The following is a 72,089-nucleotide window of genomic DNA, read 5'->3' on the forward strand; positions in this document are numbered from 1 at the left end:
AGAAGGAAGGTTTATAGTAGCTTCAAATAGATCCTCCTCTCTTAAAGCAGAATGTGATGACTTCAGGTGAAGCCCCTCACCTCTGGAAGACTGGCAGTCAGGCATGTTTACATAGTGGTTTTTCAAGTCCTCTGTGCAACACTCACATCCTTGGTCAAGAACTTTGGACTTTAACAACGTGGTGTGGTTTGTATTCCACATTTATACACATTTTTCAGGAGATGTGAATGCACTGTTTCATTATTTAAAACCACTTTGGGTTGGTTCCCTTTCAAATGTCCTTCTCAGGCTGCTATCCAGACACAAGACTTGTGCAAAGTGATACTTATCCGAGTAGGTAGCATGAGAGCTGGCGCCAAGCAGGAGTACCTACAATAGAGACACAATGAAGTGTGAGATTGCTGCTCTTGGCTGTTATCAACCTTCCAGAAGAAGGAATCAGAGGTGTTCTTAAAGTGTACACTATCGCTAAGGATTCTTTTTCAATGGCTGGCCAGTTTTGTTTCCTGGAAAGCCGTCTGCAACTGATAAAAATCACCATGCCCTCTCTACCCTTATCATCAAGTTCATCCAGTACCACTCCAAATCCTTTTTCGAAGGCGTCAGTCTCCACAATGAAGGGCTGCCTTCAGGTCCTAAAAGCCTTCAGTCGATATGCAGTCCAAATCACTTTCTTAGGTTTGTTTTGGGATTTCAGGGCTGTGGAGGGCACAATGGTTTTCCAATAGCTGGCCACAAAGCTTCTGTAACAGCTAGTGAGTCCTAGAACGACTCTCATGTGTGTCTTGGTGATGGAAGCCTCCCACTCCAGCAAAGACTGGATCTTGGCATCTAAGAAGCAGATCCTCTGTTTCCCGTATGATGCCCAAGGTAGACTACAGAGTGCTGTCTGACCTGGCACTTGGTTGCCTTGATGTAGGGGTGGGCAGAAAATCCGGCAGAGTTTTGACCACTCCGCGAGTATCACTGAGTTCTGGCAAAATATGGGCAAGTGCCATATGGTGGAGTTTTTCTCACTGCATCGGTGAGCGAGAATTTGCATCCCCTAGCATGATTTTCAGGCGCTAGTACACCTTCCGGTGAGATTTTCTCAACACGGGAGGTCACGGCAGGTTCGTGTTGAGAAAGCTGCTGCTCGAATCAAGTAGAAAAAATACTTAAGCAGCAGAAAAAAGTAGCACCCTCTGGTGGGCCGAGTGGTGCAATTTGCACTGATTTTACAGTGTGGAACAAGCTCCAGGTGCTAAAAATCAGGGTGAAATGCCGAAATCCACCCGCTCATGGAACTCTGCGGAATCACGTGGAGTTTTTATGTGACTCAGTGGATTTTTGCAGAGTAAAACTCCAAGAGCTCTGCCCACCCCTACCTTGAGGGTCAGCTTTACTCCCTGTACCCTGATCAACACCTGATATCAGTGCCTCAGTTGGTCCTCCTATGAATTGCTGAAGATGGCAGTGTTGTCAAGATATCCATGCAGAACTCTTCCATCCCTGAGAGAATATAGTTCAGCAGGTGCTGAAAAGTGGCAGGACTAGTTTTTACCTCAGAAGGCACAATCCTAAAGTAGAACAACCCTTCTAGCACAGAAAATTCAATCTTCTCCCTGGAACTAGGTGCTTGTGTGAGTTACCAATAGCCACGGATCAGAGCAAGTATAAACATGTAGCGAGCAGCACCCAATCAGATCACTATCTCATTGATCCAGTGGGTTACCAGCAACAGGTACTCTAATACCATATACTCACCTGGGCCCATAAACACACATTCAAACCTCCTGGTAATAATCCGCTGGGGTCAATTGTTTTTATGAATGTCTTGCCATATCAAGATTAGTTACTTTCTGGCGCCTAACTAATCTTTCACTGATCAAAAAGTTCTTTCCTCTGGTCGATGGACCAAATTAGTTGAACTAGTTGATGGTGAAATGACAACAGTCTCCGTTTTCTCATAGGAAGGAAGAGTCAACAAATCAATTATCAAATGCATTCATTTATACTACGAAATGTCTATGCATGGAAAGGAGAGGATAGAGAGAAAAAGGACATAGGCACATAAATAGACAAATGATTATAATTACCAAGTATGGTGTGAAAACCAACCCCCTGGCCAAGGGGCTGGGAAGGGTCTCCAAGGGAAGATCTGGAGACCAAAGGCTTCAGGACAGGAAATAGGACAGGACAGATGACCTCTCTATCACCGGCTCTTGCATAGCACCGTTCTCTGACACTCTCTTCCTTCTCGGGATTCTTCCGCAATGTTCTTCTAAATTAATTAGCTTAAGATATATGGCTCTGCAATTCGATTCTTCTTCAGCATCGCTCGTCACTCCGACAGCGTTCCTTCTCTGCAACATTCAGCACAGGCGATGACTCATTCGGGCAGCATCCTGATCTCATGCTAACTAACTAGCTAAGAGCTACCTAAATTATACCCCACAATATTCATGTACCACCCAAAAATTGTTTCAATATCATGAAACTCCTAATTCTGATTGGACAGGCAAGGGGAGGTGATCATCACACCATGCTTACATATCACTCTTTTCAGTTAGCCCTTTGTTTATAAACCCATCCCCTTAATTCTTTATACAAACTTTATTTCACACCCGTATTCACATTATTTTGCAACAGCTATAATAGCTTTCACAGTTTCTTCCATCCTGGTGAACTCTTCACCACTTGGTTTCCAGGCCAGAACACTCACTGGCCTTGGCTTGTATTCAAGTTTGTAGTCATCGTTCCTGATTCACTGTCAATAGGCATGCACGGATGAACATTTCAGTCATGTGATTCTGCTTACTTCTGTTAAACTTGAGAGGCCCAAAAGCGCACTAATAATAAAGTCAGAATGACAGATGTTATTTTCAAGAATAAATGGTTTCACTGTATACCACCTGTCTCTATTCTAACCCCATTTACTTATTAATACTTTCCCCGCGTTAGCATTAGTAAAATAACTTATTTTAATTTCCAACAAGGCAGATGCCAAGCATGTGAGCTACTGCGCAAGCGCAAGAAAGTCCACCCAACCGAAAGTACGTCATACTTCATAGATGCAGTAGACGCATGCTTACTAAAGATTTTCCGTTAGCGGCCATTTTTAAATTTCACTTGAGTTACTTGTTAGTAAGACACATAGGCAAGCTTCTCTTTCTTGTAAATGTAATGTTGTGCATATTATTTACATGAAACAAGGTTAATACGAGGTTAGAAGTTACATGAAAGGATTGCGGCCGAGTAAGTCTCTTTTCTACAAGTCCTTGCTCCATCATCATCAGCTCTGGAAATTGGGTGTGCATCAATATTTAGAAATGCTTAGAATAATCATAATGTTTATATTGTAATTCCATATTTGCCCAGCCTTTAAGAAGCCTTGGCTGTGGAGACAGGAGGCGTAATGTCTTGGATGTCATTATTAGAAACTGCTGATTACTATTAGAACACAGGAATATATGTTGCAAGCAACTAATGGGCAAAATTACCTGAGGATCTGATAGAGAATCCTGTTATAATAAAGTCACTGTGCAACAGAGCAAGCCTTATAATTTCTATTATGTGACAAACATTTCCCTTATGTGATAAACATTGCTTGCAGCTAACAATGGAACCCAAGTTATTATCCTGTATAAACAAACCTGGGCAACAGTCAGAAGTCTATTTTCACAGGTAGATATGGTCCTGTTTTCTTGAATTATGAGGAATAAGGGTAGCCAGGTTGGAACCGGTACTATAACCGACATAGCACTGAGAAAGTGGGATTTAGAGACTTAAACCCTTCAACTGTAGAAACATTTCCAGAATTGGAAGCTCTGAGGCCAGATGCACTCCTGAGTTAATCGCAGTTATGGGTCCTGTTTTATTTTCCACCCATTCTCCATCTACAGTCAAAGACTTATCTTAAAAGAATTCTGGTAATTGTTTTCTTCTCTTTTGGCTGAGAAAGTGTTTATTTCCTCTCCCACGCCTGGTGTCCACACTTCCATTGTTGACTCTCTCTCTCTGGGTGCATGGCCTCCGATCCATCCTCCTCTAACGCTAGACTCAGCCTGATGCATGAATCTCTCAGTGTGGTAACTAAAAGAGTTGGATTTCAACTCTAAGGTCTCTCTGTTCCGGTGTCCTTTTCCATTCTGCCTCCTCGGAGACAATCCAGAAGATGTGCTGATAATCACTGGGCTTCTTTTGGCCACTGTGATACTTTAAAAGATGTATCTCCTATACAGTGTCATAGAGATGACCCTTCAGTTTTTGCAAGCAGAATTTATTTGGGCTTTTCTGTCCCTGCTCTGTAATTGCAATGGACTGCCTCCTGAGCTTTCAGCAAACTATGATGGGGTTGTCTTACATTCATAGAAACTGGGCCAAAATGGGAACCAAAGCCAGCCCTGGCAAAAATGTTTAAACCAGCCCGTTCCCTTCTTCTCCTCTGTCTATCTCTTTCGAATATCCTTCCATGTCAGAGAGCGCCATGTTACTTTAAAAATTGTAGGGGTGCATTATAATCGCCTGCAGTCAGCAACCGCATATTTAGAGGAAACACTAATATGTGTTTTAGAAATGTAACATTAGGTCAGGAATTAGTGCAATGTGTGAAGGGTACAGTCATAGCGTTTGTAGATTAATGTAGAGCCTTAACAGGAATGTGATGCTTTATATAACGTAGAAATGTAGTTAAACGTGTGTATTGCTAAATTAGTGAACGTGCCATATTAAGAGTTGCACGTGTAGGAGACAGAATGTGACGCTTTAACATAGAAAACAGCTTACGTTTAGAGTTGGATTGTAATGATGTTTTTGTAACGGAATAGAGTGCATTGCTTATAATGTAGAATTATTTAGAAATGCATTTAAACGTGTAAAGGCCTCGGACATAGAGAAGCCAGTGGAGGCCTAACTGTGATTTCTTTCCTTAGCTTTGTTTATCCTTGAGAAATATTTTCTTGCTGGGAAAGGTGCTGTTCTCAGAGAATATTGAATTATAACTTTGAATGTGCACAGGATTGCTTCTCACGTATTTCAGTTGCAGGTGCAAGGCCAAGGACCTCGTTAGGTAGAATGATCCATTGTTTAGAAGTTAGGCCGGTAAGAGTGCGGACAAGTAATTGCCAGAGGAATGTCCATCAACAACATTGGCGGAGAAGGTGCCTGGGATCCAAGGACACCTCAATGGACACTGGATGGAAGAATGCCATGCTGTAAAAATCTGAAAACCGAAACTTGCCCAGAGGGGTGTGCCTTGGGGCGTACCAACGATTTTGGGAGTTTTGTATTAGGGACAGTACCCGAGGGTGGAGAGCAGATTTTGTTAGGAGGTTGCCAGAGCAGGATGTAGGCAATCCTAGATGCATTTGAGGGAACTTAGGGCAGAGTGGGGTGTAGGAAGGAGCATCTTAGAACTAGCACAGTAGTTTAGGCTACTTACCTAAAAACGTGAATGTACTTCTTAGGGAGTCTTCACTGCTGACACCTTTACTCTTGCCTGAAGGGAATTGTTAAGTAGGGATATCACCTTAGAGTTAGTGTAGGGACAGTTTAACCTTTTCCTTTCCTTTTTGTAAATGCAGTCCAGACTTTAAGTAGGGACGGTAATTGGATGCCTGATGTTTCTCGAACTAACGTTGCTTTCTATTTTGAGTCGGTTGAGACTCCTTTGTAGGATTATGTTTGTATTAGTGCCAGTTTACCTTTTGAACCTCTTGCTGAGGTGTTTGTATGTCCAATTATTTTTGGCTTTGTAATAAATTATTAAACTTTAGTTCGTAATCAGTGGTTCTTTAAATTGGAATTGATTGCTGATTTACAAAGCTGTTTAATTATGAGTTTGGAAACCTCTCCTCTACACTTCTTAGCAGACAAAAAGGTCCAATCGACCTGTCCTGGGATTCTGGAGAATTGATAAGGTAAAAATTTAGTTAAGAATCCCAGCTCCTTCACATGCATCTATCATTTACTCTTGTTTCCCATTTTCTCTCTGATCTCTCTTTGCTCTGTCTCTCGCTCTCCTTATCACGAAGTCCCTGTTGTGCCTGCTGTGAAAGTGGCACAAGCACCAGCAGCAACCCTGGGCCTTCAAAACCCGGCCTCAAATGCCCTCATTTTTCCCGGAATGGGCCCGATGGGGTTAATGGCCAGTCCGGCCCTGCATAAAAAAATTGGCAGTTTGCTTATTCAAATGGTTTGCTTTGCTAAGGCCCATGTTACTAGCATTTTCTCCTCCTTGGGAACCTCCCCTGTTCTTCTCAGGCCTTCAGGCTCTTTTTGTAAGTCTTTAGTGAAAGTTTCTGGAAATATTTTTACACTTAAAGTGTTTTTTGCAGGCAGTACCATCTGCTCTGAGGTTCAAAAGCTTGGATTCTTTCTTTTTGTTTTTCCTTACCTTTGATTTTTTTTAAGCGAACTAGCATTTTGAAAGTTTGGTCCAGGATTTCTTCATAACACCAACAATGCCTTCCACCCGTATCAGAGTGTGGATCCTGCTATCTTTTTCCACAGATTTTCACAGAAGAAGAACATGAATTGTGTTTCTGGGATGCAGTAACAGCATTTCACATTTTTATTTGAAATGTCCTGTGACTACACTATGTCATTGGCAGGGTTGCACCTGGCCTATAGGGCAATCTATTTATTCCCTCAATATTACTAAAACAGTACCTGCAGCAAGCACAAGTCAATGCAGTCTTCCATACTGTTAGACCTGACATCGTTGCAGTGGTTCTCAACTAACTTTTTGCCTTCAACCCACACACATTGCAGACTTTGTTTTTGCTTTCTTTAGGACTCTGCACACTGCTAGCCAGTGCTAAAGTGCGTGTGCTGGCTTACACTCAATTGGCGCATTTCATGTACTTGTAAGTACCTAGTAAAGTGCATGTCAATTTTCAAACTTCCATTTTGACATGGCAAAATAAACTTTTGCCCGATCCAAACCTTCCTATTTAATACATATAAGTCCCCCCAAGGACGGCCCAAAATGACCCAGAGGGTAGAGTGAAGTGTGGTTAAAATGTAGAACATGTACTTTTAAGTTTAGCATGTTCTAGTAGTGAAAACCTACTAAATTCATGTTTCAGTACTTCACGGCCTGCCTCTCCCATAAAATAACATTGAAGTTAACTTATTACATTTAACAAGCTGTAACTTTCAATTGGAATAATAATTTATAAAGCACGGCTAATCAGCCGTGAGAGTATGCAGACACTGAGGTTCTTGCTGCCATAGGTGGGTCAGTTGAACAGCAGCCAGCTAGAATGCCTTCTGGAATTCCAGGAAAGAGGCAGAAGTCTGGAGGTGCATGGGGAGCTTATTCCAGGATTTAGGCGTGAGGTTGGAGAAAGAGCATCCTCCGCTGTTGCTTCGGCAAATGCGAGGTGTGTGTGCGTGGGAGAGGGAGGCAGAGCGCAGGTGTCTGGTGGGTTGGTGGAAGTTCAGGTGGTGGTTAATTTAGGCTGGTTCTTGGTTGTGCAGGGCCTTGTAGGTGTGGATAAACATCTTGAATTTACATCTCTTGTGCATGGGGAGCTAGTGGAGTTTCTTGAGGAGAGAGGAGATGGGGGTCTGTTTGAGGAGGTTGAGGATGGGTCTGGCTGCGTAGTTCTGTATGGTATGCAGTCTCTTCAGTAGGTTGAGGGTGATTCTTGTGTAGAGTGTGTTGTCATAGCCAGGTGGCTGGTGATTAGGGTTTGAGTGACAGTGTGTCAATGTTGATGTGGATCCATTTGAAGATCGTCCGGAGCATGCGAAGGGTGAGGAAGCAGGCAGAGGAGACTAAGTTGATCTGGGTTTTCATGGTGAGTCTGCTATCCAGGATGATACCAGGGTTACGTGCGTGGTTTGTTGGAGTGGGTGAAGGTCCTAGTTCCGGGGGGCCACTAGGGGTTGAATTTCAGGCAGTTGTGTCTCATCCAGCCGGCGACGTTCGGCATACACCTGCAGAAGTATGCTCTTGTGGTAGTGGGATCTTCTGAGATTGAGAGGATGAGCTGGGTGTCATCAGCGTAGGATATGATGTTTAATCCATGGGCACTGACAATGTTGACCAGGGGGCTCATGTAGGTTTTTAACATAGTGGGGGTTGAGAGACAAGCATTGATGAATGACACAGATGATGTTCTTGGGCTACAAGGTGAACAGTGGTAGCCAGACTCACTGGGTTCTTTAGCTGTGGAAGGAGGCAATCCACTTGAGGACGTCTCTTTGTATTCCAATGTGATGAAGTCTTTTTATGAGGGTGTGGTGGGACATGGTGTCGAACACAACCGAAAGGTCGTTGACGATCAGGGCCAGTATTTTCTCTCAGTCCAGGAGTGTTCTGATGTAGTTTGTGGAAGCGATTAGAGCTATGTTGGTGCTGTGGTTGGTGTGGATTCCGGACTGGAAACTGTCCAGAAGATAGTTGCTCTCCAGGTTCTCAGTGATTTGCCAATTAATGGCTTATTTGAGTAATTTGGGAGACCAAGCCAAATGCAAATCAGTCTTGACCCTGCTACCTATGGAAATGGTCCAGCCCCAACTGCCAGGTCAGGTCCTCTCTAGACTGGAAACAAGCCTCCTTTGACCGGTTTTGGAGTTTCACCCCTCATCAGCCAGGCTAGCTTGACCCCAGTGGTGTGGAGAGCGCAGGACCCACGTCTGGGCGTGCCCGTCTCACTCAGGGTGACAAATGCAAAAAGGACAATTGATGGAAAAAATGCTGACCAATGTCAAACATTTACCCCAGTACAGAGATCTGGGCCTAAATTCATTGTTTTTTTGCTCCCCATGCCATTCCAGTTTAGACCCAGCCAAATGCCAATCAGTCTTGACCCTGTTCCTTTTGTGAACAGTAGGATAGGATAGGATAGGATAGGATGTGGATTTGTAAAGCGCGAATTGTTGCCCGGAGGCGTCCAAGCGCTGAGAATACCAGGTCCAACCAGGGGAAAAGACACAGAGGGAGGGTGGGAAGTTAGACTGGATGAAATAGGAGGGTTTTTAATTGTTTGCGGAAGGTCGTGAGATTAGAGTTAGATCTTAAGTGCAATGGGAGGGCGTTCCAAGCCCTCGCCGCATTGTAGGAGAAAGACCTACCTCCAGATCTAGATCTCCTTACTCTCGGAGTGACTGCTAGGAAGGACTGGTTAGATCTTAGGTTCCTGTTGGGCCTGTAATGATGGATTAGGTCCTGTGTGATCCTGGGGCCAGAGTTCCAGAAGGACTGGTGGGCTATGCACATGGCTTTGAACAAAACCCTTTGGCGCACCGGTAGCCAGTGGAGAGTGACTAGCCCGGACCTAACTGACTGTCTGCGAGGGATGTCAAGCAACAGACTTGCTGCGCAGTTCTGCACAATCTGCAGCCTCCTCAAGGTGGATTCTGGGGCACCGAGGTAGAGGACGTTATTGAAGTCGAGACGAGACTGGATCAGGCCTTGTATCGCTGCTTGCTTGGCTTCCATAGGAAGGAGGGGGAGAATTTTCCTAAGCATCTTCATGATGCCGAAGCAGGTGGCCGAGAGTTTGGTAGCTTGCACGTCGAAGGAGAGAGATCTGTCCATCCATATTCCCAGGCTTTTAATGCTGTTTTTGGGGGTAGGTGGAGGGCCCATGCTGGGTGGCCAAAGGGTGGGCGGGAGGCTGGGGACCGAGTTGCCGAGGACCATAAGCTCGGTTTTGTCTCCATTTAATTTTAAGGATGATTGGGACATCCAGGATTTTACCTCCTCTAGACACTTTCTGAGTCCGCTCTGTACAGGTAGATTGGCCTCCTGTGTCAGGGAGACCACCAGCTGCGTGTCGTCCGCGTAGGAAATGATCTTGATCCCAAACGGACAGACGACATCAGCTAGTGGTCTCATGTACAGGTTAAAGAGTGCCGGGCTCAGAGAGGATCCTTGGGGGACGCCGCAGTTCAGAGGGATGCTGGTGGAGACTGAATCACCATCGAACACCTGGAAAGATCTATCTTCCAGGAAAGACCGGAACCAGGTCCACGCTTTACCCTTGATCCCGACTTGGGCCATGCGGTCCAGCAGGGTGACATGGCTGACCGTGTCGAAGGCCGCGCTGAGATCAAGGAGGATCACTGCCACTGATCCTCCCTGATCTAAGATTTTCCTGGCCTCCTCGGTGACCATGAGGAGGGCGGTCTCGGTCCCATGTTTGGGTCTAAAGCCGGTTTGGGTGGGGTCCAGAAGAAGGTGGGTTTCTAAAAAGTTGGTAAGTTGGAGATTTATGTATTTCTCCAGGACCTTGCTCGCCCAGGGGAGCAGGGATATTGGGCGGTAGTTGCTCATATCCGTGGGGTCTAGGTTGGGCTTCTTCAGCAGGGCCTTCACCATGGCCTGCTTCCAAACTGTAGGAACTATGCCCGTGGAGATAGAGGTATTTAGGAGGTCCCTTAGTATGGGTAGGGTGGTTTGTGCGGCCGCCATTATTATCTCTGGGGGGGCAGGGTCATTGGGGGAACCAGATTTGACTTTGCGTGCCAGAGACTCCAACAGGACAAGTTCCAGTGGAGGGAAATGGGACAGCGTGGGTGGTTGAGGATTATGAACTGGTTCAACGGGGTGTGGAGATGAAATGGGCGGAGGGGGGTTGATCAGGGGGAAGGCCGAATAGATGGAACTGATTTTCTGATGGAAAAATTCGGCGACTTTGTTGCAGTGGGAGGTGGATTGATCCACTGGTAGGCTGGGGGGGGTTTGGTTAGTTGTTTTATGATTTTGAAAATTTCCTTCGGTTTGGATTTTGCAAGGACAATTTTCTCCGAGAAGTAGGCGGTCTGGGCTTCCTTTATCAGACTTTTGTAGTTGCTGATGGCTTCTCGGTAGAGAGCTTTATGTACCGATGAATAATCGGTTCGCCAGCGTCTTTCGAATTTCCTACAGCACCGTTTTTTGTCTCTAAGATTCTCCGTGTACCACGGGGCAGTTTTATGGAGGCGTTTAAGCGTAATTTCCTTTTTCGGGAGGGCAATATCGAGAGATTGGGAAATCCAGTTGACGTAGGCCTGGTTGGCTGGATCGGGGTAATCCGTGATCAGGGGTCGGGTCTCCATAAGTGCATTGTTCCAATTATCAATCATTAGATGGGACCAGGCTCTCTTGAGTCTTGTGGTGGGGGTGGGTACGGGGGGTTTAGGGATAGTCCAGTTGATGGGGATCAAGAAGTGATCCGTCCAGGGAAGGAGAATGGGAGGACTGGTTAGGAGGTCAGTGCAGTTGCTAAAAACTGGGTCAAGCAGATGGCCTTTTACGTGTGTGGGCAAGGTGACCTGTTGTGAGAGCAGCAGGGCTGCTAGGTCACCTGTTAAAGACGAAGCTGTGAGGTCAGAGGGCGAATCAAAGTGAAAGTTAAAATCACCTAGCAGGATGAAGTTGGGTGAGGAGTTAATACGTTCAGATACATTTGTGGGTAGGCTGATGTGGAACTGCCTGGGGGGGCCTGGAGGTCGGTAGATCAGGGTGCCTGAAAGGCACTTATTGGGGGACAGTTCAATGTTGAAGGTGAGGCTTTCACAGTCTAGAATGGTTTCAGCGACCACTCTGCAGTTGAACTGCTCTTTATGTATTATGGCTAGACCTCCTCCCCTCCCTTTTGACCGGTCCTGGCGCAGGATTTGAAAACCTGCAGGAAGCGCAGCTATTATGGCTGGATCGGCTTCCGGGGAGAGCCAGGTTTCTGTTAGAAACAGAATGTCAGGTGAATGTTCTTCTATTAACAGCATTATTTCGGCTGTATATTTAGGGAGGGAGCGGCAGTTCAGCAAGAACATCCGAAAATTGTGGAGCGGTTTGGGGGTAGTAGTGGGTTTAAGGAGTTTGTGGCACTCTGGGCAGAGTTGGGGTAGGTTGTCAGCAGGGTATCTGTGACAACTGTGATTGACCGTGGAGGCCCTCAGACTATGAAGGAGGTCCGCACTGTAGAATATGCGGTCAGTTAATCGGGGGACAGGGGGTCTGACCCTTGGCCCGGACTCGGCGCGGACGAGCGCAGACGAGCTTGCCTTATGCGCGCCTTCGGCGCGCAATCGTCGCGCCCGCTGCGCTCGTCCGCTGCGCTTCCTGTACATGCACATATTTATTGGGAGGGTTAGGGGGCGTGTCCCTCGCTTCCTCGTGGCCGATGGCGGCTGAGGAAGCGAGTCCTACCCAATCTGCCAGGCCATGCCTTCCCTGGACTGTAAACAAGCCTCCAAGGTCCGGTTTCAGGGTTTCACCCTTAATCAGCCAGGCTAGCTTGACTCCAGTGGCATGGAGAGCACAGCACCCACGTCTGGGCATACCCGTCCTACTTGGGGTGACAAAATGCAAAAAGTACAATTGATGGACCTGTGGTGCAGCCGGCGGTTGGCGTTCATGCGGCTCTGCCGAAGTTCTGCCCCCATACAACAGATAATATGCTGCGGGACCTGTGAGGCAGATGCTGTGATTGCCTTGCACGGATGCCTAAGAGGAGGTCTTGAAGCTCCCCCCATTGAGATGCTCAATCCAGCAGCGAAAACTCCCTCAACTCCGTTGTTGAAGGTAGAGAGGGTGAGCAGACTAGAAGCAAAGACAAACTGAACAGAACCCCTGCTCTCTTAGGGCATCCTGGTGCACAAGTGACCCACAGGGATTGTGTACTTGTGCATGGCTGTGCTTGTGATGGTGTGGACATGTACTTGGGTGTTTTTGTACTAGAGCATGTGATTCTATGTGTGCTTGTGTTGGTGCGCGCAGATGTTTCTGTATGTGTGCTTATGTCTGTGCGTGTGATGGTGTGTGCATGTACTTGAGTGTTTTTGTACTAGAACATGGGATTGTATGTGTGCTTGTGGATGTTTCTGTATGCATGCTTGTGTGCGCCCTCTGTTCACGTATGAGAGTGTGTACGCACATTTGTGTGTGCTTGTGCATGTCTCTGCGTGTGAGGTGTGTGCACGCTGGATTTGTTATTCTCTGGCAGCCACTGTCCTGGATATTGACTCTAACTGCCAGATGCCTGATCTAAAGATAGCCTCCAGTGTACCAGTGTACAGTACAGTCCCCTGCCTGACCCCAAGATGGCTTCCGTAGTGGTCCCCTCCATGTTGTTTTACTTCCCTGGGACAACAATTGGACATTGACCAGACCTTGAACCTATCCCCTAACCTGCTTACACATCAGGACTTGAAACCTGTGGAACTCCCCCTGACTGTAGATAACAAGCGATTCGGCTGATGACCGGTTGAGTTACCATATAGCTAAAGAGGAGATGGGTTATGGACTCCCCCCCCCCCTGCCATCACCTACCCAGCCGGACCTTGGGCAGATTTTCCCCTTGTCTCTACATCCTATCTTCCTCCTACTCCTTTACCCTATCCTCTTACCCTTCCTTGCACCATTCACCTTGTCCCCTATGTTCTTTACATGCTTTTCTTGAGACTTATGTAACTTTTAACTGATGTAAATTGCAACATTATTGTTGCTCATGTAAAGCGCTCTGTTTCCTTTGGGTCTTGCCAGCGCTATATAATAACTCATTAATTAAATATGTTCTCATTTAGTACTCGCCCTCCCTTTGTCCACTTCCCTATCTCTTATCTCCTCTCCCCTGAATCTCTCACCTTGCCTGCTAGTCTGCCTAGCCCCCTGTCCTTTGTGCACTTTACTAAGCACTCCTTCTCCCCTTATTGGGGAAAGATCCAATATTTATACTCTGGAATCTCAGCAAACCCGCTGAGAGAGTCCACTGCGCCAAGGGAGCCACTCAAAGCTGAGGTATGGTATGGTACCCCTTGCCAAAGCACTCCTCTCCCCTTTTTGGGGAAGGATCCAGTAGGTAGGCCTTGGAATCTCAGAGACCCCTCAGCGAGAGTCCACTGCGTAAAGGGAGACTCCCGCAACAGAGATAGAGAAGTGATACCACTTTCCCTGGGATCACAGCTTACTGGACTTTGGATGTTGCTTTGACACGTCTATCGGTTTGTGTCCCCGTCGCCCAATGGTGTGACCTTCACCCTCCCCTTCTCTTTCCCGCCTTCATTACCTGCCTACTTCCCCAGCTCCTACCCCCTTTCCTGAATCTTTCCCCTTGCCTGCTTTTCCACTTACGTATTTGTGCTTATTGTTTTATTTCAACCTTCCAAGTAACTATGTTGCAATGCTCTAATAACTGTGTAACCTTTGTAACAATGTAACCTGTAACTATGATCTGATGCTCATGTAAAGTGCTCTGATACCTCCGGGTCTAGCCAGCGCTATATAAAACCTTTAAAATAAAATAAATTCACCCCAGTACAGAGATCAGGTCCTAAGTCCATCGTTTTTTTGCTCCCCATGCCATTCCAGTTTAGGCCTAGCCATATGCAAATAAGTCTTGACCCTGCTCCCTATGGGAACAGTCCAGAACAATGGGTTAAACCCAGATCTTTGTGACTGGGGGTGAATGTTTGCATTGTTCAGCATTTCGTCCATCATTTGTTCCCTTTGTTTTTGTTCTAAATTGAGAGTGGTGTCACAGTGGGAAGTGTTGAGGGCATCGGTCGACTGGCTCTCTGATACTTTGCTCCAGCTGCCGTGGGGTGCACTGGGTGGCTCGGGGGCAGACCCTGGCATTCTAGTGATGGTGAAGGGGACAATAGCATAGTCTGTCCAGGTGAGTTTTTGACATGACTGTAATTGACCTTGTCGCTAGACGTGAAGATAGGGTCAAGCATGTGTCCTACATTGTGAGTGGGGCTGGTGACTAGTTGGGTGAGGCTGATGTTGTTCATGCTTTCGAGTAGGTTGGTGGTGTTGGTGTTGTCGAAGTTATCAAAGTGGAAATTGAGTTCGCAGAGGAAGATGTCATCCTTGGAATCAATCGCTAAGAAGGTGATGAAGTCAGGCATGGCGTTACAGAAGGTGATATTAAGAGGAACAATGGTCCTTAGCAGACTGAAGAATGAAAAACGAAAATACAATATAGGCCACAATAGGTTACTATATGAATCCACAGTCCAGCCGGACAAGGAGTTTTATTCAACAATACTTAAGAATATAGTCAGATAAGTCTGAAACAACGGTTTCTATAATAAGGCACAAGACTGTACCATATATAGGAAAAGGAGTGTGTAGAACATTACAGATTAATCAAACAAAACATATAAACATTAATACTACATTATAATACATAATAATACATTAATAAAAACTTTGAGCTGTAGTCACTCGCATGTATTATATTATGCAGCGAGTTTAACCAGAAATAGAAACCACACAGGTTAGGCACAATGGAAAACTGTGGTGCTATTTACAAGTGTCGACGTTTCGATCCCATCGCTCATTAATTCTCTGAGATGTAGTTAGGGGCAGGGCACCTAGATGAGGTGAAGGCTTAGTTTTTTTTTTAAAGTATAGATTCGAGGAGACTTTCAAGTCAAGTCTGATATATGACAGTTTGTGCAACAATGAACCCGGGCTTTTATTTTAAACTAATTGTGCTTGTTAATATAGCACTATTGTGCAAGATAGGTTAGTTTATTAATGCATGCACGCGCTTCGGTGCCTCGTCAGTCTGCTATAGTAAGCGCTATATAAATGCAATTAAAATACAACAATGTGTTGCAGTTGCTTGTCTAGGCCCGGTTTAGGCACGTGCAGTCTGGATGTCCCATGTTGTCTCCCAAGCAGAACTGAGTTTGCTTTACAACATTCCGAGGCCGGAAAAATGGTTACCTTTCAACTTATAAATAGCAGTGTAAGAGAGTGACGCCATGGAGTATTCTGCCCGCTAAAGCCAGCTGTGGTGACGATAAAACGTTTCAAAAAGTCTATTTTCTTGCGGGTCAGAGGTCATGAGGTTGTATAAGCAGAAAAAAGCCTTCCTTTCAAAGTTTTACTCGTAGTTGTACTCCCTTGCGGTTTTACCTTCCTCAGACCTTGCTTCCCCCACTTTGACTATGTGAAAACCAATGTTTATATTGGGCGTCCTGGTTTGTACATTCCCAATATAGTCGAGCGCTGTTGCAGTAAACACTTGAAAAAAGATTCAGTTTTGGCTCTTTAATAACAAAGCCCATCCTTTACTACATTTTCAGCACACCTGTGTGGTTTCTGTGAAAGAGTTAGTGATATTCCAACTTTGTTACCACCTGTCCCTATCAGTTGTAAATAAAATGTGTTGATCATATCAAAATAGGACTCGGTTTACCAACCTCAGAAAAATGTTAGTTTGAGTTGGTCATGTCGGAATTTAAGCTGGTGATCTGCAGGTGGCATCTGAAAGCTTTTAGCTTAGTGAGCCATTTGAGAGGAAAACAGTTAGTGTGTATTTATGAGGAAGACGTGCAGAGCTTAATTTGAGCCCGTGGTTTTCGAGCACTTAATTGTCAGCACCAATGGTTGTGACATTCGGCTCCCTTGCTCCTGCGCACCGCCGTCCCCCAACCACTCTACCGCCCTCACTCTACCGCTCTCACTCCACCGCCCTCATCTACCACTCTACCGCCCTCACGCCCTCACTCTACCGCCCTCACTCTACCCCTCTACTGCCCTCACACCCTCACTCTACTGCCTTCACGCCCTCATTCTACCACTCTAACGCCCTCACTCTACCACTCTACCGTCCTCATGCCTTCAATCTACCACACTCACTCTACCACTCTACCGCCCTCAAGCCCTCACTCTACCGCCGTCATTCTACCGCCCTCACACCCTCACTCTACCGCACTCACTCTACCACCCTCACTCTACCACCCTCACGCCCTCACTCTAACGCCCTCACTCTACCACTCTACCGCCCTCACTCTACCACCCTCACACTACAGCCCTCACTCTACCTCTCTACCGCCCTCACTCTACTGCCATCACTCTACCACTCTACCACCCTCACTCTACCGCCCTCACTCTACCGCCCTCACTCTACCACCCTCACTCTACCGCCATCACGCCCTCACTCTACCACTCTCACTCTGCCACTCTACCGCCCACACTCTACCACTCTACTGCCCTCACACCATCACTCTACCGCCCTCACGTTCTCACTCTACCGCCATCACTCAACCACTCTACCACGCCCACTCTACCACTCTACCGCCCTCACTCACTATATCGCCCACCCTCACTCTATCGCCCACCCTCACTCTATCTATCGCCCTCCCTCACTCTATCTATCTATCGCCCTCCCTCTATCTATCGCCCTCCCTCTATTTATCGCCCTCTATCTATGCCCTCCCTCTATCGCCCTCCCTCTATCTATCACCCTCCCTCTGTCTATCTATCACCCTCCCTCTGTCTATCTATCGTCCTCCCTCTATCTATCGCCCTCCCTCTATCTATCGCCCTCACTCTATCGCCCTCCCTCTATCTATCACCCTAACTCTCTTCCACCCACCTCCTTCTCTAACTCCCTGTTCTCTTCTCTTCTCCTGTGCTGATCTGCTGCTTTCTTCCACCGCCTCCTTCTTTTACTCCCTGTTTTCTTCTCCTGTGCTAATCTGCTGTTCTCTTCCACCCGCCTCTTTCTCTAACTCCCTGTTCTCTTCTCCTGTGCTGATCTGCTGCTCTCTTCCACCGCCTCCTTCTTTAACTCCATGTTTTCTTCTGCTGTGCTGTTAAGCTTCTTTCTTCCACCCACCTCCTTCTCTAACTCCCTGTTCACTTCTCATCTCCTATGCTAACCTGCTGCTCTCTTCCACCCCACCTCCTTCTTTAACTCCCTGTTCTCTTCTGCTGTGCAGATCTGCTGCTCACTTCCACCCACCTCCTTCTCTAACTCCCTGTATTCTTCTTTCTCCCTCTGCTGATCTGCTGCTCTCTTCCACCCGCCTCCTTCTATAACTCCCTGTTCTCTTCTGCTGATCTGCTGCTCTCTTCCACCTTGCCTCCTTCTCTAACTCCCTGTTCTCTTCTGCTGTGCTAATCTGCTTCTCTCTTCCACCCCACCTCCTTCTTTAACTCCCTATTCTCTTCTGCTGTGCTGATCTGCTCCTCTCCTCCACTCACCTCCTTCTCTTACTCCCTGTTCTCTTCTCCTCTCCCGTGCTAATATGCTGCTCTCTTCCACTCTGCCTCCTTCTCTAACTCCCTGTTCTCTCCTCTTCTCCTGTGCTGATCTGCTGCTCTCTTCCACCCCGCCTCCTTCTTTAACTCCCTGTTTTCTTCTGCTGTGCTAATCTGCTGTTCTCTTCCACCCGCCTCTTTCTCTAACTCCCTGTTCTCTTCTCCTGTGCCCATCTGCTGTTCTCTTCCACCCTGCCTCCTTTTTAACTCCCTGTTCTCTTCTCCTGTGCTGATCTGCTGCTCTGTTCCACCCCACCTCCTTCTTTAACTCCCTGTTCTCTTCTATGCTGATCTGCTGCTCTCTTCCACCCGCCTCCTTCTTTAACTCCCTGTTCTCATTTGCTGTGCTGATCTGCTGCTCTCTTCCATGCCGCCTCCTTCAACTCCCTGTTCTCTTCTCCTGTGATAATCTGCTGCTCTCTTCCACCCACCTCCTTCTTTAACTCCCTGGTCTCTTCTCTTCTCCTGTGCTGATCTGCTGTTCTCTTCCACCCCGCCTCCTTCTCTAACTCCCTGTTCTCTTCTCCTGTGCTAATATGTTGTTCTCTTCCACCCGCTTCCTTCCTTAACTCCCTGTTCTCTTCTCCTGTGCTGATCTGCTGCTCTCTTCCAACCCATCTCTTTCTTTACTCCATGTTCTCTTCACCTGTGCTGATCTGCTGCCCTTTCCACCCACCTCCTTCCTTACATCCCTGTTCTCTTCTCCTGTGCTGATCTGCTGCTCTCTTCCACCCGCCTCTTTCTTTAACTCCATGTTCTCTTCACCCGTGCATATCTCTTCCACCGCCTCCTTCTTTAACTCTGTTTTTTTCTCCTGTGATGAACTGCTGTTCCCTTCCACCACCTCATTCTCTAACTCCCTGTTCTCTTCTCCCATGCTGATCTGCTGTTCTCTTCCTCCAGCCTCATTCTCTAACTCCCTGTTCTCTTCTCCTGTGCTGATCTTTCTGCCATCTTCCATCCGCCTCCTTCTCTAACTCCCTGTTCTCTCCTCCCATGCTGATCTGCTGTTCTCTTCCTCCCGCCTCATTCTCTAACTCCCTGTTCTCTTCTCCTGTGATGATCTTTCTGCTATCTTCCATCCGCCTCCCCCTCTAACTCCCTTTTCTCTTCTCCTGTGCTGATCTGCTGTTCTCTATCACCCCACCTCCTTTTCTAACTCCCTTTTCTCTTCTCCTGTGCTGATCTGCTGTTCTCTTCCTCCCGCCTCATTCTCTAACTCCCTGTTCTCTTCTCCTGTGATGATCTTTCTGCTATCTTCCATCCGCCTCCTTCACTAACTCCCTGTTCTCTTCTCCTGTGCTAATATGCTGTTCTCTTCCACCCGTTTCCTTCCTTAACTCCCTATTCTCTTCTCCTGTGCTGATCTGTTGCTCTCTTCCACACCACCTCCTTCTTTAACTCTGTTCTTTTCTCCTGTGTTTTGATCTGCTGTTCTCTTCCACCCACCTCCTTCTTTAACTCCCTGTTCTCTTCTCCTGTGCTGATCTGCTGCTCTCTTCCACCCGACCTCCTACTTTCACTCCCTGATCTCTTCTCTTCTCCTGTGCTAATCTGCTACTCTCTTCCACCCGCCTCCTTCTTTATCTCCCTGTTCTGTTCTCCCGGGCTGATCTGATGCTCTCTTCCACCCGCCCCCTTCTCTAACTCCCTGTTCTCTTCTCCTGTGCTGATCTGCTCTTAGCTTCCACCCCGCCTCATTCTCTAACTCCTTGTTGCCTTCTCCTGTGATGATCTTTTTGCTCTCTTCCATCCGCCTCCTTCTCTAACTCCCTTTTCTTTTCTCCGGTGCTGATCTGCTGTTCTCTTTCACCCCGCCTTCTTCTCTAACTCCCTGTTCTCTTCTCCTGTAGTGATCTGCTGTTCTTTTCCACCACCTCCTTCTGTGACTCCCGGTTCTCTTCTCTCGTACTGTTCTGCTGTTCTCTTCCACCCCACCTCCTTCTCTACCTCGCTGTTCTCTTCTCCCGTGCTGTTCTGCTGCTCTTTTCCACCCCACCTCCTTCTTTAACTCCCTGTGCTCTTCTGCTATGCTAATCTGCTGCTCTCTTCCACCTCACCTCCTTCTCTAACTCCCTGTTCTCTTCTCTTCTCCTGTGCTGATCTGTTGCTCCCTTCCACCCCGCCTCCTTCTTTAACTCCCTGTTAACCTCTGATGATCTGCTGCTCTCCTCCACCCACCTCCTTCTTTAACTCCCTGTTCTCTTCTGCTGTCTGTGCTGATCTGTTCCTTTCTTCCACCCACCTCCTTCTCTAACTCCCTGCCCTGCACTCACTCTATCTATCTATCTATCGCCATCACTCTATCTATCTGTCGCCCTCACTCTATCTATTTATCTGCCGCCCTCACTCTATCTATCTGTCTGTCGCCCTCACTCTATCTATCTATCGCCCTCACTCTATCTATCTATCGCCCTCACTCTCTATTTATCAATCTATCTATCTATCTGCCTCACTCTGTCTATCTATCTATATATCGCCCTCACTCTATCTATCTATCTATCGCCGTCACTTTATTTATCTATCTATCTATCGGCCTCACTCTATTTATCTATCCATCTATCGCCCTCACTCAATTTATCTATCTATCTTTCGCCCTCACTCTATCTATCTTTCGCCCTCCCTCTAGCTACCTATCGCCCTCAGTCTATCTGTCTATCGCACCACAACAGCATCACTCAGGGGGCACCACAGCATCACTCAGGGGCACCACAACATCACTATGCGTTACCACAGCATCACTGAATGCCACAGCATCACTCGCCGCCACCACAACATAACTCAGCGCCACCACAGCATCAATCTGTGCAACTATTCAACAACAACTGGTTCAAATATGTTCTCTCAATGTTTCAAGCTTTATTACAAATGTCACAAAAAGATGTTAATATTTCACTTCTGTTCTTGGATTTTCGCCACAATAAAACACACTGAACATAATCTTCACAAAAGTTATTTACTAAAGTTAAAGCTATTGCCATTATAAATTACAATAACTTTTATTTAAGTATTAATTACTTAAAAAAATAAAAACCATTGTTATTTGTAATATCAATACATCTAAGTCACGTAAGTACAAAACATGTTGCATTACAAATGCTATAGGTTTCACATTTGCAAAACTTAAAAGTATTGGCTTTGTAAATGACAAAGCTATTAATTTCACTATTTTCAAAACCAACACATAAATAAAAAACGTGTCATTTACAAGACCAATTGCTCAAACTTTCCTAATGTGAGACCTATTGCATTGCAAATGCTTGTTAATTTCTCTGTCCCAGTACTTAAGCCACCCTTTTTCCCCAGGGGTACTTTCTATGTACAGAAAGCAGTAAATGTACAAACGCCTTTTTTACGATTATGCTGGGGATGATCAAAATTAAAGAACTTGGGTAAGAGGGTGCTGATGCTAAATGAACAATGCAGGCTTTCGTTACTCGGAAGGGAAAGGAACAAATCGGAGTAATGAATATTGCAGGTGAGTAGTCCAATGGATACTCTAGACTTATGTTCTAGGATATCTCTGTATCGGCTGTAAATTGCTTTTGAATTGCTGTTTCATCTGAAGCACAGTAGCTTGTGATAAATTATTTTAAAAAAACAGAGAGTCTTGTTTTTGTGTGTTTGGTATTTCATTGGCATGATGGAGACAATTATTTATAATGTATGCTACACAATTTATTTCCGGAATCTATCACGAGCATAAGCCCGACCGATAAACCTGCTTCAAGTGATATACGGGGTCACAGTAGAATAAATATGACACAGGCCTGGAGCCAACCTTCAATGGCATTACTGGATTGGAAAACACAAAAACGCTCTCACACAAATCCAATTTTATCTCTTTATCCAACTATAATAACAAACCTGATTGTTTTTTTTTTCACTTGCTCAAGAACTCTTCAAAGGAAACGATCTAGTTGGCAACGGGGTGATGTTAACAAGGTTTTCTTAGAAAAAAAAGTACATCATTGCGCCTGTTGGATTCAGCCTGCTTGCTACATTTATATCTCTATTGTTGTGTCAGTTCCTTGCTTTGTTTTGTAGTTTTATATAGCGCGAGCTCGACCCGAAAGCACTGGAGCGTTTTACATGAGCACCAGTTAAAATACCTCAAGGAAAATTGCATGGGTTTTTTAGGCACGTGGAGTTTGAGCGATTTGGCTAGAATCACAGGACATTGAGCTGACGCTGAGATTCGAATCTGGTTTCCCTGCTCCAAGGTTCACAGCTCCAGCCGTATCGCCATGTTCCAACCATGCTGTGGGTCTCAGATGCAGCACTTGAACTGGACAGGTCCGTGGTTCCTTTTGCACTCAGTGCAGGGCCAGTTCTAGGAATTATCACCTGGATGGGCCAAGGGTTTGTTTGGGTGGGCCAATGCAGGCCCAATTTCTTATTCAATTCTGTAGGTAGCCTACAAAGTACAACCCCAAGATTTTCATTATATCTTCTTCCAAGCAGGTACACAGTGCATCTAGAGAGTTATTTCAGAGTAAGAGTTGATGTCTATACTCAACATCCCAACTCTTATAATTTCCAGCAGGCTAGGCTTTAGCACCAGCACCAGGATTCCAAGCAGAGTATAATAGTAGTTCAAGGTTAAGGAGGTCCCTGTTAACACACCGAAGCCTTGACATTTTGTACTAGAAAGACTGGCACTGAAATCTTTAACCGGGCTTGAGCCTGAAGCCGGGCTCTGGCTCAGCTTTAGGACCGGTTGGAACTTCAAGCCCATAATGAGCAAAGCTTTCATGTACCTTCTGCCTGCCACCCTCAAGCTACCGAGAATGTGGCTTGTGGCGAGAGCTTCCAACTCTGGAACTGAACAAGCTAGGTTTGAGTCTCATCGTCGGCTCAATATCCTGTGATTCTGGGCAACATTTACAGCGCCTAAAAGAAATGAATGGGACCTTCTATAATGTAACTGGTGTTCATGTAAAGCACTTCAATATCTCCAGGTCGAGTTCACACTATTTAAAAACAGCAGAAAACTGCACAAAGTAGTAAAAAACAAAGCATTAACATAAGGAGAGACAAATAGAAAGCCATTTAGTGGTTGATTTGTACAAAGTGAAAAAACAACACCTGGATAAATTGGAGCTTCCCCGCTTTAAATGTGTGAGCTTGGGCGAATATTTTATTTCACCAAAACTTGTTTTCCTTCATATTTGTGCATGAAAGCACATTCAAATACATAAAGCAGAAAACCAACTTCTCAAAAATATATTGTGTATGATTTATTAGACCAATGTTGCTCTATAACAATCTGGGCCACATACAAGGTCCACATGACAACTGTCTTGCCTCTTGGTTCACTAATGGCACTGACACCAGGGTGAGAATGGGTCAGGAGTGACTGTATGCTCATGTTTAAAAACTATCCCTTTTAAGAAGTACTTCTCAGTGCTGCGCTATATTGTGAGATTAATGTTAAAGCTTCCATGTGCTAAAGAAATACACATTTTTGAATTTTGAAGAGATTGTATCATATTTGACATGATTATTGTTTGTTGTATGTTTCACATAGCACACATTTCAGGGGTCATGTCGTGCATGGGCTCTAAGGGCCAAGCTAGAGCCTTAGCTAGGTTCTCCCTGTTCATTTGCTTTCTCACCACCCTTTACCGCCGAATCACACCATTCAACTTCCGTTTTAAATATGGTGGAAACAACATTTCGACGTCCCGACATTGAAATTGAGGAAGCACTTAAGCCTTTTCTCCTGTGCAATGAGCAAGGGACTCATGTCTGAGCATACCCTTCCAAGCTTATGGTGGACAAAACGATTCAGAAAAGGGGGTGGTGATGGACAGAGTATCTGAATTATGCAGAACACTCATACCCAGTCAACAGATCAGGGCTTGATCCATCACCGTTTTTTAGCTCACTGCACCATCCCAGCTCAGAACCTGGCTATATGCAAATTAGTCTGTCCCTGGCCCAGTGCATCATGGGAACAGGGCAGACCAAACTACCAAGCCAATTCTTTTACTGGAAAGGAAACAAGCTTCCGGGGACCGGTTTCTGCCATTACAGCCGTCTTCGGCCCGGCTTGCTTGAATCCTGATGGTGCAGTGAGCATGGGACCCATGTCTGAGCATACCCTTCCACGCTTATGGTGGACAAAAAGATTCAGAAAAGGGGGTGTTGATGAACAGAGTATCTGAATTAAGCAGAACACTCGTACCCAGTCAACAGATCAGGGCTTGATCCATCACCATTTTTTAGCTCACTGCACCATCCCAGCTCAGAACCTGGCTACATGCAAATTAGTCTGTCCCTGGCCCAGTGCACATTGGAACAGGGCAGACCAAACTACCAAGCCAATTCTTTCACTGGAAAGGAAACAAGCTTCCGGGGACCAGTTTCTGGCATTACAGCCGTCTTCGGCCCGGCTTGCTTGAATCCTGATGGTGCAGTGAGCAAGGGACTCACATCTGAGTATACCCTTCCACGCTTAGGGTGGAAAAAACGAATCAGAAAAAGGGGGTGGTGATGGACAGAGTGTCTGAATTAAACAGAACGCTCCTACCCAGTCAACAGATCAGGGCTTGATCCATCACCGTTTTTTAGCTCACTGCACCATCCCAGCTCAGAACCTGGCTACATGCAAATTAGTCTGTCCCTGGCCCAGTGCATCATGGAATCAGGGCAGACCAAGCTACCAAGCCAATTCTTTCACTGGAAAGGAAACAAGCTTCCGGGGACCAGTTTCTGGCATTACAGCCGTCTTCGGACCGGCTTGCTTGAATCCTGATGGTGCAGTGAGCAAGGGACTCACATCTGAGTATACCCTTCCACGCTTAGGGTGGACAAAACGATTCAGCAAAAGGGAGTGGTGATGGACAGAGTGTCTGAATTAAACAGAACGATCCTACCCAGGCAACAGATCAGGGCTTGATCCATCACCGTTTTTTAGCTCACTGCACCATCCCAGCTCAGAACCTGGCTACATGCAAATTAGTCTGTCCCTGGCCCAGTGCATCATGGGAACAGGGCAGACCAAACTACCAAGCCAATTCTTTCACTGGAAAGGAAACAAGCTTCCGGGGACCGGTTTCTGGCAATACAGCCGTCTTCGGCCCGGCTTGCTTGAATCCTGATGGTGCAGTGAGCAAGGGACTCACATCTGCCGAAGACGGCTGTAATGCCAGAAACCGGTCCCCGGAAGCCTGTTTCCTTTCCAGTAAAAGAATTGGCTTGGTAGTTTGGTCTGCCTTGTTCCCATGATGCACTGGGCCAGGGACAGACTAATTTGCATATAGCCAGGTTCTGAGCTGGGATGGTGCAGTGAGCCAAAAAAATGGTGATGGATCAAGCCCTGATCTGTTGACTGGGTACGAGTGTTCTGCTTAATTCAGATACTCTGTCCATCACCACCCCCTTTTCTGAATCGTTTTGTCCACCATAAGCGTGGAAGGGTATGCTCAGGCATGAGTCCCTTGCTCACTGCACCATCAGGATTCAAGCAAGCCGGGCCGAAGACGGCTGTAATGCCTGAAACCGGTCCCCGGAAGCTTGTTTCCTTTCCAGTAAAAGAATTGGCTTGGTAGTTTGGTCTGCCCTGTTCCCATGATGCACTGGGCCAGGGACAGACTAATTTGCATATAGCCAGGTTCTGAGCTGGGATGGTGCAATGAGCTAAAAAACGGTGATGGATCAATCGGATCTGTTGACTAGGTACGAGTGTTCTGCTTAATTCAGATACTCTGTCCATCACCACCCCCTTTTCTGAATCGTTTTGTCCACCATAAGCGTGGAAGGGTATGCTCAGACATGAGTCCCTTGCTCACTGCACCATCAGCATTCAAGCAAGCCAGGCCGAAGACGGTTGTAATGCCAGAAACCGGTCCCCGGAAGCTTGTTTCCTTTCCAGTGAAAGAATTGGCATGGTAGTTTGGTCTGCCCTGTTCCCATGATGCACTGGGCCAGGGACAGACTAATTTGCATGTAGCCAGGTTCTGAGCTGGGATGGTGCAGTGAGCTAAAAAACTGTGATGGATCAAGCCCTGATCTGTTGACTGGGTAGCAGCGTTCTATTTAATTCAGACACTCTGTCCATCACCACCCCCTTTTTCTGAATCGTTTTGTCCACACTAAGCGTGGAAGGGTATACTCAAATGTGAGTCCCTTGCTCACTGCACCATCAGGATTCAAGCAAGCCGGGCCAAAGACGGCTGTAATGCCAGAAACCGGTCCCCGGAAGCTTGTTTCCTTTCCAGTGAAAGAATTGGCTTGGTAGTTTGGTCTGCCCTGTTCACATGATGCACTGGGCCAGGGACAGACTAATTTGCATGTAGCCAGGTTCTGAGCTGGGATGGTGCAGTGAGCTAAAAAACGGTGATGGATCAAGCCCTGATCTGTTGACTGGGTAGTAGCGTTTGTTTAATTCAGACACTCTGTCCATCATCACCCCCTTTTTCTGAATCGTTTTGTCCACCCTAAGACTGGAAGGGTATACTCAGATGTGAGTCCCTTGCTCACTGCACCATCAGGATTCAAGCAAGCTAGGCCGAAGACGGCTGCAATGCCAGAAACCGGTCCCCGGAAGCTTGTTTCCTTTCAAGTGAAAGAATTGGCTTGGTAGTTTGGTCTGCCCTGTTCCTATGATGCACTGGGCCAGGGACAGACTAATTTGCATGTAGCCAGGTTCTGAGCTGGGATGGTGCAGTGAGCTAAAAAACGGTGATGGATCAAGCCCTGATCTGTTGACTGGGTAGGAGCGTTCTGTTTAATTCAGACACTCTGTCCATCACCACCCCCTTTTTCTGAATCGTTTTGTCCACCCTAAGCGTGGAAGGGTATACTCAGATGTGTGTCCCTTGCTCACTGCACCATCAGGATTCAAGCAAGCCGGGCCGAAGACGGCTGTAATGCCAGAAACCGGTGCCCGGAAGCTTGTTTCATTTCCAGTGAAAGAATTGGCTTGGTAGTTTGGTCTGCCCTGTTCCCATGATGCACTGGGACAGGGACAAACTCATTTGCATGTAGCCAGGTTCTGAGCTGGGATGGTGCAGTGAGCTAAAAAACGGTGATGGATAAAGGCCTGATCTGTTGACTGGGTAGGAGCGTTCTGTTTAATTCAGACACTCTGTCCATCACCACCCCCTTTTTCTGAATCGTCAATTGAAAATTGATGGCATCCCTTAGGGCACACTGATGTCGGGGTAATTATCCTCCATATGATGATGAACAAATATTAGGGTCGGATGTAGGTCACCAAATACTGGTCGGTAACGGCCGAATTCGGCCGTTACCGCCCGGTATTTGGGGATTGAGATGTAGGGGCCATTATTTTACAGAATCGGTAAATTTACCGATTCTGTAAAATACCGAATCGGTAAAATTGCCCAGATAAAGGTAGCACTGTTTACATTGCTACAGGCCTTCAGAATTCGGTATTTTTTCACCCAATACTTTTGGGTGGTAAAATACCGAATTCAGGTGTACATGCACATCTGTGCATGTACACCTGTGCCATGTGACACACAGACATGTATGTAAGGCATGTATGTGTGCCACGTGGCACACAAGCCTGGAATTGGGGTGCTACAGGGTGTCAAAGTGACACCCCGTTTACCCTTGCAGGATTCGGTATTTCCCATTGATTCCTATGGGCTTTAAGGCCCTTAGGAATCTATAGGAAATACCGATTCGGTATTTACCGAATCGGTAAATACCGAATCTTACAAGAGATTAGTGTGAGCATGGAGGACACTCAGCATGGATGTGTGCCCCACATGGATCTGCTTCAGCAGGTCCACAGACTCCGCACTCAGGGTGACAGGGGAGACAGATGCAGGGGGTTATGTGGCTGGACTGAAGGAGACTCTCACCATAACACAGGGGCTCAACAGACTTCTGAGATGGGAGCAACTGGGAGGGAGGAGATGGTGGAGGTGGTGGGGACAGACTCGCTGTCAGTGTTCTCTGGTGTTGGCACACCTGCCTCCTCCAGGGAATCATCACTTGAGCCTTCGTTGTCGGCAGCAGATGTTGTGGCTGCTGACTCGCCCTCACTGTGGCTCCCCTCACCCTCCGTGCCACTGGCTCCCTCCGATTCCTCCACAGTGGAACATGTTTCATATCTTTGAAATGGAAATGATAAATCTCCTTTATTGGTAAAGTTGGATTTAACATTACTATTTTAGAAATCCCACATTTAGAAAGTGTATAGATACTTGCTAAGTGGTCGACGAGCGCACAGCTTGTGTAGTCTTGAATTTGAAGAAACTACTAGGTTTGTGTAGGCGCTCCCAAGGTATTGTCTTCACCTTGGAGACAAGTAAAAATGAAATAACTAAGAGTGCTGTCAATTGAAAATTGATGGCATCCCTTAGGGCACACTGATGTCGGAGTAATTATCCTCCATATGATGATGAAAAAATATTTAATCTTGTTGAACTTGAAATAAAGTTTTATTTCATTATATCCATTGATGCATGTTTCTCCACATAATCAATGCGGTTAATAAAGTTTTTGCTTTTTCAACAATGGCATTTTCCAGCTCCAATGCATTTCGGGTTGAAACCCTTCTTTTGGGAGCATCTACAAAAAACGACATATGTAGCATACATATCATGTCTGTTAGGTTTACTCAAAATCATAATGGTTAATACCGTGCTGGGGGTGCTTTTTGGTCAATTCTATAAAAGTTGTTTGTGCTCGATGTTCAGTGGTTTTAGTAAAGGTTTAAAGTCTAATAGCATGTATTAACGGAAATGCTAAGGGGGTGAGTTGTTAATGAATGGGCGTGAGAAGTGAACTTGGATGGTGTGCCGATAAAGGATTGTTGAATCGTAGTGAGTGATTTGTTAAAGACGCGTTTAGTATAGCAACGAGGTGTGGGCGTTCTAAAGTTTGATTACGCTGGCCTGAATGGGATATCTGAAGTTTACAAGACGCCGAACGGCTTTCACTATTACAAAAAATGGTAATGGTGTTAGTCACTGCTTTCCTCATTAAAAACTGTGAAGGAATAGTGTTCGCTTTTACTTACATGGGTAAACGCCGTATGGTTTCCGTTATCGTCCAAAGGCTGTATTAGCGTCTGCCGAGTGCTCGGTGAACGGGTTTGTTAGTGTGAATGGGTCAGCTCGACTAATGAAGAGTGATAGGATGTTAATCACGTGACCGCGAGCAGAATACAAGTGGAAATGGGACTGAAATGAATACAAACCCGAGAGTAGTAGTGAAGTGGTGTGTGTATGAGAACCTTAACTCGTTCAAGATTAAAAGAAACCTAAAACAACTAAGTGTTAGAAAATAAACATGAACAGGAACATAAAAGAATATAAACATGAATGTAAACATGAAAATTACTTCAGCAACAAAACTATCCAGAACCATATGTCCCATCTCTGTGGGTTAATGAACGGTAGTTCTGTGATATAATTACAGATAACAGGAATATTCTATCTGTTCATTTAATCCATATGGTTTCATGGAGCTGAGTCTGTAAATCCAGTGATTCTCTCTTTGAAGCAAATATTTGTTATTGTCTCTCCCTTCTACTTTTTTGATGATTTCCAGTATCATGAACTTAAGTTGGGAAATGTTGTGGTTCATTTCATTGAAATGGTTGGCTACATATGATTTCATATTCTTGGTTCTGATGTTTGACTTGTGTTCGTTCCAGCATACTTTGATTTTGCACTCAGTCTTACCAATATAGGTTTTTCCGCACGGACATTTTAACATGTATATCACATTATTGGTGTCACAGGTGGCTGTGACATTTATCGCTATATTGTGACCTCTCATGGGGTGTGTCACCTTGTTGCCCAAAATTATATTATTGCAATTATTGCAATTGTTGCAAGGTCTGGTCACTCGTGATTCTGTTTGAATGTTTTCTGATTGTTTGAGGATTTCTCCCAAATTTTTTCCTCTGGTATACGCGAACAATGGTCGCCATTTGAACATATCTTTGAAGTTTGTCTCCAATTGTAGCTTAGGCCAATGTTTTAACACTATGTTGCGAAATGCGGTACTCACATTTGAGAATTTTGAGACTATGACCATCCTGTAACTCTGAGGTTTTGTTCTTGGTTTTTGTAGTAAATCCAAATGATTTAGTTCTCTGACTTGGTTTTTGGCTGGCTCTAAAATTTGATTGGGGTATCCTCTTTCCCGTAATCTGTTTGTCATCTCCTCTATTCGAGTTTCAGCCAAGTTGGAGTCTGAGGTGATTCGTTTAACTCTTATCATTTGGGACTTGGGTAGGTGTTTTTTAAGCGATGTCTGGTGGAAGCTTGTATAATAAACATTATTGCGATCAGTTGGTTTGCGGTATATGTCAGTGAAGATATTATTATTCTTTAATGTGATTTTGACATCCAAGAAAGTTATGGATTCAGCATCTATGGTCCATGTAAATTTGATTCGTTGATTGATGGTGTTTAATGTCATCAGAGCTTGTTCCAAATTCTCTCTGGTATCAGTCCAAAGAATGAATAAGTCGTCAATGAAATGAACATACATTTTGATGTTGTTATTCCAATTCGAGTTGGACCATATGTTGTCATTCTCGAATTCTCCCATGTAAATGTTTGCGTAGACTGGAGCTGCGCAATTTCCCATGCTCGTGCCTACTAACTGCAAATACCAGTCATCTTGATGTTTAAAATAACTCTGGTATAACGTGAACATTACCAGTTCCATTAGAAATATCTTCATTGATTGGTCTACATCTAGTTTGAGGATGGCCTTTTCCATGGCTTCAATTCCTCCTGAGTGCGGGATCGAGGTATACAACGCGCTGACGTCAGCAGTGCATAACCATAGACGTTTGTCTGTCTATTTTTAAGTTTTGTAACTTACTTAAAAAGTCTGTGGTGTCTTGTATGTAACTTGTGGCAGCTACTCAGTTTTAATCAGGAATTTCAGCTTAAAAGTGTATTAAGGAATTCCCAATGCTAGCCTATGAGACTAGTTAAACTTAATAGTACATGTCCTACCTTTTACCCACATAGCAGCTCCCTTCTCTTAGGGATACCTAGGACCTATATTAGGAGTGACTTTTGTGTAATAAAAGGGGAGTTTAAGGCTTGGCGAGTAGTTTTAAATGCCAAGTTGAAGTGGCAATAAACTGCACACAGAGGCCTTGCAATGGCAGGCCTGAGACAGGTTTCAAAGGCTACTTGAGTGGGTAGCACAATCGGTGCTGCATGCCCACTAGTAGCATTTAGCGGACAGGCCCAGGGTATATGGTTTACCACTTTATGAGGGACTTCTAAATAAACAAAAAATTGCAATTGGGGATACGTCATGTTTAGCGGCGAAGCACAAGCACTTTAGCACTGGTTAGCAGTGGTAAGGTGCTGAAAGTCTTCAGGCCAACAAAGATATACCACAAAAAGAGGATGTAAGCAGGCAAAAGCCTTGAGGAAGGACCACCCTAAGGATTTCAGTTCTAACACTATGTATGAAACCTAAAGACAGATAATAATTTGCATGTCAATCTCTTTTAGAAAAAAACTGACAAAAGCAAAGGGAAATGTTAGCACTTTGCACCTCTATATAGATTGGTCATTTTGGTTGGTCTCATCTAATTTTAAGGTGGTGCATTCTGGGAATTCATTTTGACTCCCTACCCACTGTAGACTCAAATATGAGTAGTGAAGGTGTTTTTCCTGTTGCTGGCAGTAGTGGAGGGATTGCTGATATTTTCTTGGTCGATTTTCCACCCATAGTGAACTGAAGCCTGCGGTATATACACCAGAAAACACATTTGTTTTCATAATTTACAAGGACAGCAAATGTAGAGTCTCACCACATTTTTACACAATTAATAAACATGCCATCTTATATGTGTGCGTGCACATAGGTCATGAAGAGACTTTAGACCACATTTAAATTTTATTTTCAAAACTGACATTCTTTCACCTTCGTATTTGGCGGTACCATGTGAATAAAGCATTCTAGAAATATCATGATGTCATACACAAAGTCCTTTTTTCTGATCACAAATGGGCTTAAGCCATCAAAGTAATAATAAATTATCACTTGCATCTTAGCAAAAGGTACATGATTCACAGAAACAAGAAGATTAGTGTGTGAATGTATAGCTTATGCCGTGTGTGTAAATTTATCCGTAACTCTATATGTAACTTATGCATGCTCAAAAAATAGGTAGAAAGAAAACATAGGCTGGAAAAGGTTGGATATAGAAAAGCACCAATTACCGTACTCAGAATGGGAGCGTTAAAATAGTAGTGAAGGAAACACAATTATTTCGTTTTCATTTAAACTCCTAAAATTACACCTCTCGTAAAAAAACTGGTAAAACATAGATTTATTGATGAGTAACTGTGAATACGTTTGTTTTACCATCTCTTATGAAGAGGCCTCAAAAGCATCTGCCTCGGTTTTCAAATGCTATGCGGCGCTAGAGAAGCTCTAGGGGAACTATAGAGAATATGGTTTCACCTATTGTAAGAAATGGGATTTTAGGCAGGCAAGGGCATGTTCCAAAGCGGGGCAGAAACCACCACTCTAGTCAGGATAAGGGAGTTACACTCCTAAAATAACCCCTGCTCACCACCTTGGTAGCTTGGCATGAGCAGTTAGGCTTATCTTAGAGGCAGTGTTTAAAGCATTTGAACATAACCAATAAAAATACAGTGTAGGCACTACAAAAGGACACCACACCACCTGTTTAAAAAAGTAGCCAATATTTTTATATACAAGACCAAAAACGATAAGAATCCACAGTGCTTAAAAATCTACAGTCATCAAAATACGCTTTAAAAACAGTTTCTGGAGGCCGATAGCTCCGTCTGGTGCTATCACGGCATCGGGAGCAAACAAATACAAACAGTTCAGCCTGGTCGCAGCGTCACGGACCAGCTATGGTGGCGGGAAGACCCGCAAACAGTACCTGTTAGAGATGCTGGGCACCGAGACTCTTGAAGTCACTTGTGTTGCAGATCGAGCTCCTTTCTGTTGGGATCAGGAGCGCTGGCGTCGGCAGGCATCGGGTGCTGCGGTGCAAAGTACATTGACGCGGCGTGCAGTGCCCTCAGGTCGCAGGGCGAGCAGCGGTTCAGTGGCAGCGTCAAATGGTGTCGGCGGTGAGACCAGGGTCGCGGTGCAAGTTGAAGGCGGTGCTCTTCACGGTACTGGCAGGTCACGGTGCAAGCAGTGGCGGGGTCATTGCAGAAGAGCTGTCGTCGGCTGATGAACGGGAGTTCAGTGGTGCTGGCGTAGGTAGGCCAAGGCTGAGGTGCGGGATGAGGGGGGTGTGTTGTGTTACTTTATGAGCGGTGCCCTCGAACCACTGTGCAAGCAGTGGCGTTGATTTCTTCTTGGAGCGGAGTCGTCATGGAGGCCAAGGCATCGTCGTGTAGTAGGGCGGTGCGGAGTGCAGTGCTCACAGGTCGCGGTGCGAGCAGCTGCATGGTGGAGGTGTCAGCAGGCGTTGTAGGTGAGACAAGGGTTGCGGCGTTGCGGTGGTGCCCTCTGCGGTGCCTTCGGGACACGGTGTCGGCAGCGGTGTTGTAGAAGTCGTCTTGTTGCTTTTCTTCTGTTGCAGCACAAAACACACAGTCCCCAGTGCTCTGGGCAGAAGAGCTTGAAGTCGTTGCTGTTCATGAGACTTCTTGAACAGGGGGCAAGTGCTACCTCAAGCCCTTGGAGAAACTCACAAAAGTAGATTGTAGAAAGTTCCAACCAGTCCTTTCAATACCCAAGACAGACGCGGCCACTGCAGGCCAACACAGCAGGGCACCCAGCAAAGTGGTAGTTCTTCATCACAGCTTCTCCAGCTTTTCTTCTTGGCAGTCTTCTTGCTCTAAAAGAGTTCTAAAGTTCAGGGGTCTGGGCCCCAGTATTTGTATCCAAAAATCCTTTGATCGTCTAGGAAGAGAGTGTCTGTGCCCAGCCAGAAACAGTTTTGCCTTCTCTGGTGTGAATTCCTGGCAGGAGGTGGAGACAGCTTTGCCAGAGGCAGACCAGGCCCTTTGAGGTGCACGGAAATCTCCTCCCTCTTCCCCCATTGCAGCCCAGGTCTATTCAGCCATAGGGATACCTTGGGCCTTCCTTAGGGGTGACTGACATGTAGAAAAGGGAAGGTTAAGGTCCTGGCAAATGTGTGCACTGGGCAAGTCGACATGGCAGTTACCAACTGCGTGCAGTCTCTGCAATTACCTTTTTTATGGCTACTCCCGTGGGTGGCACAATCAGTGCTGCAGGCCCACTAGTAGCCTTTGATTTACAAGCCCTGGCACACTCAGTGCACTTTACTAGGGACTAACAAGTAAATCAAATATACAATCATGGAAACACCAATCCATAACACAATTTACACAGAGAGCATATGCACTTTAGCACTGATTAGCAGTGATAAAGTGCCCAGAGTCCTAAAACCAACACAAACGAGTCAGGAAAAAATAGGAGGAAGAAGCAAATAGTTTGGGGATAACCCTGCAAAAGGGGCAATTTCTAATACCTATCTAACCCCTTAGGCCGTGTTTTCCATCTGGTGTCTTGACACCCACCCCACCACCCTTTGGTTGATCCTCACCTTTCCACCCAAAATTGACAAAAATGCTCCAGCATTGCAGGATAGTGGCGCCCCTGAAATGTTCTTTGACCGGGGCTGGGACAGTAGGGCCCATTTTCTCAAAGGTTTAGCATCAGGTTAGCGTAACTTTTCTAATGCTAACCTGACGCTAAACCCATTTCACAAACAAACGTAAATAAATATTTGTACTGGTTTGTATGGTAAAGTAACACAAAGCTGCATGAAATGCTGCGATGTGTTATTTTGCATTAAGGGGGTGTTAAATGGGCATTCCCAGGCAACTACAGATGCTTGTTGACGCTAAACCCTATTTACAAACATTAGTGTAAAGGGTTTAGTACCTAAAGTTGATACTGCTGTTTACATTTCTCCATGCTTTTCCGACTTTGATTGTGTGCTGCACTGTGCAGCACACATACAGAGTAGAAAATGCTTTTGGACATGTCTAGGCTAGTATTTGTACAAAACCTATGCTAGACTCAGGCACGCACCCTAGCGCTATGGTGCTAAGGTATGTGCCTGGTGCCCAGCTGCTGAAATCAGCGGCGGTGCTTGGGAGAGGGGAGGAGAGTGCCATGTCTCTGTGAATATGGCACTCTTCTGCTCTCTCCCTGTCACATAACGCAGCACAGCCTTAGAAGGCTGCACTGCATTGCGCGACAGTGTTCAGAATCTGTGCCTAAGAATAATATTCTCAAGAGAGTTAAGAATGCTTTTGAAGTGATTAAAGTTGTTGATGGCTCACCATTAACATCAGGTCTACTACTGAAGGCTGGTGCAGGTCTATTTTGGAGATTACACTGAAGTTTTATATTTTGACATTATTTCCTTTCCTTATTATGGTGTAATATTTAGAATTTGTTGGTTACAGAGGCCTAATCACTGTGTCATCTGGTCAACTAAAATAATATCTTTGAAATCACAGTTTGTCATGATCCTTGCTATGCTTATGGAAGTTATGTGTCATCCTAAAATGAGATAAAGGATTCCAAATCAGAACTCATTGTGGCTCAACTTACTTTGTCAACTAAGTTTCTGATGCAAGTGGCAACATTCAGGGCAAAACGGAAAGAAAAATTAAAATTCGGATTACAGAGCACAAAAGCCTCATACGGAACAAGAATCCTAATTCCAGTTTGGCATCACATTGGTCAGAGTTCAACCACACCATACCACAATTGAGATTTCTGGCGCTGGAAAAGATAAATCTAATTAATTCCGGAGCGTGACAACACCAAATGATTATCACAAAGAGAACTATGGTGGATAAAGTTTTTGAACACCATGTTGCCTGTTGGATGAAATGATAAGCTTGACATGGGTTGTTACCTGTGAGCTGTTCTTTCATTAGAACCTTTTTTCTCACCGGACATGATCACAGACATTATTGCCCTTTTCAATTTCTAATTGCACGTAGTGAAGTTCACATTTCAATACCAACATTCAGATTATAATTTAAGGGGGCGATTTAAATCTGCATGCTATCAGTAGAAACATTGCTTACGTTGCCAAAATATTCAGTTTATGTGTATGTCATTTTTCAAATGTTGTTTGACTACATGTTTCCACAACATGAGTTTTCACAGCACTCTTTTGTCTCTTTCCACACTACTAACACCTTCTATACCCTACGGTGGTTTACATTGGTAGTTGTACCATCGTCGTTTACTAGCTTCTTTGAATTTACTTTGTGATATTGTGGTGATTGAGATGGTTGGTTTATTTAGACTTTCTTCCGTACTACGTAACAACTATACTGTGACAAGATGCAAATACCTCTTATTATCATCATTCATTATTTGTCGTTTAAGTGCGTAGGAGGCTTCCAGGTCCGGGCAGTTATTATTCAATAATGTGTTCTCAAGTCTCTAAGGTGGTAACACTCAACTCGCAGTTACTTAGTCGCGCATTCCATCAGTTTTTACTAGGACTACCTTGAGATGGGCGCCATGGCAGCAAGATACGGCCTTATATTTTGAACACAACCGTCTTTAATTTTTACTTCACGCACGGACTTAAATGACATTTAGTTCCCGGGAAGTCTTGCTTCCGGCTGCAGCTGATGTTGAGTACGCGGTCACCACCATTTGAATTTCTAGGTAAGATGCTAGCGCTTTCTTCGTGAAGCGACATTGATAGTCATGACGCGGTTGGTTATTAATGGATATAATGTTCTTTAAAGCTTACAGAGTACGTCACTGCTGACACGAGGGACATTACATTCAATTAGTTATACACTTGCACACCTGATTTTCCAGATTTATAATTTATTGCGTGCTCCTGGGTGTGCACTCCGTTGTGCACGTATTTAGATCACAAAATCACAACAACCCCATAACTTGGGGAACGTCCCCTGGTCACTGCTCTGTCCCCAGCCGGGGTTGAAGTATTTTCAAAATAATGTTTAATCAAAAAAATTCAGTTGAGATTTTGTCCAATAGATCTTTATTTCATTTCTTGTTTACGAGTTATAATTTACTCATAACTCCAATTTTTTAATTCCCAAATGCATGTATGTCATTCATCCAATGCATTTTGGCTACAAAGTAGCCTTCGTCAGGGAACATGTTACTGAAAACAAAAGTATGCAATTAATACACGGGATGATGAATGGTTTATCTGATACCAAACTGATCAAAGTACCATGGTGATGTCCTGGTCATGTGAAGTGACTGCTCAAGTACAAGTTAGTGCTCAAAAGGTGAATCCTCTGTGATGAACCATGTGAAGTAGGTGGTCTCTGTGCTAGCTCATAAACAACCTAATCGTCTGAACAAAGGAATAGTGCTGCGATTTGAACAATGGGCGTGTGAACCGGTCAAAGAAATCTGTAATGAGGACAGTTTGTATGCTGGCTCAAATATGACTAGATCAACACAACATAGCCTCTATACGGAGGTAGAGTGACAATCTAGGCTCTACGAGGTGATAAGTTGGTGTGAACCGATCGTAAAAACGTGCCGTCTTAATTACAGTGGAGTAAGTGTAAATCCTAGCGTCCCAACCAAAGTGGAGCGCATTAACAGTCAAGTGTTCACAGGGTGTGCTCTAGCGATTCCCTCGAGTTCTATTAAAGGAAGGTTCCCAGTGTCTTGTTAAATCAGTGTGCATAACCTCTGTGCACTATGGATCTAAACCTATTGCTAAAATAAATCATGCTCGACTACAGATACATTGGGCCGAAGTTACCAAACACCGCTACTTACTTGGGCAATATCAAAGAGGGTGCAAAAAGATCCTCTGTGGTAATCTCGAAGGTCATAACAACTGATGAAGTGAGGGGGTGAAACAGCGGGAGCCATATTGTAATGTTGGTAAACATGGTCAAAGGACTGAATGAGCTGAATGGGAAATAGAGAAAAAGGACTAACTAAACGTGTTTTAGTGAGTTCCATCTTCATATCTAAGTAACTCTAATCAAACCAGCTTCTTCCACCTAATGTTAATGTCAAAAAAGTGTTCACAAATCAACCATGGTACCTGTAACTGTGATATACTGCAAGAACATTATTTGTAGTGTATAAAACTAGATCATACATTATTGCAAGTCAAACACAAGAGCCATATAAATGAGAATTCAGCAGTCATCAGTATAAAGTGAGTCTAGCAAAAGAAGGGACTCATGATAATATCAATATCGTAAGGGAGATATTTCAGAGGTTGAATCAACATAGTGTACATTGATCAATGTTTATAAATAACAGCTATGTTCCACTTTGTCATTCATCCCCAATGGTTTTAGGGTTTCCAATCTGTATATCCAATAGTTTTCTTGTTGCAACAGTTGTTTGTTGTTATCTATTCCTTCACATTTTTGTACAATCTCTAGTATTGTAAATCTGAGTTGGCTTATGTTTTGTGATGCGTCCATGAACTGTCTGGCCACTGTCGATTTCGTCATTCTATTACGTATGTTTGATTTATGTTCATTCATCCTTGTCTTCATTTTACGCTCAGTTTTCCCCACATAACCTTGTCTACAGGGACATTTCAGGCAGTATATTACGTTTATGGTGTCACATGTCGCAGATACCTAGAGTTTGATCTTATGGCCTTTCCTCTGGAGTGTTATTGTTGTGCCTTTAATGACATTATTGCAATTGTTGCAATTGTAGCATGGTGTTGTGCTCAGGTATCTTGCCTCTGCATTAAAATGTTTGGACTTAAGTATCTCTCCCAAGTTATTCGCTCTCTGATGTGCGAAAATAGGTTCCTCCTTGAATATGTGATTGAAATCTGGTTCCTGTGTCAGTATAGACCAATGTCTTTTGAATATGTGTTTAAAAACTTTAGTTTAGTTGAGTATTTGGAAACTATTGCTACTCGAGTATTTTCTTCTTTGGTTGTTGTTTTTGTGCACATCTCATTTTTGCCCGGTCTAATACATCCTGAGGGTACCCTCTTTCCTGAAATCTTCGTTCCATTTCCTCTATGCGGTTATTTGCTATTTCCGGTGATGATACAATTCATTTAACCGGAAGCATTTGTGAGAACGGTGGATGCTTTTTTAAACTCACCTGGTGGAAGCTGTGGTAATGAAGGAAGTTGTTGCGGTCTGTGGGTTTGCAGTGCATGTCAGTGCTGAAACCTGTGTCGTTTCTTGTGATGTCTACATCCAAAAAAGTGATTCTGGTTGCATGTATCTCAGATGTAAACTGAATGCTTTAATTTTTTTGTTTAGATCTGCGATGGCTTCTATTAAGATTAGTTGAGGTCCACTGCATATGATGAACACATCATCAATATATCAGAGGATAAGTTTGAGATGTGTTTTACATGGTTCTTGCGAAAGGATGTTTTCTTCTTCATATCTTTCCATGAAAAGGTTTGCCTAGGCAGGAGCTGCCGAATTTCCCATGGAAGTTCCAGATTGTTGCAAAAAATATTCATCTTTCCATTTAAAATAGCTGTGAAAGAGAGTGAAACATAGGAGTTCCATCAAGAAAACTTTCATATCCATATCAATTTCTGTTCGCAATAGTGCGTGTTCAATTGCTTCAATCCCCTCTTGATGGGGTATGGAGGTATAGAGAGCTTTGACATCCATGGTGCAGAGTAAGATGAATTCATCTGGTATTAGTTTGATGTCTTCCAATTTATTCATGAAGTTGGTAGTGCCCTTAACATATGTCCTCATTTTTATCACGCTGGGTTGCAAGAATTTCTCTAACAGTTGTCTAGTTGGTTGGTGAATGCTTCCCCTTGTTGATACTATTGGCCGAAAAGGTGGTTTAGGTAAGTCCTTGTGAATGCTTGGGAGCATATAGATCGTGGGACTCCTTGGGTGTGATGTTGTCAGGAATTTTTTTGTTCTGTCATTAATGGTCCCTTTTTCATGTGCATTATTAATGACTATTAGGGGACGCGCTAAATTCTGTAAAGCCTGCTATGAGGGGAACGGCTGATTATCTCTTACCTGCCACCTGATTTACACCTGCCACACTGTTCCTGACACCATCGCTGCCGTGAGGGGAACGGCCATCGATGAGCAACATCAGCAGCCCCCGGTGCCTACAACTCACAAGGGGCTGTGGGAGAGGCGCGCATTAACGCGTCAACTGAGGGCGCTGGAGGCCTTGAAAGCCGGCGCGGCCCTGCCGCAGCGCAGGACACGTGCGGGCGTACCTGGGCAAAGCCCGGGCCAAGGGGTGGCCTGTTCCGCACCCATGAGTGCCAGAAAGAGCCAGGGCAGGGCCACCCCCCTAAAATTTTCTAAATTTTTGTTCCAGGAGCTTCCAGACAAAGTGTGGACTGACCAAGAAATCTGAGGAAGGTACTGTCGGCTTGGCTAAGCTATCTTTCCCCCTCTTGAAAATATCCCTGGCACTCACCACTGACTATTTGAGGACCAATTGTTTCAATTGTTATTGCACGACGCCCTTTAGTTCCAGCACGTCAGGAGTTTGCGGGTATGGGAAAACGCAAGTCAATGGAAGGGGGAGGAGGGGCTGAGATTGCCAACCCCTCCAGAGAAAGGGGAAGAAAGCCAAAAAGATGCCTAGACATGCTGCTTCTAATTGTATCCTCGATCGTATTGATTCCCTTGTGGAAGAATGTGAGGAGATTCTGACTACTGGAAAAAGTGCACATATGGGTGGGCCGACTGTCCAGCAGAACAAGGGAGGTTCGGGAGTAGAATCTGAGGATAATCCATCTCCTGCTATCCCTGCTATGTTCCGCACAAAACAAAAAGTGCTAGAGGGAAGTAATTTGGATGGAAGGGGTCAGTTACCCCGTTGAGTAAGATCATTGATCATACGGGCATTGATAAGTCCACTAATAAGTCCATTCTAGCAAATAGTAGCCATTCATCTGTGTCTGATCTGCTAATACCATGTTCTAATAAGTTTTCTGTTCTGGCGAATATACATAAGGAGGACCCTGTTCCACAAGCATCACAAACCACTAGATCAGGACTTGCCCCTGTTCTAAATTCTCCATCAAGCCATGTCTTAGATCCCCATAGCAATAAGGATAGAATTGACTCACAAGATATTAGTGACCTGATGAACTTAGTCTCTCTTCTAAGAGATGAGATTGAGTCTATAAAACTTTTGATTAAAAATGTAACTGCTATGCTTGGACCTGCATTGGAAGGGGGGGTCATGCAATTTGTTTAACATTAGTGCAATTAATGGTAATTTTTTCCCGTTGAAATCTCGTTCATAAAATCATATGGCCACGGAAAAGGCAGAGGCCGGTGGGCGCAAAACCATCTCTCTGCCCACTGAAGTAGACAGGGAAATTAGGTCCTTGGCACCGCTGAAAATTCAAAACTAGCCACCCTCAACAACACCAATTAATAGGCCAATGTACTCGAATTTTACATTAAATCAGGAACATCTGTCTGCTGACGCCAGGGGGAGTGGTACAGACAGGATGCCAGTTAGAATGGCAACAAAAATTAACCCACATACTAGAAGGGGGAGTTTGTACATGAGTGGAGCACACAGTTCAAATAAAATTTATATGACCAATGTCCCTAAGTTAGCTCTGGGGCAAAATAGCAATAGCAAGAGTGCCGATTCCTTAAATAATAAAGCGATTCACTGGCTGCGACATGTCAGAGGATGTCACTCGGTAATCAGGGAGGACATAAGTAAGGCAAGAAGGCTAAGTTTTCCCTCTGAGCAGCATGACTCCATTGAGCTAACGTTACGTACAGAGCTACTGGCTAAAAATCTGTTTGCCCTTGAATTTAGAACTAGTCCGCCAGTACATTCACGTATCCAGTTAAGGAAGCTCTGCCCCTTACTCCAGGTCCCCTTGGTCCCTATGCAAGGCAAGTGGAGTAGGTCTGGTGGTTCTGGGTTGGAGAACATCGATTGACTCCCTCAGGACTTGACTGTAAGATTCCCTTAGTGACACAGTGGGCAACCATAATAGGGGAGAAATTGTCACCATCACAACTGACAAAAGATGCAGAAGTAGCTATAGTGATAAGGATCAACATGACAGTGTGAGTACCCCTAGTAATATCATGGGAGAGGCCTCTCCTATAACTCACTCAAACATATGTCTTAATCCGGGGCTGAAGAGACAGCCCAGTATAAATCCGTCAAGTGATGGAAATATTCCACCACTCAAGGGCCGTAAATTTGGGGGGGGGCATGTTAATCTCGTGGAATGTAGCAGGTTTGGGTTCTAGATTACAATCTCCGGAATGGCTAACATTCTTCAATGATTTTGATGTATGTGTCTTACAAGGGACCTGGTCATGTGAACCACACTTTGCCTAGGGCTATTTGAATTTTTTTGTTCCCGTGATGAAAGGGGCCAAAGGGCGCCCGATGGGTGGTTTAACCATCTGGGTTCACCAAAAATTATCTATCACTATTAAGGAGTTTGTTGTGAACGTATCTAGGACCCTAATTAAATATTCCCGAATTATGCCCTCATGTGGTTATAACAAATCATATCCTTATAAAGGCATAAGAATCATATCCATATTTAGTAATAGCCAATGCAGTCCAAATACGGCAAGGCTTCTTCCTTAGACTCCTAGAAAGTACAACGAGTTCTTTAAACAAACCAAACCTCCAGCAACCTGGGAATTCCCCCTGATTTTGTTTTGATATGTCCTAGAACTCCTGTGAGTCCTGAAAGAACTGCCAGTTCTAAGTGCCAGTTCTTATTGACGTCTTATGTCCAACCTTACGTCAAACACGGCACCTTGCAGGTATAAATATACCAGCATTTGCCTTAAGCAACACACGGTGGTTTGGAGCAGAGCGGCTATCTACTTACCCGAAGCCCAGCTGATGCGAGTGCCGAAGGAAGCCGCCCCTCCCATTTGACGCACTGAGAAAGACGCTGTCTTTTCTCCTGCCGAGAAAATCCAGCTCCAGTGTTTCCAGTCACCCTTGAGGGTTACTGGGAGATCGAGTCCTGAGAACGAGATACAAGACCTCCTTCATTCTAAAACCAAGATACGGAGCTGATTAGATCCTTAGATAATTCTTGATTCCGATTCTTGGCAAAACTAACTTAACTTAAACTGCAACTCCCTTACTCCTTCCCACGTACTAGGCTTAGGTTAGGTACACTGGGGTAGGCGTATCTTAGAAGCACCAGTTGAGTACGTTTAGTGAACTTTTATCATTGTATATAATTGTATATATTTTATCCTTTTTAAGTATCATATGGCTCAGAAACAATATCAATGCTTTTACAGTATTATTTCATAATACTCCTTTTACTATACACACTTTACTTTATGACAATTATTTCAATTGTGGCAATTCACTTCTCTTGCATGAGAAAGAAGACGGCTCAATAAATAACACCTTTTATTGAAAACACCCATCCCTCTATTTCTCTGCACTCTGGTGAAACTAAGCATGCACGATTGACTGAGTGAAATAGCTATCTATTGTTTTCACACGACTCTGGAGATATACTCCTTATTCTGGAGGGAGCAAAGTTGTCATGTTTATGCGGTTGTCAGAAGCTAATCCCTTCTTGTCTAATCAGGGAAGTTAACTCCTCCCTGTTCATTCGAGAACGTTTCTAGTGACCTCTGAGCTAGCTGGCATACCTAATAAAGTCTAACATATTGAGTAGAGACCGAGTCGACCTCAGTCCTACGTCTAAACTACCGCTTATGTTATTCCAATGCGCAGAGCCTATTGGGAATATAGGAACTACACTACAAGTTTTCCACCAAGAGTAATGATATCCAGCTCTTCAGATTAGACTTGGGCCTCTGGGGTTGTTTGGACATTTATAACGTGTACGTTAGGGGGTCTAGGGGAGGGAAATCCCAGGTTATAGCGGCCTTGGACTCCCGCATGGAACACCAGTCAGTAGAGAACAGTGTAGTTATTGCAGGAGATTTAAATTTAACTTTTGAACCCCTAGCTGCTTATGACTGGTACCTCGGGGATGAGGAGGACATACAATGCGGGGTACCGAAATTGGATCTTAAACCTGTAATAAGGTGGACAGAGGCTGTCATTCAGATGAATGCTATTTCTTACGAAAAGGAACTGAGGGCACTAAATGGCAGAACTCTGAATGACAGGGCAGGGGCTAACACATTTCATAATGGGCGAATCAAAAGCAGGATTGATTACGTCCTCTGTAGTATGAAGCTCTGGCACACGATAGTGGACATGATTGTCAAGGTGCAAATAGAAAGGGATCACAACCCCTTGTGTGTAATGCCCCAATGGTGAAAGTCAGAACAATCAGGGGTGGAAATGGCTGAGCACTGTCTCCCTGAAAATGTCCCCACAAATGACATGCGCCGGCTCAAATGGTCGCATGTTATGACCAACCAAAAGGCCATGGATAATACTAGCAAGGAGGTTGACAAAGCCATATTGGACCTAGATTATGCAAATAGATCTGGTAAAGATCAGGGATGCGTAACTAAATTGCATGATAGTCTTTTTGCGGGGTATTAGAGCCCACTTTTTCAAGCTGGCCAAAAACAATAAGGCTATCACCCCTAAACCGCTTAGGTGGTATAATGGTCACTGCAGGCGTGCTAGAACTGCATTAGGCATTGCTATGGGGGGGGGGGGGGGATTGGATGCTGTCCGCTTAGCCAGATAGGAGTATAAAAGGTGTATACATGAGCCCAAGAAACTGTGGGATGAACTCCGATGGCAGGTTCTCAAGGAGGCAAGTGATAGTAAGGATATTAGGCTATTTTGGAATATTGGAGGAGGGGGGGGCAGTCTGATCCACCCGAAAACCATGTTACTCAGGAAGGTTGGGTAAACCATTTTAGACCGCAATATGCACGTAACCCTCTAGACAATGTGATGGATGATTTTAGACCAATTTTATATATAGATAAACCATTTAATGGTGACGATGTCCTAGTGGCTCTCAACGCAGTGGCTGGTGGTCGAGCGCCGGGACCGGATGGGGTCCTAGCGGACGTTTTTCTCCACGACAAAGTACACTGGGGCAAGTACATTATGTTATTGGCTAATGCTTTTGCCCAGGGTGCACTGGTCCCGGTATCTTGGAAAGGGGCGGTGATAATCCCAGTGTACAAAAAAGGTGACAAAAAGCAGCCGGGAAATTATAGGCCTATTAGCCTGATAGACATCATTCAAAAGGAGATTGGGAGGATGACCTTGAATAAGTTACTTGATTGGGTTGAGGAAAATAATATATTGTCCCCTTTTCAAGGGGGATTCCGCAAACTCACAGTGACGATCGACCAGGTATTCCGTTTCACCCTACTCCATTGGAAGACTGTGGCATTGGTCAAAGGCAGTCTCTATGCTGCCTTTGTCCACCTACGTGCAGCCTTTGACCTTGTCCCCGGTCACTGCTATGGGCAGTTTAAAAAAAATTAGGTCTACCTGAAGAAATTTTAACTTTGGTGATGAGGCTACACAAGGCTAATTATGCCAAGATACAGTGGAATGGACAGGAAAAGGTCACTCAAGACTTCCCGGTAGAGCGTGGTGTGCTCCAAAGCTGCGTAATGGCCCCTGCGCTCTTCACATTGTACATTAACAGAGTAGTCGACTGCATGTCATTAGTAAACACAGATGCTCTCACCTTAGCCGGCGTAAAGATCCCGATTTTAATGTTTGCGGATGTTACGCTTATTTTATGCAAAGCTCCGAGTGGCCTACAGCGTGCCTTAGTAATTTTTGAGGAGGTTTGCTCTGACCATGGTTTGGAAGTTAACGTGGCAAAAACTAAACTCATGGTTTTTAATCCGCATAATAGTTTTAGAGGTAAGCTTTTTATGAATGGTCAACCACTGGAAATGGTCAAGGCGTTTACTTATTTAGGGATTCATGTAGCAAAAGATAATAAATAGGACCAACACATAGATATAGCTGCCCTTAAACATCGGCAATATGCAGGGGCTTTAAACTTGGAGCATAAAAAATCTTTAATAAAACCGATAAAGTCAGTACTCCAAGTTTACGAAGCCAAAGCTTTCAGTTCTGAGCTTTAAAGCGCAGAGCTATGGGGGTTCAAGAAATTGATGCCATTAACACTTTCAGAAAATAAGTTTCTTCGCAGCATTACTGGTCTTCCCCAGAGTACCCCTTTACAGCCACTCAGATATGATCTGGGTAGGAAGGCCATCGCGGATGTGCTAAAGCTTCGCCCCATTTTATATTGGTGTAGGCTTTGGACTACACCGGAGCTCTCTCATTATGCTGAAGGCATCATGGATGTTATAAAATCTGATGACTTCCACAAGATTAGTTGGCTGAGGGAACTTAGAAACTCCCTGGTGGGTTTGGGCAAGCAAATGCTGTGGGAAAATGCTGCGGTAGCTTCTTTGCCATCTAAAAGTGCTCTAAAGGAGATGTATTGGGAGCAGGTTGCATATCGCACCTGGAGTGGCACTGATTCTTCCACTATGGCAGGGGGGTTCCTTGAGGCAAAGCCTATCCCCAGGTTAGAATTATTCTGGGATATTATTACGAAACCTAAAGTCATGAAGCTTTATTTCCAGCATAGAGCTGGATCTCTGCCCCTCAAGTCGTTGACTGGCAAGTGGGATAGTGCAAGTAGTAACATCTGCCCTGCCTGTGAGAGTGAAAAGGAAACAACCGCTCATTTTCTGTTTGTTTGTCCCATATATGTAATCCCAAGGCGTGTTTGGCTAACCCCAATGTGTAAATTATTGGGTATAAACAGCAGTGCCGAAGCGCTAAGACTTATATGCACCAGCACTTTACTATTCATCTCAATATCAATTGCTAAATATTTGGGATGGGTGTGGGTGTTAAGGCAAAATCCCAAGTTGTGATTATTGACTATGTGCATGTTGTGTTTTTACAAAAAATGATACTTGCCTAGCATGACCATGTAAAAAGCATGGCCATAACTTGTTTTAAATGCCTTTTTGTATATGGATTTCTAGATGAATTTTACTTCTTTTACTGTTTTCGATTCTGCTTTTATTGTAAATCTTTATATGTATACAAATAGTAAATCGCCATTGTACATATATTTGTAAAGAATGTGGCATTTTTATTTTTATGCTTTTATAAGTACATCTCGAATAAAGCTAATTTGACTTGACTTGACTTGAATGACCATTAGTAGTTGTTTGGCAAACTGTTCTGTGAGATTAGTATCTAAAGTTTGATATAACACTTGATCCGATAAGTGTAGTTCTACTTCTCTTTCATAGTGTTTTGTGTTGAGGATCACAATGGCTCCCCCTTTGTCTGCCTTCTGACACGTTATGTTCGGATTTTTAGCTATTCGTTGTAGGATGCTCTTCTCTTTTTCAGTAAGGTTCTGCAATCTGTTTTTTGGGGAAATATTCAATTTAGAAAATTCTATTTTTATGAGGTTCTCAAAGGTGTCTAATGTCTTATGACTAGTTGGTGCCATATATGTGCTATGTGGTGTTAAACTGCGTAGTTGATCATCTTGGGTGGATTCTCGCTCTGGTAACACTTTGTCGAAAAAGTGTCTGAGGCTAAGTTTCCTCATAATTTTAAATAAACTGATCTCTATTTCCAGTTTGTTGGTGTCAGTAGTAGGTACATAAGTCATTCCTTTTTGTAGAGTATTAAGTTCCACACAACCTAATTGTTCATCTGAAATGTTGATCACCAGGTTATGAGGGTTCAATTCTTCTTGGTCTTATCTTTCTTCGATCCCGATGTTGTACTCCTGGTGTTGGGTGTTTCCTTTTCTTTTTCTTTTACCCCGCCTGGATCTACCTTTTCTGATTCGCCTACCTTTAAAAAAGGCTTTGTTGTTTCTTTTTGTTAAATAGGTCTTTGGGATCGGCCAGAAGTTTTGGCTGTTCTGTGGATGTTGATGGTCTCTGGGTTCTAGGCTTGTTATGCCATTCCCATTGGCCTGTTGGATGTGTCACTCCCTGATGAATAGGTATCTGTCTGTTGATTGTCTGGTCGGTTTTGTCGACGGAGGGCATACACCTCTGCCCAGGTGTAAACCTCCCCGAGTTTGTAATCTACCTTATCCCAGCGCAGCTTTCTGATTTTTCTTTCATTCACTTCCTGTGAATGTCTAGTTAATTGTGAGTTGATATCTTCCAATACCTTTGACCAGTCTTCTGAAGACATAGAATTGGGTAATTCATTAGTTACTGCAACTATCTCTTTGGATAGTTCTTCCAGGATGTTAGATAGTTCTTCAATGATTAAAAGGATTAGATCCAGAGAACATTTGTTAAAGATCGCGTACCACTTGTCTTTAAATTTTTGGGCATTCTTACACAGTGATGGTTTTAATGCAATTCTCAATCCTCTTGGGATGCAATGTACTCGATGGTATTTCACTAAGGTGCTTGCGTGTAACCTCTGATTTATCTCCTGCTTTGATAAATATAACAGTTGCCTGATGTTTTGCTCTTTGTAGCGATGTGACGTCGGTTCAGAAGCGTCCTCGTGTATTAAAGCATAAATTCGTGAACCTTCTTCATTCGAAAAAGCAAATGTGTCAGCTCTTTGGTCCGTAATATTGGTGCTTTCTTCGTATTGCATGTTGTTATTTCTGTTTTTAAGGGTGCCTATTGTTAAGTCTGGATGAGGAATATACAATCAATTAGTTATACACTTGCACACCTGATTTTCCAGATTTATAATTATTTGCGCGCTCCTGGGTGTGCACTCCATTGTGCACGTATTTAAATCACAAAATGTGTGCCCCTAACTTGGGAATGTCCCCTGGTCACTGCTCTGTCCCCAACCGGGGTTGAAGTATTTTCAAAATAATGTTCCATCAAAAAAATTCTGTTGAGATTTTTTCCAATAGTTCTTTATTTCATTTCTTGTTTACGAGTTATAATTCACTCATAACTCGAATTTTTTAATTCCCAAATACATGTACTTAATTCATCCAATGCATTTCGTCTACAAAGTAGCCTTCGTCAGGGAACATGTTACTGAAAACAAAAGTATGCAATTAACACACGGGATGATGAATGGTTTATCTGATACCAAACTGATCAAAGTACCAAGGTGTTGTCCTGGTCATGTGAAGTGACTGCTCAAGTGCAAGTTAGTGCTCCAAAGGTGAATCCTTGGTGATGAACCATGTGAAGTAGGTGGTCTCTGTGCTAGCTCAAAATGACCTAATCGTCTGAACTAAGGAATAGTGCTGCGAGGTGAACAATGGGCGTGTGACCCGGTCAAAGAAATCGGTAAAGGGACAGTTTGTATGCTGGCTCAAATGTGACTAGATGAACATATCACAGCCTCTATACAGAGGTAGAGTGACAATCTAGGCTCTACAAGGTGAAAAATTGGTGTGACCCGATCGTAAAAACGTGCCGTCTTAATTACGTGTAAATCCTAGCGTCTTAACCAAAGAGGAGTGCATTCCTCCTAGCGTCTTAACCAAAGTGGAGCGCATTAACAGGCAAGTGTTCACAGGGTGTGCTCTAGCGAGTCCTTCGAGTTCTATTAAAGGAAGTTCCCAGTATCCCGTTAAATCAGTGCGCATAACCTCTGTGCACTATGGATCTAACCCTATTGCTAAAATAAATCATGCTCAACTACCGATACATCGGGCCAAAGTTACTAAACGCCGCTACTTACTTTGGCAATATCAAAGAGGGTGCAAAAAGATCCTCTGTGGTAATCTCGAGGGTCATAACAACCAATGAAATGAGAGGGTGAAACAGCGGTAGTCATATTGTAACTTTAGTAAACATGGTCAAACGACTGAATGAGTTGAATGGTAAATAGAGAAAAAGGACTAAACAAAACATGTTTTTGTGAGTGCCATCTTGGAATATAAGCCACTCTAATCAAACCTGCTTCTTCCACCTAATGTTAATGTAAAAAAAGTGTTCACAATTCAACCATGGTACCTGTAACCGTGATATACTGCATGAACATTATTCGTGGTGTATAAAACCAGATCATACATTATTGCAAGTCAAATACAAGAGCCAGATGAATGAGAATTCAGCAGTCATCAGTTCAAAGTGAGTCTAGCAAAAGAAGGGACTTATGATAATATCAATATCGCAAGGGAGATATCTCAAAGGTTGAATCAACACAGTGTACATTGATCAATGTTTATAAATAACAGCTATGATCTACTCTGTCATTCATCCCCAATGGCTTTAGGGTTTCCAATCTGTATATCCAATAGTTTTCTCGTTGCAACAGTCGTTTTGTTGTTATCTATTCCTTCACATTTTTGTACAATCTCTAGTATAGTAAATCTGAGTTGGGGACATTACAACATTGAATACTTGTTGAACTGCCAAAGTTCAATGTAATCTTTGGTTTTTAGCACTGTAGATGTGTGCGTTCACACTGTGCATTGGTTTAGTGTGTTTGTAAGCATCTATTCTATGTCTTTATATTGCCATCCTACAGATAGGATTCAGTCGTGCTTTGGGAACTAGAAAAAGTGCAAGTCATTACAGGTGTAAGTCTTTTACATTCAGCTCAGTATTGAGTTTGTGAAAACATTTGGCAGCATGCAGTTAAGATATACATACTTGGTGAAGGCTGGTTTACAATCACTATCATTTTGCACCATAGGACACTATATCAAATATTTTAGCACATGATCTAGTCGGCTAAAGTTCATGCTCGTGACAGTTCAGTCACATTACCAGAGTTAATGCTTGCCAATCAAATGAGTTATATTTCCTCCTTGTATGTCTAACATTGGCATTTATGTTTTATTTTTAGTTTCCTGACGAAGGGATAAGGTTATCCCAAAATGCATTGGGAAACGACTACAGAAACTATTGTTGTTTGTTAACATTTTGTATACGATGTCTGTAGATACTATATATTATGTTTTTGATATTTCTATGATGATATGATTACGGAAAGGGATCTGTAATAAAAAGACTAATGTTTTGAGACAGTGTATGAAGATTATATTTGAAAATCCATGTATTGTTGACAGTAAAATACTGTAAAATCCTAGCAAATAGTTCTTGGCACCCTTAGCAGTGCGGGCAGGGGCAAGTGAATGTTGACACTTGCATCAGTAACCTAGTTGACAAACAGGGGGTGGCTAACTCTTTCCCACCTGGTATGGTCAATCAATTTACACAGTGTACACAGGATCAATCGGTTTACACATGGATAGGAGTGCGTGGTCCGACCCATCATAATTCATTAAACTTACTTTGTGCCACTAAAGGTCCACGCTTTTCTCCTGTCTTTCCAAAGACCAAGGTTTATGTTTTTTGAACACATGGCAAGTACTTACTAAATAGTTAATAAAACCACCACAATACCAACAAATAATACATGTGTAAAGTTAGCATCAAAACGTTTTAAACAGTATAGCTCATTCACCCTGTTTAAAAGATAAGTAAAGCTTAAGCCATGTTTAAGTTTGCTCAACTCAATAAAAGATCAGGTGATATCATTTAAAGACTTGGAAACAGCTGTCCTGAATTTGACAAATAAACATAAAAACTGTATTTTATGACAGTTCAAACAAACTCATTTAGAGGCAAGGCAACTGTGTATACCAAGTATAACAAAATGCAGTTTTAAAAGCTGTCTGTGGTCATTTAAAAAAGCTGAACAGCAAAACACCATTATCTCAGTCTCCTTATACCTGCTGCAAAACCTGATGCTATGCTCAAGAGGTGGATATTTAGAGCTTATGCTGCTCCCATAGAGAAACCAATCCAAATATTAATCTGAAATAACTTTGTATTGTGATGAGATCGATGAATGCAAATAAGTTTGAAGCATATTCTTTGCATATGAAGCCAAGAATGTGCTCATATATTTTTTGCTGGGAAACCCAATACAATTGAGCTCAGTTAAAAAAAGTGCTACATTTTTTACTGCTAACTTTCTGAAAGCAACTTGAAAAAGATTCAGAAGTCAAATGTTTTCAAAGTTTAGCCATTTTAATGATTCTGTTAAACAGTATTGCAAACGTGTACTCAAATAAACCCTTTCCAGAGCAACTCTTTCAAGGATGCCTGCTCTGTGTTCTTAGTATGGTTGCAGGCACAGGTAAACCTGGCATCCCATGCCATAAGTTGTAAAACAAAAGGTAGAATTTCAGCATCATATGTTCATGTACTGTTGAATCAGGAAGGAAGAAAAGAGTGCTAAAGATGGTAGACTGTTCCAAATCTAGGTTTTAGGTGAATTTCTCAGTTATGGCCTTAGACCCATACAATAATGAGGGCAGGTATTTTGCCTTAACCACATTCAAAAGGTGAACAATTGATGTGGCTGACTGACAGAAAGCACTTTTTAAGGCAGTGGCTTTTTGCTTCAGACTGGCTGTGAAAGATGTACAATCTTCTCATGCAACAACATGATGTATAAGAAGCTACCCTCATCACCAGTTATCCATGTAAATGCTGTTCTCCAGGTTGTTAGTTTACTCTCTGCAAAAAGGAGCATGATTGTGCCTTACTACCTAAACCTAGCTGTATTGTTCCTTAAAGAAGAAAGAAAAGGATATATGGAAGGCTTTCTTACAGGAAAATTGGCAAAATATGGTAATTGTACCATCTTCTTCACCTTTTCTTAGTAGCAAAGAAAGATCAAGATCTTCAACCCTGTATTGATTCCAGAAATTTATATCAGACTACAATCAAAGATTGATGTCCTTTACCTCTCATTAAGGTCATCTTGGAGTCAGTTCAAGGAGCGTGTATTTTTGCTAACCTTGATTCGCAAGGTACTTATCATCTGTTGTGTAGTTACTATAAACCTAAATAGGATCTGCACATTTAACCTACATATGTGGAACAGGAGCCCAGATTACTACCGATGCCCAGGCCGCTGGCGCAAACCGCCTCTTAGTTCCCATGTTGAATAGTTACCAAATAAAGAGACGGGCGCTGGAAGCAGGAATCAAGAACAGAGTTTAATTCTCATGAGGAGAGCCAGTCATTTCGGACACGAAACACGGTGTCTTCCAGGAGGTGCTCTGACAAGTGAGCTGAGACTCTTTCTTTTATACCTTACAAAACATTTGATAGTACAATCAGGACAGTGTGACGCAAAGGAAAAGACATCCCTATAATCCTCGTGTCAATCCTACCCCACATATGTCCACAATAGGGACCCTTGACCTGCTGATAAGAGGGGAGGGCAATCACGCAGCTGAGTGTTCCGTCAACTGTTTAGGATGTGTGCGCCTGATCATAGACCAGGGGGTGGGGTGGCTAGGATCAATAGTGGGTCCTTTGAAGAGGAGTGACTTCATACAATAAGGGCAGTAAATGGTATCTCCTGGCTTAGGCGATGGCCTCGGACATGTGTGGTCAGCCGGACTCGGGGGAAGGGGTCATCAAAGGAGTGGTATTCATGCTGCGTGGACAATCGAGCGCGGAGGGAAGGCTTGTCAACAGAGGGGCATTCATGGAAGGAAAGGAGGTGTTGGTCAGGCGCGGCCGTGGCTCTCAAGGACAGGGTCTTGCAGAAGAAGAAGGTTTACGGCTTGCCCATGTGAGGAGAAGGGAGGGGGAGCCAGGGTGGACACGGGGACAGAGTCACATAGAGAGAGAGAGATCTTATGACCCGTACATGAGAGAGCGGGGGCAGTCAGGTGCAGCTGGGGAGGGCTATGTCAGCTAAGGCGAAGGATGCCTCTTCAAGAGGAAATGGGGGGGGGGTTTGTGCGGGTCAAGCAGGAGGGTTGCCTTTCACAGCAGGGTCGCGCAGAGGGAGAGGGTTTCATGGTCTATGCATGAGAGGGGGGGTTTAAGATACGCGCAGGAGGGAAGCCGGGGATTCCAATGGGTAAAAGGCCATGGTGCCTAGAATGGCTGTACATATGCATAGGGGTATGGGCTCTTACTGGCAGAGTGATACGGTCAATAATTTACGGTATTCATGGTGCTCACAGGGAGAGGAGCGGGAGGAGAAGGGAAATGAATGCTGTTTATGTACATCAATTTCTTCAATTTCCACAGTCGCCCCTTTTTACATTACAGCAGTCATTTTTGTAATTGATGGGTTTACAGGTAGACAGGCATCGTTGATGAATTAGCATTTTGTCGATACTAACATTTGGCGTACAATCATAGACAGTTGAGGTGATGGGCAGAATGCAGCACATAGGAAATTGCATTTCGTTGTGTTCCTGAAATTAGCGCACTACACAGCATAAATATTTCTGACTTAAAAATGTGACCAATGAACAGTTTTGACCAGGTAGTTGAGAGCGGAATTCAGTTCAATACACAAGATTTCTTCGTCACAGTGTCTTTTTATCAGTGAGCCATCACTGGTAGGCTCTAGTCCGAGTACTTTCGTTGGCGCTGTTGAGCACCGGCGGTGGAGCTATAGGTCCAGCTCTGTTCTATCCTCACGCGTTGCAGGGTGCGGTCAGTCCTCTGCTGTTAGACCACAGTCCTGTTCCCTAAACAATCCGTTTGGCGGCGCCTTATGCTCGGCACCTATATTTCCGTGGCAACACCCTATTCCCGTATGAATGCAGTTTTTCCTTTTGGCAAAAAGTCACGTGGAAAAGAGGGTGAGTGTGGTTCAAATAGTCGATAGGAGAGAGAGCGGAGTTGGGTCAGAGTTCCTGGGACGCACAAAAGGGACCAAGGGAGCAAAGGATAACAAGCAGGCAGGCCCATCAATCGGGCCCAAAGAAGGGGGACGGAGACTCCAGGCACACGTGGGTTAGCAGACGGAGGGCTTCAAGGCGGCCCGTCATTTTTCATTTTCCACGTTGAAATTGCGGTCTCGTCCCGTATCTTGTTGCTCTGCAGCTCCACCTTTGGTCGAGGTCACACGTGTCCCAAGATCTGCAGTCAGGCTGTACGTCACATCTGACCCATCTCCTTCGGTGATCGTGAATCTTTGAATAGGTACAAAACAAGCTTTAGAGAACTGGTCAGGGGAAGACATTTATACATGTGAATTCCTCCCTCAATCTAACGCACCTGGGAGATACGCTCATTGGTCACAGTCAGAGGTTCATTTACCAAGCAGTGCATATGTCGGCATTCCTACTGAATTCAAGCCAAGCTTTATCCATTGTCTACACAGGTCGCATATGGAGGAAAGTCAGACTCTTATCAACTGCGTATGTCATCAAACTCAACATTTCGGAGCCTCCAGGGAGACTCGTCTTTCTAACCTGAGTCTTAACAGTCTAACATTTCCCTTCAAGGCTGGCTAACCTTTTCAAACAGGGCGGGGGCGCTATCATCGAGAGTCAGGGAAAAACAGTTTTTCCTTTTTCGAGGGACAACAGTTGCGCATGGTCATTGTCTTTACATCCGGGACAGTAGCTGGGGGTCGATCAAAAATGGGGCGGGGATGCATCGGGTGCTCGCGCTTGGGTGAAGAAGGGGGTAGGGCAATCTGGGCGTTCGGGGGTCAATCTAGACGTTGGCGTTCGTCTATGAAGAACAGAAATGAGGTGCCATTGACATACAGTTCCCCTATAAATGGCCAGATTTGGGGGACCTTAGTTGTCTTACCTGTCCTTTCCTTCTCAGCCAATTCAAGTTCATTCATTTTGCAGAAAGGAGAGGTAGTAATATGGCGAGGTACAATTATTTTAGTTTCGGTCAATTTAGCTGAACACCTTCGTGTTCAATAAGTATCCAATCAGACTGGTGCCGGTGGGGCACAATTTTACCACAAAGAGGGAGAGAAGATAGGGAGACTCTCATAGAGTGTGAGAGTCGTCCGCAACCTAAACGAGCCATTCGGTACACGTATGACATGCAGAGAGAGAGAGAGATAGAGAGAGAGAGAGAGAGAGACGTGTACGAAAATAGGTCATTTAGTGCGCTCACAACACGGAACAGCAAAGGTCAGGTAACACGTAAACACAGGCAGAGGGAAGACATAAATCCGTACATTACATACACACAAAACTCAGACAGGGAAGACAACACATGTACTACACATATATAAGACATCCACGACAAACAGAAAACGACAGGTGGCCAACAAAATTCATATTATATCCTACGTATCTTTACTATCCTATTTATCTACGTGCTTAGCTCTTTCTACCCTTCCCTCCTTTTCCTTCTCGCTTGTTATCCCTGCGAGCGTTCTCAATTGCCAATACTTACACCTCGGTTAGTCGATCAGAAATTAACCTGGTCGCGCTATTTACCCATGGTTGGATCTTAAACCATTTTTCAGTTCCTTCCTTTGGTGGGAAGTTCTCCAGGCTGAGGCAACGGCAAGTATTTGATCGGGAGAACAGTCGGACAGCTTGGCTACATCTATAAGAGTGTGAGAAAGGGGGCAGTGCATTTTGAACATCAGCAACATTTCTAACTTCCCAGACGGGTGGTGCCGTGGTAACCCTTACCCGTATATTTTTCTTTGTCCTTTCCCTACCTAGTCAAACGTCCAGTTACATTATTTAACGCGTCATTTCTAGTCAATTTTTCGTCATTCAGTACCTGTCCAGTTCCCATGTCAGTCCATCCTCCCAGTCGCTATGTTCTAAGGAGGAACAGTCATGTTTAAGTCTACGTCTCTTTAAAAACTTATCGTCATAAGGACTATGCACATATTCCCTCCTTCCCTTTTCGTCGGTGGTTCGACCATCGCTCTCCCACATTTCAGCCGACGTTCTGACGTGACCTGCAGAAGGGAGGAAAAAGAAGGGGTGGGGGGCAGCATTCAAAGTACATCAGCATGCAGTAGTCCGAAAATGTTTTTACTTACCACATACTCGACCTATCACCATGTACTGCATTTCTTTACCATCTCGGCGTTTAAGCCCAGAGGGACCAGTGGTCAGATAGATAATTATTGACGATCTGCGTATCTACATGAGTTACTTGGTCGTAACCCTCTTTGTCGGGTGCAAGGGTGACGGTCAGGTGGCATTTCTGTGGTGTCGTTTTAAGGGTGTCTAAAACACTTTTCTGGCTGCCTGTGACACATAATGTAGCTGCTAAATGTCTGTTCCTTTTTGATCTACATCTTTCATCATACTTATTCTTCGCTCATAGTAGTAAGACATCCAAAACTCATTAATGCAACTGCTACAACCATGCTTTCTTTTTCAAAATACCTTTAATAAAAAGTGTTGAGGTACAAATACAGGCCTACAACTCAGTGGGCCGGCTACGAAGCAGATTGAAACTGTACATAAGAAGAACGAAGTTGGTAGCAGTTCATTGCATAAAGTGCAGCAGTGCAATAAAATCGTATTAAACTTCCCTACAGAGCAAGCATGATGCATGTCAGTAATTCATCTTTAATAAATTCATAAATTCATTATCCAATGTTCATTCATTACCTAAATTACACCAATTCATTTTCCAAATCATAATCAGTACCCACCCTAAGTTAGTTCATTGTCCAAGCACATACTCAATATCCTTCGTATCTACTTTCATTATCCAAGGAAACTACATACATATCTCGGGGCAAAAAGCTGGGCGGTCAGGATGCAACAAAGTTTATTCAAAAAGTCTCATTTTGTGTCGGCGCCATTTTGGGTGGGGTCAGGCGAGTTCCAGCACAGTCAGAATATCTCCAATGACTCGTGGTTGGACCAGAACCTTCCGTTGGAAGTTCAAAAAGTTTTGAATCATGTGGTTAACAGTTCTAACAATATGGACCATTAGTCAAAGAGTGGGGAGGGCGGCAACAATTTTCCTACCGGGTCATTCTGGTGTTCCACCGGAACTGAACAAGTCTGTGCCGTGGCTGCGTTTTAGCCATTTCCAATCCGAGGCTGGCGCCGGCAGGAGTTGCACCGATGTCGCGGTTCCCAGCGAGGGGGGCGGGGGCGCCCATGTGGAGGGATCGGGGTGCCCCCCGGCTCTCATAGAATCTTCAAGGTTGAGGAGAGAAGGCATGGGGTGCGTGCCCGTCCTGGGCAAAAGACCGCTTTTTGATGTTGACCCTCTTTAAGTAAGAGCATTGGGGTGTCGCTGGAAGCCTCCACCTGGAGGGAGGTGGGGGAGGCTCGTTCGCGCCGCCTCCCCCTTCCAGCGACCCCGCGCCGTTCCTCGGCTCCGTCGCTTCGATATTGGCCGTGCTGGCTATTGGAGATGGGGGGGGTGGTCGGCGGCTGAGGCAAGACAGCCCCCCCCCTTCCTTTTTGACATGTGGCGGGACTACCTCCAACTCTCCAGGAGTGGACACGTGGCAGGGCTACTTGCTCTTGTCCAGACGTCGGCATGTGGCGGCACTACCTGTAACTATCCGGGCGATGGCATGTGGCGGGACTACCTGCAACTGTCAGGCGTTGGGTGTAGTTGCGGCCATTATAGCTGAAAGAAATGCCGCCATCCTCGCTTTGGCTTCGCCCTTCAACGAAAGCCGGATCGGGTGAGAGAGAGGGGTGGTCGGTGGCCGAGGCAAGACAGCCCCCTCTCTCCCCGTGGCCTGCAGGGCGGCAGAAGAGGAGGGATGGAGGGGTCCCTGTCATTCTTTGGACCGCCTGCCCAACATCATCTCCTTCTGACCGCGGCCAGGCGAGCCCCTCGTGCCTCGAGGCCTCGCCTTCCGGATGGGCGTAACCGCGGACCTGTTGCACTTCGGGAGCTTCCGGAATGGGGGTAGGTACCTATTGAATTGTTTCTATTTCGTGTGACCGTTATTTGGGCGTGGTGGGCAATGAGGCAGACATGCTGGGAGCAGGAATAGGCAGTAGAGCCTAGCTACCTCGTGGCTATTTCTTGCTGTCAAACTTTTCGCTATTTTATATTTCTTATTACGAACTATTTCTAATGTTTCTTATTTTTAGTGAAGTCAAAAGCTCATCAGGGGGTTACTGACATAGCCTGATTTCTTTTTATTTTTCTTTCTCTTCCTTAGCGTGTTTCGAGCTAAAGTTTTCTGTTAGTAGGGAACGGTGATCACTTCATATTTTTATGTGTCCTTTTCACTAGGGGTACTTCTGGACGGACCAGACGAGTTCCCTCCAATAAATGGTCCGGGGTGGAACGAGATTATCGATCAAAAGGGGAACATATATTCTTCATTAGGGTATCATCCTGGACAGACCGAGCGATGTACTTCCACTTACTAGGGTAGCCTCCTGGACGGACCAGATGGTCTACTTCCACTAAATGGCCCATGAGCGGGGAGCATATGTCCTCCATAAGGGTAGTCTCCTGGGCGGACCATGCGAGCTACCCCCCAAATAACCAAACAGTGGGGAGTGGGTAGGACTGACGAATTCACAAAGGGGCATAACCTACCCTTTACTACTTGCAAAGACTAGACAGAATATTTCTATTCCACGTTGTTTGCAAGTAGAAAATACCTCAAACGAAACAATTCCTGGAACAACAATGTCCAGGCAACCAACCAATCAGTGGGGAGAAAAACAGGCATGACGGATTACAACGGGGACAAACGTCTGCATTACCTGCCCTTCGCTATCCAGAAAGGAAGACAGAATATTTCTACTCGTCTCAGTTTGTAGACAGGGAAGATCTCAAAGAGCAACAATCGATTATTAATCGATTTCAAACAATCAGTGGGGAGAAAAGTAGGCATGACGGATTACAACGGGGACAAAAGTCTGCATTACCTACCCTTCTCGATCTGCAAAGAGGGACGACGTTCCTATTCGCCGCTGTTTGCAAACAGAGAATGTCTCGTTCTCCAGAAGAGAACCAATATGTCAAGTAGCCTTCAAAGCTAAATGAACCAATACCAACAATATCAGTATACAAATACCGATTCCAATACAAACAATCAATCAATCAGGTGGATAGAACCACCCTACCAATCAGGTGTAAAAACACCCTACTTAATCTTACCCGGACCGGACCATACGGACAGTTCTTCGACTTCCTCCTCCAGCGCCCGATCGTTCTCTTACTCCATGTAGCATTCCTGTGGGATTCCAGTCAGGACAATAGGTCACTCAAGAGAGGTCCGTTCAGAATTGGTGAAGTTCTTTTGATCGGCAGCCGGGCTAGGGCCCTCTCAAGGCAGGTATACTCCGATCATTTTAGATGTTCACTTCTTCGTCTGGATCTCTCTTACCGAACCTTATGTCACTGATGGACCCCGCGTTGGGACGCCAATTGTGGAACAGGAGCCCAGATTACTACCGATGCCCAGGCCGCTGGCGCAAACCGCCTCTTAGTTCCCATGTTGAATAGTTACCAAATAAAGAGACGGGCGCTGGAAGCAGGAATCAAGAACAGAGTTTAATTCTCATGAGGAGAGCCAGTCATTTCGGACACGAAACACGGTGTCTTTCAGGAGGTGCTCTGACAAGTGAGCTGAGACTCTTTCTTTTATACCTTACAAAACATTTGATAGTACAATCAGGACAGTGTGACGCAAAGGAAAAGACATCCCTATAATCCTCGTGTCAATCCTACCCCACATATGTCCACAATAGGGACCCTTGACCTGCTGATAAGAGGGGAGGGCAATCACGCAGCTGAGTGTTCCGTCAACTGTTTAGGATGTGTGCGCCTGATCATAGACCAGGGGGTGGGGTGGCTAGGATCAATAGTGGGTCCTTTGAAGAGGAGGGACTTCATACAATAAGGGCAGTAAATGGTATCTCCTGGCTTAGGCGATGGCCTCGGACATGTGTGGTCAGCTGGACTCGGGGGAAGGGGTCATCAAAGGAGTGGTATTCATGCTGCGTGGACAATCGAGCGCGGAGGGAAGGCTTGTCAACAGAGGGGCATTCATGGAAGGAAAGGAGGTGTTGGTCAGGCGCGGCCGTGGCTCTCAAGGACAGGGTCTTGCAGAAGAAGAAGGTTTACGGCTTGCCCATGTGAGGAGAAGGGAGGGGGAGCCAGGGTGGACACGGGGACAGAGTCACATAGAGAGAGAGAGATCTTATGACCCGTACATGAGAGAGCGGGGGCAGTCAGGTGCAGCTGGGGAGGGCTATGTCAGCTAAGGCGAAGGATGCCTCTTCAAGAGGAAATGGGGGGGGGGTTTGTGCGGGTCAAGCAGGAGGGTTGCCTTTCACAGCAGGGTCGCGCAGAGGGAGAGGGTTTCATGGTCTGTGCATGAGAGGGGGGGTTTAAGATACGCGCAGGAGGGAAGCCGGGGATTCCAATGGGTAAAAGGCCATGGTGCCTAGAATGGCTGTACATATGCATAGGGGTATGGGCTCTTACTGGCAGAGTGATACGGTCAATAATTTATGGTATTCATGGTGCTCACAGGGAGAGGAGCGGGAGGAGAAGGGAAATGAATGCTGTTTATGTACATCAATTTCTTCAATTTCCACACATAGACTGTGGGATTGGTGTCCAGACTGATTCCAGACACCCCCATCGGGTATGTTCGCCTGTATACCAGCTAGCTCAGAGTGCTACTGTAAACTCCTCTTACCAAGGAGAGAATAGTTCTTGGCAACTATCAAGCATGACAACTCTGTCCCATCAGGGATTGTGGAAACAGTACAGTACTTTTTGCTCAGTCACTAGTGCTCAATTTGTCTCAACGAGATACACCGAATAAAAGGGGGGACGTTTTTAAATTAAGCTTTTATTGAACGAGCATCATTCTAGTGTAAAATAGGTGTGCTGAAACAACCATAAGACAGTAACAGATATAAATGATTATAAGCATCAGTAGAGTAAATGGATGGTGGATTCCTACCATAATGCTAAAGCAATGAATATCTGCAAGCATATAAATATATAACAATAATAATGCGTACTCCTACGATGCAACCCTAACTAGATGTACCTTATTGTACCTAGCATGTATGTAGGTGTAGACCCAAGAATCCCCCTAGGCTGGAGCCAACCCCATTACCTGAAGTGAGAGACTCTGGGACACCATCCTGGTCTCAAGATGGACACCCCACTATGGATATCAGACCACTACGAGCTGGAGTGTCTGTGTTCAGAAACTTCAGTGTGTCGCGTCAGTGTGTCAGCATGGAAGTCTTTCTCCTATGCCTCCCCCAGCAAAGGTATGGTATACATATACCCAATAGGTATCCTCAGGGGTTCTACCTTGCTGTGTCATGTCGGCCGAGGATGACGGAAGGGATGACCCTTATAAATAGTTATTATGCAGAAGATGGTAATCTGGCTGTGATTCTAAGAATCCTAATTTTTATTTTTTTAACATATTTTATTGGATTTTTATTCCATCATACAGTATAAAACATTTATCACAGTATCCACATCCTTCCATTTATGTCCCCTGTTTAACTCCCAACTCGCCCCTTAAGTCCCTCCCCCCTTGCATTCGATGGTGTGGGCATGGTCAGATTCCCATTTCTCATCACAGTATCAGCTATACAGAAAGTTATTCACATCAATGTTCACTCTTTGATGATCACATGCACGATTATTACTTAATCATCACCCTCTTCTGATTGTGGTTCCAGCAGAACCTTGACCAGTGCTTCCCAAGCTCTTGCATCTCAAACGCCTTATCATTTTCCACTCGTTTAGCTTGTTGGAACCTAATGACACTCTCGCTAGTTGCCCATTTACAGAACTCTGTGCGCCAGCGCTTGCTAGATGGTCCTTCCCTCGATTTCCAATGCCACGTTATTTCTCGCTTGGCTAACAATAGTCCTAGGTCAACAAACTTGCTAGTTATTTTAGATTTAGCTGTGTGTGGGAACCAGTGAAGCAAGCAAGTTGCCATATCGTAATCTAGTTGTCTATCTGTGACTGAGTTCAAAAGTTCACCTACATCCGCCCAATAACTCCTCATATTAGGGCAGTGCCAAAGCATGTGCTCCAGTTCCACTTCTCTCTCTAAGCATCTAGGGCATGCCGCGTCCTGGACTTGGAAATATTTCCTAATCTTTCCCGGGGTCAAGTAAGCTCAATGTAGGATAAAGAATTGTACCTACTGGAACCACGCATTCCTACTCCCCTTCCATGCTCTTTTAAGAATGTGTCCCCATGCCGCATCGGGTATTGGGCGGCCTATACTCGCTTCCCACTTTGCTTTTAGATCTATTAACGGTCGTAATCCTTCATGCAACATTCTAGATTGGAGGCATGTGACCGCTTTAGTGGTTAATGCTGCCATTACCATCCAAAGTGTGGTTGATGAACCACCAAGAATGCGCTCCTTTTTAAATGAAACTACTAGGTTTCTTCACTTATTCATTCAAATATTTTATCCATTTTTATTACATTCCTTTTGGGTTATAGCATTACGAGGACAAAGTTCATCAATTTCACAATTGTTTTTATTGATTTATCTTGCTTTAGAAACACATTGAAGAAAATTCATTCAATTCATGAAAATTCAATCATTTGTATCATGCCCGTTTATATCATGCCCAATGCATTTCTGGTTAAAAGAAAGTAACCCTTCGTCAGGGGCCTGTTGAAAAACAATGATGAGAAAACATTCAGGACCTTAGCATTCAGAGGAAAGCAACAATTTACAAAATAACACATGTAATCTCTAAGTGAACGTATTATTATTGCAAAATGCGGTGATATATAGATGACCATAAATGAAACCGTTAACTAACGTGTTTTCAGGTTTAAAAAATCCAAATTACCAATTAATACGGGCTGGTTGAAACAAGAGAGGAATGACTGTATTAAGAAATTACGCGCTGGTTGTGGCAATGAATGGCCAGTTTTAACAAAAACAAGTTCGAGGTTTAGTGAAAAATATCTAAATCAAAGACGCGGAGCTGAACTTACGTGCTGTTTCAAACAGTAGAGTGCGGGTGTGGTTTCCGGGTCACGTGGGTGTGTGGATGACCTATGGGAGGGGTATTTAATGTGGAATGATAGTCACGTAATGATTGAAATCGATAACATCGAAATATGGCTGTGATTTACAAAACTAATGGCACCTAGAAGCGGAATGAAATGTTGCTTATTACAAATGATGATGAATAAATATACTCAAGCTTTATAATATTGTGAATCGACTGTTCGTATTTGGCGGTAGCCATAGTTACGTATATCCTGATATGTGATTGGATGAAAGTCCGAGTAGATGTATCACGTCGAAAAGCGGAAAGCAGATCGACGCTGTAATAGGGCACTGATGACATGTGTTGTATATGTTGAAGTGTGCCTGAAAAGATGATGCAAGTGATTATGTGGAGTGAAATTGAAAATACAGGATATGGAAAGTTAAGAGATGAAAAACATTGTGAAAGCATACGAAAATATCCACGAGTATTGCTCATTAGATAATCACATAGGAAATGATAATCTAAAACTCAAAAAATTGAAAATGTAAACATTACATATATACATAAATGACTTGTACCAGAATAATAATCAAAACTGAATATTTGAAAGATGTTAATTAAAGGTATGTTGACTTATATAGGGGGAAAAATGATCCTAGTACCTAGTCTGTGTTACATTCATTCAGATTTATAGAAAACATGTTAGTTCAATTCTGTCATTCATTCCAATTGGTTGGAGGGTCTGTAGTTTTTTGATCCAAAAGAATTCCGCTTGTAATCGTTTTTCCACTGGATCCATGTTGCAGCATTGTGGGAGTATCTCAAGTATTGTGAATCTTAATTGAGAGATATGGTGATGAGCTTCAAGCCAATGTGTGGCAATAGTGGATTTGCTGTTCATGTTACGAATGTTACTCTTATGTTCTGTCATCCTAATTTTTACTTTCCATTCAGTTTGACCTACATATGTCTTTCCGCATGGGCACTTAATAGCGTAGATGACGTTTTTGGAGTCACATGTTCCTGTGTATTGTAGGTTGATCTTATAACCTTTAGTAGGATGTAAGAAGGTGTTTCCTGTAATCACATTATTGCAGTGAGTGCAGTTGAAACATTTTGCCATTCCTTTGTGATCATGTTTTATTGTATTTGTGGTGGAGAGGATTTCTTTCATGTTCTTAGATCTCTTGAAAGCAAAAGTTACTCATTCACCGTATAGATTCTGTAAATCAGGTTCTGTTTTTATTAGAAACCAATGACGATTAATAGCTTTTTTGATTTTTTGTGCTTCTGTTGAAAATTTCAGGACACATACTGTTTTTTCTTTCTGCCATTACGACATACTGGCCGGCCATTGTAGTCTCTGGTTCCGCCTGCCCACCCCTCCAGTGCTTCCGAATTGCCGCCGTCACTGCTGCGTGAATCAGGAAACCCCCTTCGGGGAGACCATGCATTCCTTGTAGCACCTGAAAGGGCATCAGCTCCTCGTCCTTGTACAAGTCCCCCACCATTTGGATTCCCAATTGTTCCCATTCCAATAGGGGAGTCCAATCCCCTCCATGTGGGAGTGCCGTCAGCATTCCCAGCGGAATCTCTGGTGCATATGGATGGACTACCCCGGCTTTACGTTGGCTCCTATTCCAACAAAATCTCAGCGTCTTCTCTTCCATCGTTAGGTCCCGCAGGTCAAGTTTCTTTCAAAGGACTATATAAGAGAGCACATGACATTGTATCCCTCTTCCTCGTCGACTGTCAGGGCCCCTGAACTCCATTGCAATGCCTTGTGTTAGAACCTGCAGCTGCGCCGCCAAATAGTAGACCTCAAAATTGGGAACTGCCATTCCGCCCTCCGGCTTAGGTCTCATCAAAGTAGTCAGTGCTACCCGCCTTCTCCCGCTACCCCACAAAAAGCCTATGGTCAGAGACCTTAGTTCTTTAAATATGCATGGTGGTATCAAAATAGGTAAGGTACGGAAATAGTAAAGCAATCTGGGCAAAGCCACCATTTTGAGCAAAGCCACTCGTCCCCCTACCGATAGAGGCAGTGTTGACCAGAATGCCATACACCCCTGCAGAGCCTTATACAGCACCCTACATTCCCCTCCAGCAGGTCTACGTTGTCATGATAGATCCGAACCCCTAGATAGGTAAGGCACGTCGGTTCCCATGTGATCCCTCCTATTAACCCCGGTGGATTCGAACAAGGCCGGATTGGGAAGAGGCATGTCTTGCGCCAGTTTACCTTAAGGCCCGAAAGCTCCCCATATTGCGAGAGCAATGATGTTGCTCCTCACAATGCCTCCTCAGTGTTCTCCAACAAGAGGAGCAAGTCATCCGCGTATAAGGAGATATACTGCGGTATGCCATTGAACCTCAACCCCTGGTAACTTTGTCCTGATCGTGCTCTGACCGCAAGGGGCTCCATCGCCAGTGCAAATAGCAGTGGAGATAAAGAGCATCCCTGCCTTGTCCCCCTCAGAACAGGATATTGGGTGGATATTACCTTCCCTAGTCGTACCCTGGCCGTCACCGAGGAATACAACAATCTCGCCCAGTCCGAACCGTTCCAGCGTCTTGTGTAGGAATGCCCACTCCAGGCTGTCAAACGCTTTCTCTATGTCTACAGAGAGGACCGCTGGTGAGCGTGAGTCATGTTGGCCCTCACCGATAACCCGTAATAATCTTCTTATGTTCGAAGCAGTGTTCCTAGTTGGGATGTACCCCGCCTGGTCTGCGTGCACCAGCGTATTCATGTATGGCAGGAGTCCGGTCGCCAATATCCGACTTAGAATCTTATAGTCTACTGTCAGCATGGACAATGGCCTGTAAGAGGTCACATCCGCATCTGCCCGCCCTGGTTTTAGTAGAGGGATAATCAACGCCTCTCGCATTGACAGTGGCAGGTAGCCTAGCTCCCCGGCCTCTGTGTAGATCTCCAATAAGCGGGGTGCCAAAATGTCTATATATTGTGCGTAGAATTCTACGGTAAACATTTCTACTCCCGGAGTTTTGTTCCGGGCCATGTGTTTAACTGCACCGTGGATTTCAGCTAGTGTTATGTCCTGTCCTAGTAGTTTTGCCTGCTCTTCTTCTAACTGTGGGAGCGGGGTCTCTGCCACATAATCCTCTATGTCCATGTCTTCTGCCTCTAGCGTACTCTTATACAGAGATTCATAGCAACTCGAAAACCGAAAAAGCATCTCTGCTTGTGAATAAGCCATAACCCCTGTGTCAGTTTCTATTCTCATGATCAGGCCACCCTTCGGCACTGGGTTTGCTAGGTGTGCCAACAGCGTCGCCACTTTATTCCCTTCTGCATGTACTCTCGACATATAACCTCTATGGTTAAAGCTTCTCAACAGCTCAACTTCAATCGCTACCTTTTCTTTAGCATCTAGTAGTTGGTCTTGCAGCGTCGGCTGTTCCGGCCGTCGCTTTTCTATTAACCTCAGTTTATACTCTGCTTTCATCACATCAGTAAGCACCACTTTCCTGACTCCTGAATATTTACTGATGCACATGCAGCCCCCTTATGACGACTTTAAAGGCGTCCCATTCGACTGCTCTGGTAGAAGCCGTTCACTGGTTTTCTTCAAAGTAATGTTCGATGCCCTCTTGTATTTCTGCATGAAAGACTTGGTCTTCCAGTGTTTCGGGGTGGAGCCGCCACGTAGGGATCGTTGACCGCACACACAGCCAATTAATCGACAGCAACTGCGGGTTGTGATCAGATACAGTTCTTGTGAGGTATTCAGAGTGTGCAGCCACATGAGCAATCAAGTGAGCGCACAGAATTGCGTCTATCCTGACATGTAGCTCATATATTGACGAAAAGAATGAATAATCACCGTCTCAGGGATGTTGTTTGCGCCATGTATCTATTAACCCCCATCTGTCCTGCCAGTCTAATCTGCTTTTGGCTAATTTCCTAATGGGAGAATTGGCGAGTGGAGGATGTGACCTGACTAGTTCTATGTCCGTTATTGCATTAAAATCGCCCCCACTATTGCAGGACCAGCCAAATAGTACACCAATGCGCCCAATAGTTGATCAAAAAAGCCTACCTGGTCGACATTCGGGGTATACACACTACATAGTACGATGTCTCTACCGTAGAGCCTTCCCTCCACCGCTACATTTCTACCCTCTGGATCTAAAACGTGGCTTGTGGCCTGGAAAGGGACACCCGCTCTCACCCAGATTAGCACTCCCTTAGCGAATGCCGATTATGCTGTGCTAAAAACTTGCCTCCTCCACCTACACTGCAGCGCCTGACCCTCCGCTCTGGTGAGATGTGTCTCTTGTAGTAGGGCTTTATGGATCCCCCTCCTCACTAGATACGCATGAACCTTGTGGCGCCTTGTCATTGTGTTCAAATCCCTTACGTTCCATGCAATACATCGCAATTCAGGTAATGCTCCCATTGTGGTTACCTCCCAGCTTCATACCTCTCGTGTTATGTTCACCCTCAACATTGTTCCTTCCCCATGCATGAACACCCCATTCAACTCCCTCATCCCTCCCCCCAGAACAGGACCTAATATCAAGCTACCAACCCCCATCCAAACTTTACAACAATTCTCACAACTATGTCCTGTAGTAGCCACTACAGGTTGCCTTAAGGGCAATTGAGGGGTAACTTGGTTCCGACAGGCAGCGGCACTCGCCTCAGGCCCGCCGCCCTTGATCCCCTATGGCAACTCGCCGCATTTGCCCTACCCCCTGCCACCCCCAGGCACAATTACATGTTTAGCCCATCCAAGTTGGTTTGTCAGCTGCTAGCGTTCGCTCAGGTAGGTCATTCATCCAACATGCCTTCCGCTGTTCTTGGCGTAACTTTTGGACCCCTGTTGCTATCTGTTTCTGAGAATTCAGTGTCCGATCGTAACTTATCTTCTTTCTACTCCATTCCCACCACCAATTCAGTCCTCTGCAATCCAGTTATTTCTGCTGTCGCCCCCTGTCTGTCCGCAGCTATTTGAGTTAACTGCTGTTTCCTCAGATTCTTGTTTCTTTTCCGTATCCATTGGGATTTACGCATCTGGGACGTTGTAGGTGGTTCAGATTGTTGTCGGCCTTTACGATCTGTGCCCGCTCTGTATGTTTCAAGCCATGTCCATGCTTCCTCAGGTGTAAAAAGGAACTGTGTCGTGCCATCCACAATAATTCTTAACTTTGCCGGGAAGATCAATGAATACTGGATCCCTTCCTCTCTGAGTTCCTTCTTAACTGCCAGATAAGAGGCCCTGCGTCTCTGAATCTCTTGCGTGTAATCTGGGAATATTGTGACTTTACTATTTCCGACTGTGACGGGCCCTGCTGTACGTGATCTTTGAATCAGCATGTCTCTATCTTTGTAGTGGAGTAACTTGGCCACCACCGGTCTAGGAGGGCGGCCAGGCAGCGGCGGCCGGGCTGGGACCCTATGTGCTCTCTCAAGCGTAAAGTAGGAAGACAGTCCCTCCGGGGCAACCTCTGATTTGAGCCAGTTCTCCAAGTAAGCAATCATATCGGCTCCTTCTGTTTTTTCGGGTAGGCCCACCACGCGTATGTTGATGCGTCGATTTCTACTTTCGGAATCTTCTGCCCTCTTTTCCAATGTCGCTATACGTTCCAGAGCATTCCCTAGTTTGAGCTCCATAGCCGCCTGGGCCGGTGTCAGTTCGCTTTCACTCTATCCACCAGCTTCGAGTGGTCTGCCCGCAGGAGCCCCAGTCCAGTTGCAACTTGCGCAATGTCCTGTTGTAGGGCTTCTTTCGTTGCCGCTATGGCTTCCAGGATCTTATTGAGATGTTGATGGAGCCCTATGTCCGACATCACTTCCTCGGACCCTCGCTCTGCTCCACGAGGTTCGTCCTGCCCCGTTGCCTCTTCTTTCCTGTTTTTCGGTTTCATGTCCCACAAACGGTTGTCACTCTAGTCTGTATAGCTATGCAGCGTTGTGCAAGGGGCCACTGATTCCCGCTGCCTAGCCTGACCACCTGGTTAATATTAATAACCCTGGTTGTGTGTGCAAGATCTCTTAAAGTTACATCCGTGGGTGTCACACAGCTTCCAATCCTTGCTGCTTCATCCCCGAGGTATCTCACCACTGCCACATGAAGGTCCTGCAGTCAATGCCCGCAAGGCCTCTACCACTCTTTATTTGCTGCTTCTTTTTTCACCCAGTATCACAGGCTCTATTGCTTCATCCGCCTAGACCTGTGTCTGTGTGCAGCTCAGGGCTCGGTTTTCTCAGTGTCCGCCCCTCAGGCTCTCTCCCCACCTAGGTGATAGCACTCCCTGTTCGGCCCTCCTCGACGCTCGCTCTTCACATCATGCCCCCGGGCCCTTCTTCATGCCTCCAGAGTCCTTGTCCTCCACTAGGTGCTGTAATTTGCCCTGCACGTTTCTCACAGGCCGTGGGATGACCACCTATTTCCCTCAGTCGAATTGTATCTGGGATCTGTTCTTCGACCCCTCAGTGTCCCTTCCTCGTGTGTTTCCCTAATCCGCTCCTTCAGCCTGTCGTGGTCGTCCACACACCCAGCCCTTGCCCATGCAGTGTTGTGTACCCGTCTCCCGATCCCACCTCCGCAGGACAGGGACTAGGCACACTGCACCACACTTACCGGGCTCTGCTATTGGGCACTGCTGCTGGCGGTTCATCTCCCCTGTCAGCTCGTTGGGCTCCGCTCATCTTTCCTCTGCCGCCAAACCCTCAGGGACCCTGGGCCACTTGGTTGTCCTCTTTCCAGGTCTGCAATCTCAGCGCTGTGCTGGCCGACCTCCAGGTACTCCTCCGCTTATCTGTTCTCCACCTCCTCGCCAGCGCTCGTAAAGTCAGCTCTGCTGTGTTAGTTTCCCCGTGCAATCTGCTGATGGCAGGGTCCCTGGTCCGTGTCTTCACCAGGTCGCGTCCCAGGTGTCAGACAGCCCTTTGTTCTCCATTTTAGCTTTCACTTTCAGGCTATAGGACACTCCGGGTATTAGGGCGCTCGGCTCGATTTGCCTGCCTTCTCCTCCACATTTGCAGCAGGGTGGGTTCCCCAGACCTTGCGCATTTATTTTATCCCAGCTCTGGATGTACAGGAGGTCCCTGAGTCGCGGTATATTTTACTCGCGCCTCTCCGCCGCCATCTTGTCGCTTCTCACGGAGCCGCTCTAGTCTCGCAGCTCGCGCCTGGGTCCGCAGGGGGCTCCGTGTGCTCCGAGGTCGGTCGGGTTTTCTCCCCCCACCTCTCCGATATCGGAAGCGGTCATTTTTGCAGCCTGGTTCGGTTTTAGCAGGATGTTTTGAGGGATCGTGTATGGAGCTCCCAGCTCACGCCGCCTCTCCCATCGGCACTCAAGAAACGCCCCTCGATTCTAAGAATCCTCATGCATAATAAATGTGGCTAGTGTCCAGGGAAAACCGTACAACATTTATGCACTACCTTAACTAGGTAAAAGACCAATACCAAAAAACGTTATGTAGTACAATGGCAGGGGACATGTAGGTGAAAGGTTAGGTGACTACCCAGGCCTATATTGTGGTACATTACAAACCATAACAACTGCAGGAAATGGAAACAGCCTCCATACCTCATTTTGCCAATTTAATATTTTGTAATGTAAATTTGGCTGTCCAATACGTCTGCTATTTTTCAGGCATTTATGGACTCAACATGTTCTGATGTTTTGGAATCAGTTGCTTTATGTAGAGGACAGTCTAGTATTTTCTAAAACTCTTGCAGAACATCCAGAACAGTTGACTTTGTTATTATCAAGAATTCACCAACATCATTTGTCTTGTAACCTAAAAAACGCATGACATTAAGAAGGAAGAGAAAACACCACGTTTTAATGAAGGAATTATTAAAAAATTATTTCGCTGGGATGATCAAGATGAAAGGGTTTTAAATGCACTCAAAACAAGGTTTGATTCATAAACCAATTGACATCATCTGGTACTTGAAATTTATTTTGGAAACAGGTGTCTCTGAAAGACTTGTTGGGCAGTTTTGTTACAAAGAAAAGAAGATGGTGGACAAGAACATCTTTTTTTGTAAACAAATGGTATTGGGCATTTATCGAGACATATACCAATACAGTATAGACCTTGGAATGAGCATATGAACTAAAATGGATCCCCCGTTGATAAGCATGCAGCTCTTTGCTGCTGTATAGTCCGTCATAGTCAGGTTATAGTCTTGCAGGAGATTCATTTGCGATAAAGTTCACATCTCGCATACACAAGTAGAGTAATAAAAAAAACTACCCCCACCCTCCAACACTTGGCAACCCCACCCTTTCGACCCTACTCCTTCCCACAGGCGTGTCGTGGAGTACTATGCTCAGGTAACCTTCCTAGGGCCGCTCCCTAGCAATGCCCACCTCGTCATCATAGGATCCATGGGCTCGGGAGCATTGCAGGTAAAGGAGCACCCCTCAACGTCTTCTCTCCTCTCCTATGCAACCACCCAATGCAGCTTACTAACAATCTACCAGTGGGGCTTCTCTATTACTCTCATCTGCGATTTGTCATTTAGCTGCTTCAGGTGCAGCGTCAGAGCCGCCCAAGCCCTGGCTGAGTCCAACGTCTTCTTACTCCCATTACATCGA

Source organism: Lissotriton vulgaris, chromosome 4_1 (genome assembly GCF_964263255.1).
Source record: "Lissotriton vulgaris chromosome 4_1, aLisVul1.2, whole genome shotgun sequence".
NCBI lineage: Eukaryota > Metazoa > Chordata > Amphibia > Caudata > Salamandridae > Lissotriton > Lissotriton vulgaris.